The 72089-nt window shown below is 27.3% G+C and overlaps 4 protein-coding genes and 1 long non-coding RNA gene across 7 annotated transcripts in view; 3 read left to right on the top strand and 2 right to left on the bottom strand.

Moving 5' to 3' along the window:
- The first annotated feature begins 14819 nt into the window (after positions 1–14819).
- LOC107452491 (karyopherin alpha3) lies at positions 14820–20569 on the top strand. The gene has a single exon (XM_016068978.4). It carries the CDS (start codon positions 14956–14958, stop codon positions 16561–16563), a length of 1608 nt encoding a protein of 535 aa, XP_015924464.1. The 5' UTR covers positions 14820–14955; the 3' UTR covers positions 16564–20569.
- A 5572-nt stretch (positions 20570–26141) lies between these two features.
- On the bottom strand, positions 26142–29154 carry LOC107452457 (RNA polymerase III subunit K). 2 transcript variants are annotated; one of them, XM_071178488.1, is made up of 2 exons: positions 29025–29154; positions 26142–26703 (listed from the first exon to the last, which is right to left on the bottom strand). In XM_071178488.1, the coding sequence occupies exon 2, from the start codon at positions 26555–26557 to the stop codon at positions 26237–26239; it is 321 nt and encodes a 106-aa protein (XP_071034589.1). In that variant the 5' UTR covers positions 26558–26703; positions 29025–29154; the 3' UTR covers positions 26142–26236. The 2 variants fall into 2 exon arrangements, with proteins under 2 accessions (XP_071034589.1, XP_015924425.1); XM_016068939.3 differs by lacking the exon at positions 29025–29154 and adding an exon at positions 27588–27663.
- A 132-nt stretch (positions 29155–29286) lies between these two features.
- LOC107452499 (N-acetylglucosamine-6-sulfatase) lies at positions 29287–49098 on the top strand. Of its 2 annotated transcripts, XM_043043583.2 has the most exons (12): positions 29288–29561; positions 31246–31305; positions 33696–33899; positions 34716–34781; positions 38247–38345; positions 39709–39879; positions 41460–41542; positions 43838–43956; positions 44895–44998; positions 45099–45311; positions 47552–47662; positions 48755–49098. In XM_043043583.2, exons 1-12 carry the CDS (start codon positions 29439–29441, stop codon positions 48866–48868), a joined length of 1467 nt encoding a protein of 488 aa, XP_042899517.1. In that variant the 5' UTR covers positions 29288–29438; the 3' UTR covers positions 48869–49098. The 2 variants fall into 2 exon arrangements, with proteins under 2 accessions (XP_042899518.1, XP_042899517.1); XM_043043584.2 differs by lacking the exon at positions 31246–31305 and having other exon boundaries at positions 29287–29561.
- A 5944-nt stretch (positions 49099–55042) lies between these two features.
- LOC122269627 (uncharacterized) lies at positions 55043–60119 on the top strand. The gene is made up of 3 exons (XR_006225292.2): positions 55043–55570; positions 58581–58634; positions 59975–60119. It is a non-coding gene; the product is annotated as an uncharacterized lncRNA (long non-coding RNA).
- Positions 60120–65980: 5861 nt separating this feature from the next.
- LOC107452505 (signal peptide peptidase-like 2A) overlaps positions 65981–72089 on the bottom strand; it is a gene marked incomplete at its 5' end in the record, with an annotated part of 17186 nt that continues 11077 nt past the window's right edge. The window contains 2 exon segments of the mRNA XM_043043581.2: positions 65981–66372; positions 70876–70989. Of these exon segments, the coding sequence (XP_042899515.2) occupies positions 66205–66372; positions 70876–70989 (282 nt within the window).

The following is a 72089-nucleotide window of genomic DNA, read 5'->3' as shown; positions in this document are numbered from 1 at the left end:
ACTGTTTTCATTCATACGGTAACTGTTTACCAGAAATTCTGAATTTCAAAATTATAGTAAATTATATTATATTAAATACATTAAATTATAGTCGAAATTATAGTAATAAAATAATTCTTATTACCAAACATTTAGTAAAAAATGCAAAACTGAAAAATAACTTCTTCCGAATAAATAGTTTTTATGTCATGCTCTAAGGTATCATGATAAATTTATCAAATTTTGTCACAGTTTTCGAATTTAATCACTTATTATAGAGCCTTATTTTACTGTCAATTTTACCAATATGATTACGAAAGTGCTTCGATGAAAGTTGCCTAGCTATTTGGTGTTCCCAAAGAGCCAAAAACATGTTAAATTATACCATATTCTGGCAGTTTTGACGATTATTTTTCTCAGTGTACTTAGGATGACTTTACATCGTATTGTAATAAACCTCAGAGAGCCAATTTTTGCACGAAAAAGTACAGTTTTTAAATGTAATATCAAGTTCCATCAAACAAATAATGTTGAAAATACATTGAATTTCGAAGAAAAAATCAAGAAGTTTCTTCACTTAAAAAATTTTTTCAAATAATTGAATCATAAATTCTACAGTAAAAAATTATTTAGGATAATTTTGTTTTAGGCCATGTTCAAATCCCCAACCATCATTTCACTGATGCGATTACTTTGATGACATATCATTTCGCCGACACGATTGCATTGCTGACAATTGCCATAGCGGAGTGTTCACATCACTGGCATGATCATTTAGTCCACATTATCATTTTGCCAATGCGATCATACCACCGACATTTCGTTTCGCCGAAATGATAAGTTCAGTTTTGTATTTCTAATTTTCTCTCAATATCCCGAATATATTTCTCTAAATTGATCAAACATGTTTCTAATTGCTCAACTTTTTTTTCTCTAAAAATCATTTTGAAATTTTATGTTTAACGTGCATTATTTCGTGGTAATCGTATATATGCTAATAACTAACTTACATACGCAAAAGTTCGTTTAAATATTAACACTAGAGAGATGTTCCAAATTTGAAATACAGCACACGTTAATTTCATTTTTTTTTCTAATTTTTGATTTGGGAAATATCTTTTTTTCTAATATAAACTCAAAGATGTTTAATTAAAGTTTCATTTTAGGAAAATTTGAAAAAGATTCATTAAGATTTTTAACATGAAATTATTGCTCCGATGGTCTAAAGAAAATGCGTTTGAAAATATTATATTCGATTCTCTAGTTTCGATCGCTCATATGATTTTTTTTCTATAGTTCTACATATAGTCTATTATTTCGTTATTTTTTTACTTCAGTCATTTAAAATTCCTCTTTTACAATCAATTTTTCGTGATCCCCTTTATATACCTAATGACCCCTTAGGGGTTAGCGAACCCTCAGCTGAGGTAAAAATGGCTTGTATAGTATGATATGCTACACAGCAACAAAACGTTCACACGAATGTTGGTCTTTATATTGATTTATTACATATATATCGATTACATACATATATATCGATACATATTAATATATATCGATTCAAACAAATAATTTGTCAGAACAGTTCTAAAAATAATTTTTATTCCAAATAATAAAATTTCTTCAAAGGAAATTGTAATAAAATATTTTTGAATTAATTTCCAAAATAGAATGTTTTATAACCCAACTGAATATTAAAGTTGCTTACTTTAAGCTTGAACATCTCTACGTTATCCCCTGGTTTATATGATTAATAGTGTTTATATGATTACTGTCAAAAATAATAACGCCCGGTGGCTGAGCGGTAGCGCTTCGCGCTGTCGTGCCACAGGTCCTTGGTTCGATCCTTGGGCCGGGCAAGGCCGACTCAGCCTTTCATCCCTTCAGTGGGTCGATAAAATGAGTACCAAGCATGCTTGGGAACTAACATTGGGGGTTCCGCGTTCGGCTGACCACCTGACCGGAACATATGCTCCTGCACCCCAGAGCCCAAAGGTCAAGAAAACTGAGATGGGCACAGTCGGCCTTGGCCCTCTTAATGGGCTGTCGCGCCACTGAGTTAGTTAGTTAGTCAAAAATAATGCACATTAAATCTAAAAAAAACGAAGAAAATCAAAACTTTTTTTAGAGTAAAAAACTTGATCGGGATAGAGAAAGTTAGACGAGAAAAATATTAATTAAAATTGAATAGATCACGTCGGCAAAATGATCACGCAGACGAACGACATGTCAGCGAAATGATAGTGTCAGCGAAAGAATCAAGTCGGAAAAATGATCATTCTTTTAGAATGAACGTGGCGACAAAATGAGCTGTTGATGAAATGATCGTGCCGGTGAAATGATCGTGCTGACGTAATGAACTAGATGATCTTGTCGGTGAAATGATCAAATCTGCGAAATGTGCTATATCGGTACAATGATGTCTTCAGAAATGTGATCTGTCGACAATAGCGTATCCGGTAAAGTATCCATGTCGTCAAAATGGCATCGGTGATATCATCTGACGGTGATGTGACTGTCGGTTACACGAACCAAATCTGTCCCAAAATTTTAGAATTAAACTACTTCTTATAAGAAAGATTTTTCTTTTTTTAAATTCCTTTTCTTTTAGCAAAAAAAACCTACCTTGCTGCTTCTTCTTTTTCATAAGTCTGTGTAAGTCATGGTCCTACTAAAATCAAGTTACTAGAACAAAGAGAAAATTTAAGTTGTCTCCCGAAGATTCCGAAGAAGAAAATGTTTCATGCAAATATAAGAAAGTTTCTATTTTCCTACTGGAGAAAAAAAAGCCGATATAAAATTGATGGAATCATTCCGGCTTTTCACCGTAGAAAATTGATATGAGCTTTCGACTTGTTCGGGAAAATCATTTTTCTTGAATAATGCATTATAGTCTAAAATATCATAAATATTCTCAGTTATTGAAATTCGAGTTCAAGAAGTATATGACCGTTAAGAGCACGCATTACATCTCTTTTACATCCTATGTACACGTTTTTTGCACATAAAATAAAAATGTGGTGTATGAAGACTGTGTTACGATATTTGTTTATTTTGACAACTATATAAAACGCTACCTTCGAAAATATATAAGCTTCAAGTACAGTGCGTTCTGTAAAAAAGGGACTAAAAATATCTAAAACTGTTACATCGAGAAGAAAAATACGTGATTAGGCCCAATCATGTGATTTAATTAGATATCTGTAAGAGGCATCATGCGCGTGCGTTAAATCTAATTGGTTTGTGAATTGACGAATACCACGATTTACCTACGATGACGTAGCTTGCAGGTATCCAATTGTCCGAGGATACGGACAAATTGAATGGTAATTATTAGAATCAGAAATTATAACTGATTATTTTTAATATTTGAGATATTTTGGGGAGGAAAGTATGGACAATAAAAGTGAATGCCTAGAAAATAATTGGGGAAGAAATGTGAAATAAAGTAGAATAAATCTATTATTTTTAAGGGGTTTACTTTTTGCAGTTTAAGGAGAATAATTGGCCAAAATTTTCTTTCTTGCTACAACTGTTCATATCTTAGAACTTTTCACATCCCTAGCTTAATGGTTGAAACACCTCTTCGAGTAATTCAGTAAGGTTCACTAACAGTTTTGATCTTAAAAAGCTCTCTCGCATTATGTTCAAAATTGAGACTAAATATTTATGTTATGTTATATTATCATGTTTGAGGATGCAAAAGGGGGAGAAAAATCATTGTGGTTTATAATGTATTCCAGTTTAAGATTAAATAGGGCGGAAATAATAATAAAAAACTGCAAAAAAAATACCATCAATTTTAAAGATTTTATTTATTACATTTTAAGGGAAAAAGAGCCTCGATGACACAGTGGTAAAGGCATTGAACTGTTATTGCAAATAACAAGGATTCGAATTGGAATGGATGATTGAAGTGCACTAGCTTTAGTTCGATGGACACCAGCTTGTCTGGAAAGTAAAGGCCGCCTGTGCACAACGCTGGCCACACTGCTACTATCATGCCCTTGGTTAAAACTTTAAACCTCTCTAGCCCTTCATATGAAGCTTATCAGTAAAAATAGTTCTCTTTCCTTTCTCTAATTCTATAAAGCCATAAGCCATGGCCATAAAGCTATCGAAAAGTGATTAATAAAGGGAAATCCGGAAAATAATGGGTGATCATATTCCGATTCAGAAGAAAGCACAAAGCAAATACATTAAATTATGAGGCAGGTATACATAGATGTTAAACTTTAAGAGAAGCGTATTAGAAATGCAAAATTAGTACAATCCTTAAAATATGTAACAAAACATGAGCTTCTTATAAACAAAAACGGCTCTGTTAGATACTGCCTGATGAGAGATCTTCAAAACTGTACAAGATTCTGGTACAAACCTATGCAACTTCGTTGGCAGTAATTTAAAAAATGCAGTTGACTCATTGGAAAGAAAAAATATACAGTTGTTGGATATTTAAATAAATGAAACAAATAAGAAAAAGGCAAAAAGTTTATAATGTTTTTGAAAACGTGGGTAATGATAAGAGCATCTCCCAATGAATTATGCTTATATTATATATTATATTATTTATATTATATTTATATTTATTTATATTACATTTATATTATATTCATCTCATTCACATCAGTTCAGCTAACTTTTTATCAAAAATGTGTGTGTCCACCTTACTTTTGTTATTGTTTAACGTCAACGTGTAATTCTCACAAGCTGAGTAATAAAAGACCACACAATCTAGAAAAGAAGTTTCAGTTGTCAACAAAACCGTGAACATCTTGCGTAAATAATGTCTTTCAATAAAATCTAAATTGAATTAGGTAGACAAAGGCATATCCGTCACAATTAACAATGTTAAAATAAATCCATTGTTTCATATTTATTAATATTTTTTTACCTTACAGTGACTTTATGCTATTAGATTAAGCAAAACACGTTTTTATAAATGCAGCTTAATAAATTGCTATTGCTTAAGGCTGACTCCAGCTAGTCATAATTTACTTCTATCAAGTAATTAACCCCATTAGTTTTGCTCTTTGGAACATAAGTAAATTTTTATATTTCAATTATTATTGATTTTAAAATACCTTGTTTTATGGAAACATGTTTCAAGATCGCGACTGTAAACACAATAAACGCGTGGTGTCAGACATAGATGTAGCATCGGGGGCAGGGGCACACAGCCACCCAATAATTTTCCTAAACTTCAGAATTTTTAAAATTATTACTTTTTAATACCCCATTAGCTATTTTTTAATTTAAAAACCTTAAAAATCAGAAATTTTCGATAGTTTATTTATAATTGAACTAAAATATTTTATGATTATCACTTTTATGTAAAGGCTTTATTCAAAACCAGTTAAAGATTTTTTTTAAAAAAGTAGTTGCAATTCGAAGTCAATGAAGCAAAAATTAAGGACTATCAAACAATTTTCCAATGAAACAAAATTCAAATATTATTTATTTGATTTTTTAGATTACAATTGTAGATAGCGATTATTTTTGTTTAGTTTGTACATAAAATAATTGTTTTTAGTTGCAATTATTATTTATTAGCACTTTACATTATAGTTAAAAAAAATTTAGAATTAATTTAATGTGGTAGGAGGCTTCGCTTGCCAACCCCCGTGATTGCCCTTCAATTATTTCTGTTTTTTATTATTCTAAAAATTAGATATTTTCTTTTAAAAAAAAATTTATTCATATAATGCATAATAATTACAGTTTTGTGTAAGAATATTTTGTTAATATATTAATCACAACAAGATGAAAGATTACTTGGATTTGAAAAATATTCAACTGTACTTGAAAAAAAAATATATCGAACGTGTACCATAATAAGAAGAAATAAATTAAGTAAGATTTATAAGAAGCGATAATCTACAGACGTTTTATTTTATATTTTATATTATTTTATAACCGTCGTTGAACAGCAGACTAAATTTTTGGTTTTGCAATTACTAATGTTCAACTCCGTAGCCTTGTAATTTTGAAACCAATCCAGAAAACAAGGGAACTCCTGGATCAAGTATTGGGCGAAGTTTGCTTTCGTGGAGGACTTTTTGATGGAACTAACTCACATTTGCGTTACATTGAGAAGAAGACCACGAGAACCTCCCATGGTTAGCCTGATGGCAAGGGAACTCTAAGCCATGATCCGTCTACCACTGAGGATATTTCCCGTTAGCACTGATGCCGGATTCGGAATTATTAATGAAAAGCCATAGCTGGGATTTGAACCCGGTTCGCCTCATTGGAAGGCGAATGTTCTATCTCTTGAGCCATTGCTGCTCAACCTACAGAGGTTGGACAAAAATACGTAAACACTTCACTTTTAATTGTACTCAAACAATTCATCTTTTAGAAGTAAATGTTTTAGAAGATTTTTCGTGGCGAAATTGTTGACGCAATTAAAAAGATCAGGCATGAAGTTTTTAGAAAATAGTGTCTTTTTTACCCGTGCAAAATTTGCATCGAAAAAAATAAGAGTAGGAAGTTAAAAGCTTTTTTACCTTTTTCAAGACCACTACATTAAAATCATTCTTATATAAACATTGCAATTCTATAGAATGGTCTCTAACTTGCTGGCATTAAATCTAGAAATAAGTTGTTAATTTCATCTCCTTATTTTATTCAATCCGAATTCGGCATGGGACAACATTTCTAAAGGCTTCGAGCATGATCTTTCAAATGCTAAAGCCTCCTAGTCTTTTAAGTTAGAGAAAAAACCTTTGCAGTTCGATTTGTAACAATACTTGTAATGTTACAACTATGTAAAAAATTAATTTTGCAAACATCTCTCTTGAACGAATTAATTAAAATTTTTGAACAGTTTTTAGAATCGGAAGTAAAAACAGCCTTATTCTCCTATTGTCCAAATTTCAAGACACAAACAGTTCTGAATTTATAATAAAGAGAGACTCACAAACATTTTATTAATATTGAAATGCAAACATTTTTTTTAACTCTGAAGAAAATGGAAATAGTAAATAAACAAAATTCAGCTGCTTTTTCTCCTTTATATTCTTTATATTTTGAAGCATAAAAACATCAGAAATATAGGAGGATTACATATATTGCCTTGTATATCCTATTGCAAGAATCAGTATTATGATAGTTGAAGAAACTTACGTAAGAAATAGAGATAAGGGAATATGCATTTTACATTACCTCATGAATTGTAAGCCCATATGAAAAGTAAAGCGCATAATACAAAACCAACAGTAGAGTTGTAGAATTCAAAATATGAAGTATATTTAGATAGCTGTATCTAAACATGCAAGTTATCTTTGAGAAGTATTTTTTTTTCCTTCTTTCATTTCCAAAAGATTAAAAAGGAATATAAATAAATGCTACACCCAGTTTCATGAAATAAAAATACTTATTACAATATAAAAATTTTAAAGTTTTATAAATTGGAAATTCATCTGAAGCAAAATTATGCTTGCATATTAAAGTCTGATATTTTTGATGAAAGTAATTATAGAATGAATTCTTTAATTTTCAAATATTTTAACCAATTGAAACGTATATATTATAAACGCTTTAGTAAGTCTTTAAAATTATATTTGGATGCAAATTTAATTTCGATTTTAGATATGTATTCTGTTAATTACTTAAGTTCATTTAGGGTTACTTTTAATTATTATTTTATGACAAAATTATTATATTTTATGTAGTTTTGTGATGAAATAAAAAAAAAATCAGACTTTCTCTCACTAAACTTTCGATATCAGACTTTCGCTTACTAATCAATGCACATATTTACAATGCACATATTTACAATGCATACATTTTATTTAGAATCAATGCACATATATTCTCAATATTTTCTTAGTTTAAAATCGTGGGATTGAAAAAAATATAAGAATGATGCTAAAAGTAATTATTAATAAGAAAATTCAATTTCCTTGATTGCTAATGATGTATATTAGATTAATACATAGCAAAAAAAAAAACAAATTCGCATGTTTATAATAAAAAAATAAACCTTATGGAACAAAACAAAATTTAGCCACGTGCATTAATTTATGCTCAGCATTGTGTAATATAAAAATTATACAGGCTTTGTAGGGTCAAATTCTAAGTTTATTGTAACTTTAAACTAACACTACGAAGCCAAATATGGGCAGTCTATAATTTAATGACCATGCTATTAGGATAATGATGTGGGGGGAAAATACTAGTAGTTAAATAGTTATGAAATGTGATTTTTATGGGCTGCTTTTGGAATGAGCTTAACTTTTATTCAGAAGTTCTTTGAAGGCCAAAATAAATGACGGTGTAACAGTGCCAAGTCCGGGCTATAAATTGAAACATAATTCTTTTCACCACAATACATTATAATTTACGTCTGGTTAATAAATGCAATTTATTTCTCATATCTATTGGCTACAAGTGATCAACTATGTCAATTACAATTAAACTACTCTTCCCATGATTCTCGTAGCTTAAGTTATGCGACACGAAATCTTTCTAGAAGGCATGAATTTTTTCCAATTCTTTTTCATGAATTAGTAGACAAAACCAAATTGTTTCTCGTGCAATTTTCGATCATATCATTGACTAATAAATTTATTTAATTGATGTGCAGCCTGTATAACATTTTTAATGTTATTACTTCAGTTATGTTTTAAAAAAATATCTCGCACATGAATACTCTTCTGAATTCATTCTAAAGACTGAAACAGAAATGAACGGGAGAAAATATCTTCGAAAATTTGTTTTGACGATTAATCTCAAGAATCAATCGCCAAAACCAATTAACCATTTTGTTTTTCTTGCAATTTCATATTATTGTATGGATTTATAAATTTATTTGATTAACGCACAGTCTGAATAATCTTTTAATGCTATTGCTTCAGTTACGTTAAAAAATATCACGCACATTAATACTTTTTTGAATTCATTCTACAAGACTGAAACAGAAATGAACAGGATAAAATAAATTCAAAATTCGGTTTTGGTGATTAATCGCATGAATTAATCGCCAAAACCAATTTTTTTTCTTGCAATTTTATACTATTTCTTCGATTTATAAATTTATTTGATTAATAAAATACAGCCTGAATAACTTTTTAATCCTTTTACTTCAGTTACGTTAAAAGAAAAATATATCATTTGTATGAACACTTTTTGATTTTATTGAACAAGACTGAAACACGAGAAAATATGTTCGAAAATTGATTTTTGCGATCAACCTAAAGAATTAATCACCTAATCCATTTTGTTTTTCATGCAACTTTATATCATATCTTCGACTCATAAATTTCTTTGACTAATATAAAACGTGAATAACCTTTTAATATTATTACTTCAGTTATGTTTAAAAGAGGAAAAAATATTACGTACATAAATAGTTTTTTGAATTCATTCAACAAGGGGAACATGAAACAGAAATGAACAGGAGAAAGTATGCTCACTGGTAAAATACGGACTTATTGATTAAAGGAGAAATACATTTCGAACAAATGTTTGAAAGTTTCTGCAGGCACCAATACAAATTAAGATTCTTGCATATAAATTAACTTTGATTAATGAGCTAAGTAAGAATTTTTCTGTAATGAATGGTTGTTAAATAAATGAAAAGTTTACTCTTAAAGAATTCTTGGTAAAACTCTGGTGAAGACTTATTTATTTAGCCTTCTTGAAGTAAAAATTAAAATTTGCAATTAACTCCAATGAAACTGTTATTTAATTAAAACCTGGAATAAAAGATAAATAAGAAGAAAAAAAAAATAATGACAGATGTATGTAGAAAATGTAAATTGAATGAGACTTGAATATATTATTTAGAGCTTTTATTCTTATTTACTTAATACTTCTGCAGACTTTTATTTTTATTAAAACATTATTATGAAGTTTCTACATAATAAGACTGTCTTCTTAAAATACAGTGAAGAAAATATTCATTAATAGTAATATGAATCATACCGTTTTCGTACCTTTATACAGTATTATACCACAATGAAAAAAAAAGGTCAAAAATATTAGAAGGAAAAACTTGCCGTATTTGTGGCTCTATGGGAACACTAAAGCGCTCGGTAATATTTACCAAGGAGCTTTGTTAATGGTTTTTGTAAAATTACCCATAGAAAATAGTTCAAAAGTATGTGATACAATTTGATAAATGTGGTAAAATTTAGTGATTTTATCATGATACCTAAGAGCATGGCAGAAAAACTATTTATTCGATTAAATTTACTTTTCAGTTTAGTATTTTCTTAGTAAATACTAAATACTAAGAACTATAATTTTGAAAACCTGAATTTCCTGCACATGGTAAAAAATTCCGGATCAAATTTTGATATAAAATACCGGCACTTTGGGTGCATCATCCGTAAAATCCATTTTTACCATTAAGTACTACGTCGTAATGCTTACAGTTATTTAATTAGATTGATTTACTGGTTCTACGGAATTTATTATTGTAAAATATACGGTATATCAGATTTAAAAAGCATGTTCCGATAAAAATAAATTTTACGGTAAAAAATGCCGTTACCCTGAATGCCCCGCCAGTATATTTCACCGGAATTTGATCCGGAGTTTTTTCGTTCATATGGTAACAGTTTAGTGTAAACTGTTACCATATGAACGAAAAAATTTCCAAACGAATAATTTAAATACCGTATATTTTAGTTTTATTAACCAAAATTATGTTTTTTTTTAACCGGAAATGACATTACCTCACCTTACAACGGTAATTTTACCAGAACTTATTTAGTTGGCAGTTATTAGTGCATAGTTTTTATATTGTACTTTACTCAAGATTTATCCCTATAATGCCTAGTGTCTCTTTTTAGAGATGACATCATGAGCTTACGAGAATTAAAATTCAAGTATTTATTTTGATCAAACTTTATTATTAGCATTACATAGAAATCGTTCGGTTGACAGTGTGTAGATTTTTTTTCCTTTTCAAGTCTATTACATGAAAAGCGTTTTTTTAGAAAGAAAATATAATAATAATTAACTTGCATACAGCAAAAAATATGTTAAAAAAAAAGGGGTAGCCTCTTTTCCTTAGTTAAGATTTTTTTCTCCTTTTAATTAAAACGTTCTGAAATTTTCTGAACCTTTTAATTTAAAAAAATAAAAAAATAAAAGAAATGCCAGAACCCAAGGGGGACAAAATAATAACAGTACATTATTATTTTAGGAAACATTCCATTGAAATAGGTTGATTTCAACATAATTGGGTTGATGAAATTAAAGTTTAACTATACTTACATCGCTTATGCGATTGAAATTTTATATTTTATGTCTTGTAATTCTTCTCTTTTTCTAAAATAAAAAATTGGCATGCTATCAAGTATAGAAGAGAATTTAAAAGCACAACGAATAAAGAAATCAAAAGGAGAATCTTAAAAATCTCTTCATTTATTTGCATAAATATGAACCACTAACCCTCCAATTAAAATAACTCAAAACTTTTCTTTTAAATAAAGGAAAACTGTGTGGTCATTTCATGTTGCAATGAGAGTTATGAATTTTTTGTTAATCTTCTAAGATTATATTAATGAATTTGTTGAGGAAAGACCGAAAAATTTAAGGGCTCACAACTAATTCAAATTTTTTTTTAAGCGAATGGCTAATTTTTTTTTTCTTAAATCGTAAGAGTAAGCAAAAAAAAATATATTTATATACAGAATTTTTCTGAGAATACTTTTTTTATTTAAATTGAAGTAACCAAAAAATGTGGAAAAATAACAAAAATGCATATTTTTATAATTCCGTAACTATTTTGAAACTTCAACTAAATAGGACGCGTTTTCACACAGTCATAAAAATACGTGGTTGCGAGAAATGTTATTCACGCATTCCAAAAAAGTAAATAAATAAATAACATTAATTTTGGATGCAAAATAACACTAATTTACAACCACATCAATACCATTTTTATAATACTATGTTCTTTAGTCATTTCTCTTAAAACGTGCGAAATTTCATAATATTCATCTACTAATCTTTGCATTGTTGAATGAGAGAATAGTAACTGTATATAACAGTAACTTTCTTTAAAGTAAAAAAATTATTTGTCTTTAGATATTTTATTTAAGTGAAAACATAGGTATTATATGTAGTTTATATAACTATGACCAACAGCGTAGTCATAGTGATACACATAAAAAGATGGTTTAATGAAAGAACAAAATGCTCTCTGATTAGCAAATTTGGCAGCAGTTCTTTTTAATAAGTCAAATAGCATCGATCTTAACACAGTATTTAATACATTCAAAATTTGCAAGCTGTAAGACGCTCAATTATCGGTGGGCTAGAGATTTTTCAATCATCAAAGATTGCAAGGATTTTTTTTTCATTCATTTTCTTTTAATGTAAAGCGAATACAGAAATAAAAAAATTACCATAAAATTTTTAAATTGCACACTTAAGACATTGGTTAAACATTAAAGAACAAGAACGTGCTTATTTTTTTTTTGCTACTATGAATTTTTTGTTAATCTTCTAAGATTATATTAATGAATTTGTCGAGNTATATATATATATATATATATATATATATATATATATAAAGGAATTGTGTTTCTCTCCATATTAAATAATCGTGAGTGTCTCCGCTCCCTCTGATTTGAGTGTTTAACTTTACGTCACACTTTGGTTTTCTGCGCAACAACTGTAAGACACAGAAAATTGAAATTACAAAGTAGAAATATGTTCAAGATGGAATAAAAATAAAAATTAGCGTATGAGAATTATTAACTGTGAAACTTGAAGATAAAAAAAAATATGTGATCCGTTCTATATATCACAGAAATTGAGCTAAATATTTAGAATTTCACGTGTTAACCATATTTGTTTATAAGCTTAATACGAGTTTTTTTTTTCCAACTATTGAAATTTTAACGAGTTTTTAGAAACTCTACGAGTTTTTTTCACTTTTTTTTGTTACATTTTTATTTATGGTGCAAAAACTATTCGACTTGAAAATTGAATGAAGTATAGAAAAATGTGCAGGAAATACTAAAAAATGTAATATTCGATAGTTATATCAAAAATTACTAAATGTTAAATTTTTAAGAAAAATATCAAGCGACGTACAAGCCAATCTACTATTGAGTTGAAGTCTAACTTGTTCAAGGAACCATTTATATTTGCAACTTAACACGACTTTTTTTTTTTTTTTTTAAGTTTTAATTTGTTTAAAAGTTATTACAATTTTAGGTGCAGGATTGTTTTCTCAGTTTTTTGCTTTTAATATTAGCTATTTATCCATTGTTATGGAAAAATTTGTTTTTCTCTCTCGAGACCTTTATTTCATAAGCTGTGACTTGAATTGATGTCAAATATAAAACAGAAAAAGAGAAAGATTGGAACCAATCTACAACAATCTATAACCTACGAGCCAATCCGCTCGTAGAAAGCTCGAACCAACCCGTTGCATTTAACGAGCCAACCCGCTCGTTAAATGCAACTAACGGAGTTGAAATTGGACATGATGAAAGAGTCATTAATATTTGAAACTTAACACGTTAAAATTATTGCATTTCCAGGTGCTTCTTTCAAGAATTTTTCTCAGATCTTGATTTGAATACTGAGCATTTATCCCTTTCTGTAGAAAAAATTATTTCTCTTTCTCGAGATTTTCATTTCATAAGTTCACACTTAAATAGTTGTCAAAATAATAGAGAATGAGAGAAATTAGATCCTACCTGATATAAATCTTAATATTTAACTAGAGAAACTTGATAGATTAATAGAGATATAAACCGTTCCTTATTTAGACTGTCTCGATAAAAAGTAAAATTGCTATTTCTCATTTATTTCTTCACATTGAGTCAACACAATTATTCTTTTAGATAATTATTAGCACAGTTTTTTTTTCAAATCCTGGTAATCGTTCAGTTCGCTACGGTCTACATATGAGGCCGGGAAAATCTGGTTGGTCGGACGTTGGACTCGTGTTCATGAGGTGAGACGTGACTCCAATTTTCACCTGTCGAAGAGTCCCTGTTTATTTAATGGTGACTGGGGTACATTAAATCATTCGGAGTAAAAACGCCCATGTTCTCATTGCAAATCTATATCTTATGGGTACCGAAAAGAAAATTGATCGTTCTCTTTTCCAGGCCAAAATTACGATCCTTTGAGTATGGGGTATGAATCAGTTCTCCTTGTAAAACGGGCTGTGATATATGTGTGGTTAAAATTGTATTTTTAGCCAAGGATGGCTCAACTGAAAAAAGTAAATGCACCTCACTACCTTAAATTCGATTGGTTTCTTATAGTAGACTTGCTGGTTTTGGCAAGGTGCATAAATAACAACACGATCATGACAAGAAATATTTCTTGCAAAAAACTAACAATATTGTATATTTTTTAACAAATGTGTCTTAAGCACATACCCTAAAAACAAAATAGAAAATAATTTAACTAAAAAATATCTTTATGATGACTTTTTATTGTATGTGTTGATTTTTCATTCCGATTTTGCCGTACTTACGATTGCTTTCAACATATTCTGCAAATAAATTTTGCAGAATATGTTAAGATAAATTCAGAATTAGTGGATTCAGAAGTAGTGGAACCCCAGATAAATTCAGAATTAGTGGATTTGGAAAAAATCTCACAACCTTCGTCACGACTCGGCCTAGTATTTTAAAACGGATCTGAAAACAGAAATTTTTAAACGCAATGGGAAAGTTGATATTAAGATCATCATTGAAGAAATTCCATTGCCATCTGTGGGCTGTTTTGATAACTAATATGCTTTATGAAATTCCGAGTAAAGTTTTAAATAGAAGTCAGAGTTATTATTTTCTGCTAATATCAATAAGTATTTTCTGATGGAAAACATTTAACTTTGTTAGTTACAATCTGGCAACATCTTTACTTTAGTTCTTCGTGTTTCCGTTTCCGTTTTCTTGGCTGTTTATGAGAAATGTTAACCGTTGTTTTATTTGTTTTTGTGTTGTGATTATTTTTTTCACTACCGAATTATAAAAGAAATACGAATTAATGTGGTCATCAAACGAAAACAGCACACAACCGCCGCAAACTGTTCGGCAGGATTTCAGAATGTTAACTGAAAGCAAATCTCGATTACAGCATTTCAAAAATAAAGGTAAAGATCAAGATGAAATGAGAAGAAGACGCAACGAAGTGACTTTCGAGCTGCGCAAAAATAAACGAGATGAATCTTTATTAAAACGCCGGAACGTCCCATTACCTGACCCCAATGACGACGATGATGGAGATGACTCTCCACTTCCTACCAGCCTTGAAGAGATAGTAAGCAATGCCCTAAGTGATGACCCAGCTATCCAACTTGCGGCTGTTCAGGGTGCAAGAAAATTGCTTTCTAGTGATCGAAATCCACCTATTGATGATTTAATACACTGTGGAATTTTACCAGTTCTTGTTAATTGTCTAAAGCGGCATGATAATTCATCTTTGCAATTTGAATCGGCCTGGGCATTGACAAATATTGCGTCTGGAACCTCCTTGCATACAACTGCTGTTGTAAATTCGGGCGCAGTTCCCTTGTTCTTGGAGTTGCTGAAATCCCCACATCAAAATGTTTGTGAGCAAGCAGTTTGGGCTCTTGGTAACATTATTGGAGATGGCCCAGATTTTAGAGATTACGTAATAAAATTAGGTGTTGTCCCTCCTCTGCTATCTTTCATCAAACCTGATATACCTCTTTTTTTCTTAAGGAATGTAACCTGGGTTATTGTAAATTTATGCCGAAATAAAAATCCACCTCCTCCTGCTGAAACTATTAGACAAATATTACCTGCTTTATGCATGCTGATTCATCACACTGACATTAATATATTAGTTGACACAGTGTGGGCTTTGTCATACTTAACTGATGGAGGGAATGATCAAATTCAGATGGTGATTGATTCACAAATCGTGCCTCACTTAGTTCCATTGCTGAGCCACCGTGAAGTTAAAGTCCAAACAGCAGCTCTGAGAGCAGTGGGAAATATTGTAACAGGTACAGATGAGCAGACGCTAGTGGTACTTAACTGTGATGCTCTCTCTCATTTTCCTGCTTTGTTGAATCATCCTAAGGAAAAAATCAACAAGGAAGCTGTTTGGTTTTTGTCAAACATCACTGCTGGGAACCAACAGCAAGTTCAAGCAGTAATTGATGCTGGATTGATACCTATGATTATTCATCATTTGAATAAAGGAGAGTTCCAGACACAAAAAGAGGCAGCATGGGCTATTAGTAACCTCACTGTTAGTGGTTCTAAAGCGCAAGTTGCTTACTTAGTTGAGCAAAAAGTTATACCACCTCTTTGCAATCTTCTTACCGTTAAAGATCCCCAAGTCATCCAAGTTGTACTGGATGGTATCAGTAATATATTGAAATTTGCTGGACCACAATTCTTCTCTGTTGCCAGTAATATAGAAGAATGTGGAGGTTTAGATAAAATTGAAGCTCTTCAAAATCACGAAAATGAAGAGATCTACAAAGTAGCATATGAGATTATTGATCAATATTTTTCTGATGACTTGGAAGATGAAGATCCTGCTGTATTGCCTCCATCGAATGACGAATGCTACCAATTCGACCCTAATTCTGTTCTTCCATCTGATGGTTTTAAATTTTAAAGCCTGGAACAGGTTTTTGCTAGGTTCTTTCATTTCAACCAAATATGTTATACTTCATCTTTTATATAAAAAGGAAAATCCTGTCGATATTTTAAAAACTTTGACTATTTTTCAAGGTGTTAAAAAATAAATGCTTGGTGTAAGTAAAGACATCAAAATTTGATTTAAACTACACTTAGAATGGAAATGGTTATGATATGGAACTTGAGACTAGTTTCAACTGTTACTAGCAACAAATTTATTTAAATTTTCAGAAAGGCTAACAACTTTTAAAGCTACAATTCTGATACTTTAGTGAGAATCATATTAAAATGGAAAATTTTGCATTCTTGAAATTAACATTTGTTTATGAAGCAAACAAACTCAAAAACATTGACTGTTTAACTTTACCAACATACATAAATTGAATTTGAAAAATTAATTTTACTTTGATTTAGTCGTAAAGTAATATTGAAGGCAGTTTCTGATTAGAAAACATTGGTCTTGCAAGTATTTGATTTGTTACATGTCTGCAATAGCAAATGTGACAGTATTGCAAAATTTACGTAGTTTTGTTCTGGCAACAGCAGCTCTTATATAAATAAAGATTTATTATTTTTTTATGGGGAGGGGGGGATATATCGGTATCTGTTCCGAGGTACTAGCTTTACCAAAATTTTTTAAAAAAATATCTCGTGGCTTCTTAGGAGGTAGCTACGAGTCATACCTGTTGAATTGGTCTCCTTTTGGGATGTTCTTGTTACCGACTGCTCGAAAATCGCCGAAACTTCATACTTATATTCATATAGAGACCAACATGGAAATATTACCCCTGTTTTTTTTAATATGTCTATTGATTTAATACTTTTCTTTTTGGAAAGTACATAACATGATTTACCCTTTAAAAATCGACTATTATTTCACTATTTTTTATGATGATTTTCCATTTTGTTTATTATAATAGAAATCTGAAGCAGCGCTAAAACAAGTATCACAGTTAAATAACTGCAGCAGACATGTCACAAATCATTATATTTTTCATGTAATTGTAAGATGCACAACGGTTTGCTCCTTATATCTGTAGAATATTTGTTTATATACCTATAGATTTTAAGATTTAACTTTTAAAAAAAAATTATTTCTCTAATATGAGCATGAACATTTTAAAATGGGATATTAGTTTGAAATGTATTAAGTAACTAAATAAGCAATAGGACAGCATTTGATAAAATCATCTAAATCAGTTTCTAATGAACTTTCAAAATAGAATGACATATTTTATTCATTATAAATAAAATTAATTATTAATTTAGAATGGTGTTTGAAACATTTACTATTAATTATGTTATAGGAAATTGGAATAGAAAATGTTCTAAAAACTAATCTTTGTATGGAATTTGTATAATTATATTTTTTATTTATTAATAAATAAAGTTATTATTAAACACTGATATTTTTTAATAATTAAATACTTGTAAATGTGTCCTTGAGTTAGAAGTTTTGTAATACTTAATGAGTTCATTTTGAGGTGCAGAATAGTATTTTTATTTTAATCAGAGACAGTTGAACTCACTTGTAGCAAACTCAAAGGGTCCGCAATATTCGCTCATTACAGCTAGGTTCTTGTGAAATAATTCATACATACTTAGTAAATGATACTTCTAAATAGTAATATATTTATTTTTCATTCCTGTGTAGAACTAACGGAGTTAATTTTCTTTGAACTGTCTAATTGTCCTTGAGATAAGACTGCTAGCCCTAAATGCATCGTCAACAACAAAAAGGATATTGTGGACCGGACCAAAAAAAATAGTATTCTAAAAAGGAATGTGTCCAAGAAAAAGTAGCTGAGCTGGACAGATGGAATAAAGTATAAATTTTATGAATCAGAAAAATATTGCTTATCAAAAGTAATCTGTGCTCCAATAGACAGCATTGTACCAATCAAGTATTTCCAAATTTTTCGTAAAATCAGCGCGTATTATAAGCGAGTTCAACTGTAATGATTTGAGTATAGGCTATCTTAGCTCTAAAATAATCCTGATATTTGTATGAAAATATATCTTACTTATATTTTACCTTTTTAAAATGCACAATTTTCATTTAATTTGTAAATTGTTCATTTTATTAAACAACTTAAATAATAAGATCTGTATTATTATTTTTAGTTCTAGACATTTGAATGAAATTAGTGTATCACATTTTTTATTCTGAAAAATATTTAAAATCAAATCTAAATTTTCTTACTGTTGTATTTTATATTAAATGTATTAATTTATCCATGTACTTGACTGTGTTTTTTTAACTATCTTGATAATTTTTGATAGTATAAATTAAACTAAATACTAGTCAGAAATTACAATTACAAATTATTGTACATTGAATTCTTCAATAGGGTTTGAAATAAGAGTACTTACGTATTATCCCATTGACTGTTTTTGCTAAATTTAGAAATATTTCAAATTTAAATATCTCTTTTTTTTTACAATAAGTTATACTTGTATTTTGTAAATTTTTTTAATCAATTGTTATATTAAAATAAATTTGAAAAATACCAAAATAACGCTGGTACGATATTGACAAAAATATCTATGGAATAATACATAAAATACCAAAATAAGTTATGATACTGCATTGTGATTGTAATCATTTGCATTCTGTGTACCTAAAATTTCAAAGTTCTCAAATTTAATCAAAAAAATAAAATATCTTTAATTTATGCTGAGGTATGTCTCATGGACTTATATTTTCTTAAATAGGTTTGTAGATTTTTTGAGTTTAACATCAAAATCCTACATTTTTCTCATCAGACAGTTTTTCTTTTTTAATATTTAGTTATCAATAACAAAGCAACGTAAAGATATATAAATTAAAATTTCTGGTAAAGTCATCTCTCAAGTTTCAATAGCATTAGTAAATTTTATCAATAAGTGTAATAGAAAGGCTTTTCTAACATTAAAAAAATAAATAATAATTTTAATGGCTAGAGCTATTATTGTTCTAAAATTTAAGAAATCATCTTCAGTAAATTAAAATTTTATAAACTTCCTACTTTTTACCACAGATTTGTACTTAAAAAAATAAACTATTCCTTTGTTGAATTTCTTTTATTTATTTTTAATGGAAATTAATAGCTTTATTGATTTATTTTTTTTATTTAATTTATTTGTAAAGTAACATGTGTTCATTTTGTTTTTTGTGGTTTTCAATTAAATGAAAGAATTGTTATTAAAAAGTAATTCAATAAATTTTGTTATTAAACTCAAATTAGCACATATTTGTTTAAAATGTAACTCAGATTTGAAATAAAGTTTAGAATTTTATGTTGAAATATCCATTTAAATAATACTAGGAACGAATAAACTGAACATAAAAGTTTTTGCTGTGAATTTTGGAAAAATTATATCATTTTGAAATAATGTAATAGATAACATCGTAATAGAGAATTCTTACAAATATTTTAGTATTCTTCCACATTATAGGAGTCCTACATTTGGCTGATAATTTGACTTGGCCAATTTTTCGACAGAGCAACATTGTAATAGATATGGTTGGCCTATTCTATCATTTGTAAGTTAATTAATCAACTGTTATTTTCAAATTATTATAAAAAAGCTATTTTGAAATAAGATATAATAGGATTGCTTTTATATCTGTAAAATATTAAATGTAACTTAAATATATTTTAATTGATAAGTAAATATAATTATCAATTTATAAATTATAAGCATTGATTCAATAATCATTACATTTCTTTAGGTTAAGAAAACTTATTTGTTGATAGTGATTTATGATTTTTTTTCTTCTTCTTTTGCACTATATTTGACTGAATTTTCAGAAACTCTTATAATGCATTAGTGCCTGCATGTTATAACTGTGGTCAGCAGTTGCTAAAATATAAAGATGAACTAAGCATTTTAAAAAAAATTCCAATATAATTTATCTGTTAAGTGATCTTTGTTAAACATACAATTCCATCGTACGATATTATCTTTATTGTCTAATAAAATGTTTGCATTTAAATTCATTTTTCTTTTTTGTGATTGTATTCAAAGAAATAACATCTTTCCATCCAATAGATAGAGGGTAAAAATTTGTATTTAAGATGATCTATATGGGTGATTTGTTAGACAGTGCGATTTTCAAGTGAGGTAAAACATGATTAAAAAAAATTTTAACACCAATTATTAATAAAATCAATTAGAAAAATAATTTTACTGTTTCTTCTGAGAGAATTACTGATGAATGAATACTTTCAAAATAAAATGAGACAGTATTAAATCATTCAAATTAACCATCAATTGTTCAAAATATTAGCAAAAAAAAATTTTTGTTTCTCTGATTGGCTATTTAATATAAACAAAATTTTCCAACACATTCTAAAAAATAAAAAAAAATTTTAATTTTTAATTGTATTTCTGGAAGAAGAAAAAATTTATTTACTGAAAATATAATTGAAGTTCACTGTAACACGGTTTGGGTCTGAATAGTTTATTCTTAAAACCATTTTGATAGAGGGTTAAAAGAGAAGATTCTGTAATAACACATTTTACAAGTTTAATTATTGGTTTCAAACTAATGTCACTAATCGTGTGTGTGAAACTTTTAAGTGGTAAGAAAAAGTGATTCCATGATTTTTGACTCTGAAATATAAAATGGAAGATTTAATCGTAAATAAAAATATCTTAATCATTCTATGAAAAGAGCCCCAAGGATTAACAATTTGCCTATTTAACTAGGAATTTTCTCTTCAAAACAATTTCCGTGTTATGGGTTTCGTGACATTTTGACTAAATGCTAAGAAAAAAAGATGTATTGCCTATATAAACTCAGATATCTAATTCATTTCTGCCCAACTTATATTTGCCATGATGAATTTTCTCAATCTGTGTCTTTTTTTTTTTTAATGCTCATCCTTATATATATATTTTTTTTGTACTTATTTTAAGTCTGAAAGAGATTAAGTTCAAAGAACTTATATTTTCAAAATATAAAAACATAATTTTAGAGAGCTTAGAATATTGCTACAAAATATTTGAGTTAAGTCCTATTTTGTTAAATACAAAGCCAAATGCCTAGTACATTCTTTCCAATCCTGTTGCTAAGGTTACAGCTGTTTAGCATTCAGCAAAATTTTAGCGCTTCTTGTAATCTATTTTAGTAAAATATAGAAATATTAAACAATTTCAGGATTTGAACCCTGTGTAGTATGCCTTCTATTGTTAACAGGTGAAGAAGAAAAAAATTAACATTCTGTTATTGTACAAACAATTATTTATTTTTCTTTGATATATCTATGTTAGTTTTTGAAATCTAGAAGGAAGAAAAACAGGTTAAAAAAAAATTCTTTATCCAACATTTTAAACAAGCGTATTTACACATCACTGCTTGGTATAGGAAACAACAAAAAAAAGTACCAACTGAAATTAAACCTATTTGTATATTTCTCTTGGTATTTTTTGTGAATTTTTTTTCTTTATTTAATTTTTTGATTATAAGTTTAGTCATTCAATTTGTGCTAAATATTTAATTTATTTTATATGGTCTTTTAAAAAAATGAATAATCCATTTATGACATTTAAAGAGAATAATAAATAATTTAAAATATTTGAATTATTCATTAATTTAAAATGTTTTACTAATAAATCACATTTAATTTTCAATCCTTAACTTTCTTATTTAAAATTTTCCTTTGTAATTTTTTTTTTTAAATATTACTTTAGTACTTAACTGAAAGCATGCTGATTTAGTCAAAAATTATCACCTTTCAATTAAGGCATTGCTATTTCAAAAATGAGAAAATTTGGAATGAGCATTCTATGTCATGAAATTCTGTAATCGTGCATTCTTTGTCATGAAATTCTGTAACCCTGTATTTTTAACTGCTTTCTCTATCAAAGTAGTCAAAATTATTACAATTCCCAACTGTTAGTTTAATTTGAACCCAAAGCTTATATAAAATCTAAATATTAAAATAAGAAAATTAAAAGAAAAAAAATTTGATTTAAAAATTCACCCAATCTTGTTGTTTTTTAAAAATATCCTTCCTTTTTCCATAGGAAATTTATTGAAAATATACCAGGGGGTCAGGAGTTCTGTTGCTATTGATACTTGGTAAAAGCCAAATGAAACATGAATGAACAGTATGAGTGCCACTAAAAAAAGCTTTTAATAGAACTTATTTTTAAATCAATGATCTTAGCATAGTTGTGTTTAGCAGAATTTGTCAGAAATTTATAGCTCACTTTCCTTGAGAATGGTCCACAATATCAATAACTTAATTACTTTTTCAAAAAAATACATTTATTGTTTTTGATCTATAAATTTAATATTTTAAAAAAGTAATCCTAATTTAACTTTCTCTGCATTTCAAACTGTTGGCGGGAAAATACAAACTCGTGCACATTTAGATTTAAAAATACAAATTTTGTTTACAGAAGAAGATCATTGTTGTGTGACATCAATACTAGATCATTTTGCAGATTTAAAAAAAAAAATGACTATTTCATAAAAAGTAAAAAAATCTTTTTACGTACGTAAACAGAAAATAATTGTTAACATTATTTTGGAAGCTTAATTTAAAAAAACAAACTGAAAAATAAATATTAATTGGAGAATAGAATTCAGTCCATTAATCTTTTCTCAAGACTGATTTCAGTCTTGAGAAAGTGAAGAACCCAAAAAGTGAAGATTAATTTGAAATAATATATTTTTACTTCATTAAATCTTAGTATCAACCACAAATTTAAATAAAAAATGTCCAATAGCACTTAATGCTTGTTGATGTCGAGTAGGAAGTGTTTTCTTTTCACCAATAAATTCTATTAAATTGAAATATATGTATGTAGCTCTTAATGTAGTGTTGCAGTAAATGTTTTAGCATTTAATGTATTTTGAAAACTTAAAAGCTTATTTAGTAAAGCATTTAATGAGGACATACTTTTTTTAAGCTAAAAAAAAGACAATTATTGAGAAAATGTAATGATACTCCTAATTTTTCATGCTGTAAAATTTTAAACATCTAATATTAAGTACCTTTATTCTATTACTTTAAAAAAAATGGGACACAGTGTAAGATGCTGTACCTTATCATAAAATTACCTTAAATATTTTTAAAACTCTTTTTATTTCATTTCTGTTTGAAGCAAGTTAAAACTAAACAGCATGTACAGTTACACAATGTAATTTTATAATTTGAAATCAAAGCAGTGTTAATGATTATTTTTAAATAGAAATAACACAAGTGGTGTACAGAATTCCAGAAAATAATAAGCGTAGTTAGCACATCAGTTGGAAAGGTTTGGCCATCTCTGATACAAGATATTAATACAGAATGTTATGATATGAAAATGTATTTATAAATGTGTACTAAAAATTAAAACTTTGTTAATCTACCATGATTTTTTTTTTACTAATGTAAAATTGTATTTGAAAAAAAAAAAAAAAAAAGTTTGGTCCCACCCAATGCCACAACATAGAAATGCTTGAGCCAGATAGGAATGACAAGTTCCAGAGTTGTGTGTCCAAGCACATTGCTTGTCCTTTATTTATTTATTAGTATTATGAAAACTTTGAAAAAAAATTCTTTTGGGTTTTCTCTATAGGAAAGAATAGGCAAAGTAACCATCTAAATTTTCATTCCTTTCTTATAGCTGATAACTATGTGAAAAGACAGTTGATTAGGATTTTAGTCAAGTGGCTACATTTTTATGTTTCAAAAACCTCCTGTTTTTTTTTTCATTTGTCTAATTTTATGTAGGAAATTATTTTTTTAAACTTAAGCATTGATTATTAAGTTTTTTTTTTAAAAAAAAAAATCAAATATATGAGGAAGAGTAAAAAAGTTCTTGGAATTCAATTTCAAATTATTTAAAAATAGAGCAATAATTTTAACTCTATTGGCCATCAATTTACTTTCCTCCTGCATCCACACACTTCTCATAGCGTCCAAATAAGTGTTCAAAACACTCCTGGGATCCATTCTCTGAGAGGTCCTCAAATTCCTTTGTAGCATTTTCTATCCCCTTATCTATATCCACAAAACTGTGTCCTTTCATTTTCATCCATGGAAACAAGTAAAAATCCACTGGTGTTAGGTCAGGAGAATAAGGAGGGTGTTCCAGAGTGGTAACTCTGTGTCTGACAAGGTACTTTTTCATAATATGGTGGAGAATTGTCATGTAAAAAAAACCTATCATTTGCTGCCCATTTTTGTCTGATTGTATCCCATAGTAGTTTAAGGATTTCCGTGTAAAGTTCTTTGTTGTCCTTCAGGAATAAATTCATAGGGAATGGCAGCTTAATAATCGAAAAACACCTCCGACATCCCTTGACTTTTGTCCAAGCAAAATTTTTCTACCTGATGTTTTGTCTGAGGGTCATAAAGAAAGCACCATGTATCATCACCTGTAATGATTGGAACACATGTAATGAAGCAGATCATCTGCGATGGTTGTGCAACCTCCACAAAAATACTTATTGTGGGTAGAGTAGTTACTGACCATGTCAACCTTCATCTATGAAAAGGTACCCCGACATAGAGTCGAGTTAACATGTCTTATATACTAGTGAATTGTACTTGTAATTTTGTAGTAGTAGATACGCTACACTTATCCCACTTGTACACAGCTGTTTTTTTCATGGCATCCTTTCATGATTTTTTTACGCATCTCGAGTATCTCAGACAGGCCCGTAGCCAGGGGGGGGGGACCGTCGGGACAAATCCCCCCCCCCGAAATTCTGGGATTCAAACTTTTTAGTCTTTCTTTAAGCCTCTCAGTAAAAAGAAAAACAAAAACTGTCGAATAAAACCTTTTATTAAGCATATTTCGGGATATTCTGGTTTGTCCTAAGAAAGTAATCAAAAAATTTTCTTCAAATCCCCGTCGCATGTCTTTGTAAACTTTGTTTACAAATTGATTATAATTATTATGTAATATTAATTGAAAAATAACTATTATGTAATATTTTTTAATTACTAGTTTAACTTTCGCAAACAACAGAAGAAACAATATTTGTTACTGTGTTTTCCCCCTACATTGCATGTCAGAAACTGTCCTTGCTTCTTACCATATCCCCCCCCCCCCGAAAAAATATCCTGGCTACGGTCTTGATCTCAGAAAGAGATCTCTTAAGCAAAATTTGATGTTTACCTGCTGTTCTACATTTCTAAGTCTGATGAATGAAAAATTCACTTTGTCAGAAATGATCTGTAGCTACCACCAGCAGTATTAAAAATGACTTCCAGATGGCTGCATGTTTTCATCTAAAAAATATATTTCCCCTTCAACAAACACTAGCATAAATATAGGCAACCATTCCCGGCAATTTTTTACTATTTTTTTACATATATTTAAACTAAATGAAATGTTCTTTAAAATGTCTTTTCATATATTCGAGAACTCCCACTTTCAAGTTTTTCTCACAAAATTTGCTACCAAGTATTTTGTATATTTACATTCATACCAATGTGCTTTAGGTAATCCATTATGTTGGCAAGGATAAAATAAAATAATTTTTAAAATAAAACCAGGCAAAGTTTTATAATAGGTGTAACTTTAAAAAATGTAATGTTGGGTCTCTAAAATAAAATTGTAACATTTAATAACAGACACGAGGTTTTTGTTTTTATTAAACAATATGTACATATTTGAGAAAAAATATCATATTTGAATAAAAATAATAAAGACTAATTTTATTCTTTCCATCGATGAGCACAATCTACACACTTATAGAATGTTGTCATTGGTTCATCAGCAGAACGAGTCTGTATTTGAAGAAAATAAGCTTTCGGATGACCACATTTTGGACAATTTTCTTCAGTAGTTTCCACATTTTCCCATGCTTTAGCACCACCCAAGACATCATCTACTTCTTTAAGTTTAGGATACAAGCGACTACTCAAACGCTTTCGTACAATGTAGTTGTATGGGCAACTTCCACACACCATCCGAAAGTTATCCTTCCTTTCTTCAGCGGTCAATATATTTCCACAAGTAGGACAGAACATCAACATTTTCAAACAAGTTTGATGTAAATAAGTTCAAACTAATTTGATGACCACAATCAGGATCTGTGTAAGGCTGAACACTTTGCCCAAAAATAAATCTAATGAACAACTGGTTCTCTAAGGGTGATCTTTCTTTCTACTAAACACATAACCTGCAATAAAAACAAAATTTTCTTACACATAATGCTTTGTATAGTACAAAATAGAGTAAAAATGGGAAGTTCTTTAACATAGAACCAGTGGAATGTGCTCTGAATCTTTTAAGTTGTAAACATTGAAGATATTTTTGTATCAGTAGCTGTTTACACCATCTACAATCATCAAGGTGCAAATTTTTTAATTGATTTTTAAATTGCAAAAATCTTTTTAAAAAAATACATAGAGATTTGCCCAGGAATGACACCCTCTAAGTTGATCCCCTTATGTGATATTTTAGTTTTTCGCGAGCCACACTTTGGAAATTGCTTTTTGATGTCGGTACTGATACAGAAATCTCTCTGTCACTAATAATACAAAAAAACATAAAGCAAACTTTTATAAAAGTTTGATTCAAAACAAAATATAACTATTAAATTTTACAATTAATTTGATGTAGGTACCGACATGGAATTCTCCTCTAAGCAGTCACAATGAAATAAACTTTTTAAAATTATAATTCGTAATTTCTGCTTACTGTCATAGTCTTTTAATTATTAAAAACATTGTTTCTTAATGTTTAAAATGATTCTACTTGAAGAAAAACAAACTTCATGGTGCATAGTTAAAAATTTAACTACCGTATTGATTAAACCAATTTACCTTAATTGTGCAAATCGTATTCTAACTTTCCCAATGCTTATTTTATGTGAATTATTTTACAGAAAAGTTACAACAAAAAATGCAATTGGTAAGCGCTATACCTATAACATTTCTATTGCAAATATAAGTTCTTTTATTTACACATTCTACTCCAAATTATTTGATTACACACAGAAAGAGAAAAAGGATAGCTGCTCTTTCAGGTGTGTAAAGTTTTTTTTTAAAACAAAATACTTACAATGGCAGTTTAGACAATTGAATCATCCACTGAAAATTTCAAAAAAATTATTTAATTATATTTAAGGCAGGGACAGAAGCATTAATAAACATATCATTTCGAATTTAATCATTTTGCTGAAGCAAGTAAATTCTCCATTTTATTAATGTATCTAATTTTTTTTATTTATTCAAATAAAAAATAAAACAGAATTTACTGTTTTTCATTGGTTACTTTGTCACTTGCATCTGCAAAATATTATTACCCATACATTTACGACTCATATCTATTCAACAAGACATTCAAATTAAAAAAATATATATTAATTTTAATAGTACATTAGTTACATTTTATAATCAGGAAATAAAGACAAAGTCGTAGAATTAAGTTTTTATAAATAGTACAAAAAAATTTTTTTTATGTAAGTGGATGTAATAATAATATGAAGTAACTAAGCATACTTTTATATGTATAGCAAACAAAAGTGTACTATAATATATTAATAAATTATAAGCTCACATGAGTATACTGCTTGTAATTGAAAACAACAAGTGTTTCAGGATGGATTTTGAGTAAAAAGGGGCTTGATAACTATTTTCATTCTATTGCTATGAACGTTAAAATCGAATTTTAAAAAAATTATAAAAAATATTTATTTTTTAAAAGTTATTACTTTTGCAATTGTAGCTTATTATTTAAAAAAAAGCCAAATACATAAAAATCTCAATTTTGATTTTTTTTTGTTGCTACATTGATTTTTCAATTGCACAGCAGTTTTTCTTTTTCATCAAGTATGGCAGTGTTTCCCAAAGTGTGTTACGCGTACCCCCAGGGGTACAGGAACAATTTAACCGGGGTACGCGTTCTGTTGCAACAAACGAAAATTTCAAAATTTTTTACTTAAAAACAAAGCTAGCCATGAAATGTTACGATGACTTATTTTTCTATAGGCTATTTTTTGCAGAGTTAATAATTAGTGGTGTCAACAACCAGTTGTGATTTTTAACTTTGGTGAAATTTTTTTATAGTAAAAATAAAGATATTTTTTAAAAAAATATATCTATTTTTTATGAGTGGTACACAGCGTTACGAAAAATTTAGAGAGGGTACACAGAAGTCATAAGTTTGGGAAACACTGAAGTGTAGGATTAAAAAGGTACCTACATTTTATATCTTGAAACAGTAAAAGAATAGTCTAATTTTTATTAGAGATGATTAATTAATTGTGATAACAGGTGTCTAGTATTAGTACAGTAGTAACATGCTTTGTACAGCACCCAAAAATGGAATGAAATCAAAAATAATGTTATTTAGAAAGATTATAAGAAAATTAGTGCAATAAAAAATATACAATTAAACACTAGCCAATAACTATTATAAAATAGGAGGGGGGAAATAGTAAATTTGAACAGCAATTTAGTATATTTAAACTAATAAATAACAACGAAAAATACTTACATAAAAATTTAGAACACATAATATATAATAGGAAATTTAAAAGATATTTATTTAACGCCAAACAAAGAGTACATTTTAGTGGAAAAGTGTAACAGATAACTACATCAGAATAACTACATCAGAATACAACGATTTTGACTGCCTCTTTCTGTCGGAACAAAGTTCGGCTAAATTAACCAATAAACTTTTTCTTACTCTATCTGAGCTATATACTCATAACGTAACTATATCATTAAGTCTCGATTCTAACGTTTATACCAAATAATCAAATCATTCCTTTTCCTCTTTTCGCTAGTTACTATCCCAGATAAGAAACAATTTATTTATTTCTATGATGATTTTTAAATAACTTAGTTTTGCACTTGACAAAATATTTTTGGTGTATATTTCTCCAAAAAAACTTTGTCGTACGTTATGTCTTTTATGAAACAGTTGTGTTTTTTAAGTTTGGTTTCATTGTACAAAATTAATTGTGATGAATTACCAAACTTTGTATTCATCCTTACTGATGATCAAGATATTGCGTTAGGTGGAATGGTAAGATTTTGGTAAAAATTTACAATACGGTGCCTCTCTTATTTTGGTGACTACTTACGCACCTGCAGGAAACAGGGAAATGACTAAAATGTGAGATTTTTTCTAATAATGAGGAATCTAAAGAGAAATAATAGGAAAATAGACGACTTTATGTATAGTAAATGCTCCAAAGTACAGTGCTGAATCAGAGGGGCACTTAATTGTACACTCAGACCAAGATTTCATATTATTTGATTAGGGTGACCCGGGGTAATTCACAATCACTCTGTTTCTGGGGTAAATAATAATCACCTAAGTTTTATTTTAAAAAAATATTTTTTTTTTCTAAATTTGAGACATGGACCAAAACGCTTGTACACTTTACTAAGGTATAACTACATTTACTTAATAATATTTTTTTGTTTAATCTAACAAAATAAGTATCTTTTAAACTGCTTTCTGTATTTTCCATTTCAAAGATGGGTTTCAAAAAGTGCACATTTCTGCAAAGATCTCCCTCCTTCTCTTAATAATAAATATTTTGAGTTACTTTCTTTTTCTTTGATATGAAAATAGTGTAAGCTCTTGTTTAATTGTTCCACATCTACTGTAAACATTATAATTGATTATAGGAAACTATATCAAATGTTGCCCCCTACAGATGGGGTAATTATTGATCACTGGGGTAATTTCTGATCATTGTCATTTCTTTTCATAAATAATATTAAAATAAGCTAATGAATAGCTAATTGTCTTTTCTTAAGTAACAGTTCATATTTATCAAGTTGAACGACTATAAAATATATTTGAACTCAATTTAATCGCAAAATTTGTTTTTAACCGTATGCTAGACAAATGTGTTCCGATTTGTCGTACCTTGCTTCTATCTTAATTTTATGTGTGTACATTGTTAGAATAATTTTTAAGTTTATAAATTAGCCTAATTTAAATATGGTGTGAAATTATAAGCCTAAAAAGGATACTAAGGTTCTAGAAAGCAAAATTAGTTCTAGTAATTAAAATTTCTTAATTAATAAATTTCTTCTAATGATTGAAAATGAAAATTTCAGTGTGAGAGCTGCTGCCAGAGCTGTTGACATACCTTACTTAACTTTACACTCTCCCTTAATGAAGTTACAAAATCCAGCAAAAGTAACCCATGTGGAAACTCTTTCTTATATTCCAGCAGAACATGAGAATGTGTTAGCTGCTTGCCTAAAATGTATGGCACGATACAAAGATTTTTGGAAAATTTAAAATGTTAACCTTTATTTTTGCTTTTTAAATAAATTGTTTTATTAGCTGCTTAAACATATATTTTTGGTTCATTTGTTTGATCTTGATGTATTATTTGTTAATTGCCACTGTATAATTACTTTTAAACAGCCCCTTTTTGATTAAAACTGGTGATCAGTAATTACCCCAGAAGTGATCAGGAATCACCCCAGGAAGGATCAAGAGAAGGGATAATTCCTGATCACTAAAAATTTAAAATATTTTAAATTCTAATTAGATTTTTAAACAAAACAAGGTAGTCTAGGACTCATCTCACGTAGCTTCAAATGTCCAGTAAATATTATAATTCTATCTTGAAAAGTTTTCTTACAAAATAGATGTTTGCATTTTTTGATCAGGAATTACCCCAGGTCACCCTAAAATTAATTAAATTTTTTCCCTGTATTTCAAAAAACTTATTTTATTCTAGTTTCCGATGAAAAAAACTCATTCTTTTCTTGCAACTTACGGAGCTGAATTCACGAATATGGTAACATATTTTAGTTCTTTCTTTTTCATTATAAATATTTATAAAGGATATTTCTGTATTGTGACAGTCACTAAGGTGCCAAATAGATTCTAAATTTACAATTTATTTTAAACAAAAACCCCGTGGCAGAATCGCGGCGACACAGCGACATTGTCGCAGAATGTTGCTGAGTTCTTGCAGAAAGAATTTTCTGTTAGGAAGAAAGGAATTTGGTTTTCTTTTCTGCAGAAATTTTTTTTTCTTTATAATTATATTTAAAAGATGCCTTTTTAGCACATCAGAGAGGAAAGAAATGTTCCTGATTTTTCTATTCTAATTTAAGAATGAAAAATATAGAATAATAAAGAAAAAAATTTCTTTTCTGCAGCAATGTTGAACGATTTTTCCCCCTCCAGAAATCATTCTTTTGGCACGCTTATTTTGCGCCAATATTCTTGTTAATCCACGCTCTATTTTCATATTTTTAAAAGAAACAAATCCCGATGTTTTTTATACAATTTAATTATACTCGAAACTGAAATCAATTATTTACTTTTACTGTGACAATTTCACCGTTTTTCGGCTTTTTATTACATGTGCTATTCTACTGAATTCCATAGGATTTTTAAAATTCCTGTTATTTTTTAGTCAATATTATTTCTACACGGAAAATTTAAATTGCGCTATTGAATAATCTCTTTTTGACGTTCTCACTTTATGCCTATACTACCACAAATCCATGCAGTGTTTAGATTGTATTTTCGGCAATTTATTGATATTGATTTTCCCGTGATTTTTAAGTATCCCGTTATATTTCTGACAATATGGGGAATTCGAATCGTGCTTATGAATATTTAATTTTTAAAACAATGATTCTATCGTTTTTCTTTTTTTTTGGGGGGGGGGGCATTTATTTCACAGTCTTTAAAACCCTGTATTTTAAATACGATATTATTTATTACAACAACTGAATCTCGAAACGAAACTTGCATTTAGTACCCCCCCCCCCCTTTGAGGAGTCCGATTAGCGTGATTTCGCCGTCGATCTTGTTTTCAGCAGTCACTGCTACGGATTACAAGATTTTAAATTTTTTTTTTTGATGAGATGTTTTACGGAATGCGAAAATGGAAATAATTATTGTGTTTTCTTCGTACAAAATGGGAGAATCTCGCCATTGTATTAGAATAATATATAAAAAGAACATTACATATTCATTTAAAAATTAAATACGATTTTTATTTTATTCAAAAGTTTTTTTTTTTATTGTGAACGCAACGTTTCTGTTACTTCAAATTCAATTAGTAACATGCATACTTGTTATCATTAAAAGCATCTTGCAGAAAAATATTAGTGCTAGAGAGGTTTGTCGCAGAAATCCCAAGAAAATTCTGCCACAGGGAACAAAAACATTTAGAGGCTTGCCCGGGGTGGTTATGAATTATACCTTTCAAGTTGGGTTTTTTTAAATTTTATTGTATTGTGACAGTCGCTAAGGTGCCAAATAGATTTTAAATTTACAATTTATTTTAAACAAAAACATTTAGAGGCTTGCCCGGGATGGTTATGAATTATACCTTTCATGTTGGGTTTTTAAAAAAAAAAATTTATGTTTTTAGTTTCTTGTTGCCAAGACTTGGAGATTATTCTGCCACAGATCACGATGTAGAAATATCCCCAATTTATAACCTAATAATAGAAAGAAATCCTTTTTTAACTTGATTATAGAACTTCACTGTAATTGCACTTTTAAAATTTTCACTGTAATTGCTGTACTGTATTAGCTGTAATTGCTTACAATAAATATTCGATTGTTTTATTTTCAAAGCTGTTAGTATAAATTTTAGTAATTATTTTTTTAATAAAACTGAACTCAAATTATAGAAGTGTTTGATATATAGTATGTATATTTTTGTACTTTAAATTTTATTTGTACTTTCCATGTACAATTGCTTCTTTTTAAAAATAATTTTAATGAAAACAGTATGTCATTATTTTTATACTGTTTAAGAATCTGCTTAAATTAGAAGCAAATTTTTTCTATATTCTTTAAAAATAGCTGATTTTGTATCGCTAGCGAAGGCTATGATAAACTACTTGAAACTTTTAATTTTGCAGAACTGTTCTATATGGTTCAAAACTTGATTCAATTTTTTAAAAAAATGATAAGAAATGGGATGAAGTTATACAGTAATTCATTTAAAAAATTGCTAATTTTCTTTTTTTTCATTCTGAAAAAAAATTGATCATGGCAGAATTTGGCTATGAAATTTCATGTGCAAATATTTAGTTCTTATTAATTAAAGCATAATTTTAAAAATATTTGCAATTTTATGAAAAAATGCATATTTATGTACCCATCTTATGTATTAATGAAAAAGACATTTATGTATTATGTTTTTTGTCTATTTAGTTTGTTACAACACCACTGTGTTGTCCAAGTCGAGCTAGCATTTTAACTGGAAAGTATGCACACAATCATGGAGTAAGAAATAATTCCTTGCATGGAAATTGCAACTCTAAAGCATGGCAAAAAACTCACGAGCAAAAATCATTTATAACTCAATTTAAAAAACATGGATATTCTACATTTTACGCTGGAAAATATTTAAACCAAGTATGTGAATTCACAATTTTGTTTTTGATTTTTTAAATAAATTCTAATGTATGAACTATAAAGCCTGTTCTTAACTCTAAGTGAGATTTATTTTTTTATTCAAGAATCAGTTATAATTTCGTTTTAATACTGAATCAAAACCGGTTTAATAATGTAATACTCCATAAATGATATCCTCTTTATAATATTTAGAAAAAAGATAAAATTAGTGTTTTTTTTTATTTATACATTTTTTTTTGTTACTTTAAATTTTCTAATCAGAAAAAGAACTATTAAGTTAACATTTTTTTATATCTTTATGTTGTGATATTTTAGTATTTTAAAGCTTAAAATTTTTCATATCTTTACAAACTTATTTTATATATTCTGGAGACTCAATAGATTTTCAATAAAATATATCTATATATTATTTTTAAACCTTTCTTAACATTGCACAGTTGAATATGTTCATTGCCCAGATAACATACCATTTACTAAATTTGGTGTATTTTGAATTATTAGAATTAAAATTAGTCTAAATTATATATATTGCATTATATCTGCATTTAAATAAAGATGAAACAATAATAATTAAATAAAACATTATCTTTGTAATGATAATTGAAAAAATTTTAAAATTCTAATTTTTACAAGTATTTAAACAAAAGAAAAAACAGTATAAATTTTGTATAAATTTTCTGATTAGAATTTAAAATTAAACATAACCAGTTCTGACAATTTTTTTAAAAACAAAAAATACTTTCTTTAATTATATATTTAAATATGTATTATGCTGTTAATAGTTTGGTTAGTTTACATGTTAACATTATGTTTCAGTATGGTACTGCCGCATCTGGTGGTGTGAAGCACATTCCTCCAGGATGGGATCAGTGGGTAGCTTTGGTAAGAATAATATTAGATTATATTTTAATTGTAAAATAAATTTATTAAAATTAATTATAAATTTATATTTTCCATTATCAAATTAAATTTTTTTTTAAATAAAAAAAAATTCTTATTGAATATTGGTTTTTGAAACATGGAAAATAAATTAAGCTAAAATTTAGTTGCACTTTCCTTTGAATAAAAATTTTAAATCATATATCTATATATTTTTATTCAGCGTGTAATATGTTATCTTGCTTCTCATGATTTGTAAATTATTGAAAAAATTAGAACTTAAGTTTGATGTACATCCGAACCTTAATCCATCCTTCCCACATCTTTTGTTTACCTATCTGTATCATCTTATTGTAAGGGTAATGTCACAAATTTTACTTCTATAATATAAATTATGACTGCTTGAAACTAGCAGGTTTTTATGTCTATCATTCACGAATTCTATTGACATTTAAAAAAAAAAGTTGGTTTGTTTTGAGAAAAAGACAGTCACTCCTGATCTGGTTTGGAAAGTTTTTGAGAATTGATGGTTTTATCAAAATTTAACCGATGGTTTAATCCAACATGTCAAAAAACCCTTTTTGTCATAGTTTTTGTCAAGTGTCAAAAACCCAAAATTTTAGTGTAAGGATTATTAGTTTTATAAATAAGAAGTATTTATAACTTAACTTAAGGAATTCAGACTAATAAATATACAAATTGGCATATGTTTTTTTAACATGAAAAAATTTTGCAAAGTGACACATTTTTTAACAAAAGGTTTTGCAGGAATTTTTTTAAACCAAAAATTTTTCCATAGCTGCCTGAATTTCCTTCAAAGCTTTGTTCGTGTGGTCTGACATATCCCTGAATATAATTAATAACAACATATATTAAGAATGAATTTTAAAAAATTATGCGTTGATATCGAATAATTATTGGCAAACACTTTAATTTTATGTAATCAATATTCAGTGACACTAATTAAAAACTCATAATTATTACCTGTAATATAAACCAAATAGTTATAATATGGATCTTAAAGTATTAAGATTACCATTAAAATAGTTTTAATAATTTTGGCAAAATTTTTTATATGTGATATACAATATAAATCATAATTATCATAGTATCCCAGCAAAAANCACTTTAGTACAGTTGAAAGTGACTTTTGCCGGCACAGACCCGTCGCTTTAGCTGGTGGCAAACAGCAGTTTTGTGGAGCTGGACCTACAGATTTGTTTTTGCTGGGATATAATGCAAATGTTGTGTATGATTCAATATCTAATGAAATGTCTCCAATTTCAAGAAAGAATCTTGCCCTAGGTTTTTAACGTCTTATTTCAAAAACCAGTTTTTGATGTCAAGAGCCCCGCCCTTCCTCTTGCTAATAAAGAAGAAAATGAGGATTAATTGCAGTTTAGGAAAATCTCAAACATCATGTTTAATGTTTATGCAGCAGTTGATAAAAATATTAAAAATTGCAGTGTTGCCTGTACAAAAACATATTGTGAAAGCTACAAAAGTCCTGAGTGATACTAATGAAGACAGTAAAATAGAATCACAACCAGTCCAAAAGTTTTTGTAGTCTTTAAAGCAATAAAGATTTTTCTGTATAAACTTGAATTTAAAGAAAATGAACAGATATCTTTTACAAATGTCAAGAATTTATTGTTTGCAATGAGTTAAAAAGAGTATGTTCAAACCCAAATTTCCAAATATTTTAAATAAATAAATTTCTTTACTTATCTTTCTTTTGCATCGAAAATATTTTTGCCATAAGTGCATAATTTTGTCCTTTCTTACATTTTTTTACATTTATTAATTACAAGTCCTTTCCAAGTCTTCAATACTTTTCTTGCATTTTCAAGCCCATTTAATATTTTATGTTGACCTGCTTTCGCTATTTTCTTATATCTATCAATGGAAATAAATGATTGAATGAGAAATGATTGATCGAGGTTCTGCTTAATTAGTATTAGCTCACTTTACTATAAATTTTGCTGGTGTTTAGATATTATTAATATTGTATACCATCGAACCCCGCTATAGTGAACCGTCTGCGGACTCAGTAATATGTCCACTATAACCGATGGTTCACTATATCTAAATTTTTTGAAGAATATTTTTTGCATAAGACAGTTGAATGATTGAAAATTGGCTTTGCAATTTTGCATAAGTTATTTAAAAAATTATTAACTAATTAACAGATAATAAAGCAAAAATTGATGGAAAAAGTAATTACGTTGCTAAATATTAGTTTTATTTTCACTTTTTATGAAAAAAAATTTTGATTTTTGATCGAGCACAATTTGATTTTAAATTGAGTTCATCAATTTTCTTATCTACAATGTGCAAAGAATGCAAGATTTTTACATTTTGAAAAAAATTTCGAGCCATCTTGACAAAGTTTTTTCTACGTTTTCTCTTTCAGCTCCACACAATTTTTTCGATGAAACCATGTTTTTGTCGTATGCCGCAAGAATTGCACTTCGATTTTTCCAAATGTTTGAAACTGTAGATTTTGACAAGGAAAATTCCTTACACAGTGTCGATTGATTGGTTCCATCATCAATACGCTTTACAATTTTAACTTTGTCCTCTATCGAAAACGCTTTTCTCTTTAGAGAATTTGCCATTTTCACTGCTTTTGAAATAAAAATCTTGTCTCAAATAGATAATGTAAGAATATGAAGAGAGCAGCTGTAGAATGAGTTAAATTGTTCCCCTTCTTGATTGTCAAGGGGTGATTTGTAAAGAATATGGTTTGAACAGATAAGAAAATTCCAAAAATTCAGCAGGTGGCCAAGTTAACTAGTTGTAGAGCAAGCTTGGGGAAAAGAGATATAGCGAGGCTTGTCAGGGAGGGGGGAGTATAAGATAAATGATCTGTTTGACATTTATTACAGTATAGTTAAAAGTGATAAGCATAAAGGAGAGTAATATGACACATTTTATAGGAATGCATTCATTTTCAGTCCCAACACCTACAAGTTTAAAGATGGAGGACTGAAAAAGATATTTAAAGAAATGAAATTTGAGTCCACTATAACCGAGTTTCCAAGTTCTAAGCTGTTCACTATAAGCGTTAAAAATAACATTATTTAAATAGGAATACGGACGGGACCGCTAAAAAAGTTCACTACATCCAAGTGTTCACTATATCCCAGGTTCACTATAGCGGGGTTCGACTGTATTTTTTTTGGTTGGCCTAAGCTTATTAATATTCTTTTATTTTATTTTTGTAATATTGTTATTAATGTCCTATAAATGAATATTTATTCCACTTATTTGAATAGATTGACTTTTTAAAAATTAAATAAATTGAAATTAAATTCTCTTTAAAATAAATAAAACAAAGGACTCCAGAATATAGTTAGTAAGTTCAAAAATATAATCTTGGTTTTCATTAAAAAAATTTTTTTCATTGAAATGTTTAACCTGTTCATTAAATTTGTAGAAAAACATTTTCATTAATTTTTCTTTTAGGTTGGAAATTCATGTTATTACAATTACTCCCTTTCTGTTAATGGAGAAGAAAAAACTCATGGCTCTAAACCTGAGCAAGATTATTTAACCAATGTTGTGGTAGTGGCTTTAATCTAATTTTTCCAATGGATGCTTTAAAATATTTGACAAAATTATTTATACTCAATGTTCTAATTATGACTTTACCTTATCTACTCTTAATTTTCTTTCGTTCCTTTTTTTTAATTGTTTTTTTTCCTTTCAATGTTTTATAACATATTCCATTAAAATTTTAAATTATTGTAAAAATTATTTGTAAATGAAAACTATAATTTATTTTAATTTTTTTTTTTTTTTTTTTAAATTTAAAACCATTTTTAAATTATTCTGATTCTGGTGTTTTGTTGGTTGCTTGAAATTATTAAAAAATATGACTCTTAATGATTTTTATTTTGTAGCATTGGAATTATATGAGAATCAGTTAGCATCATGTCATATAATGTTAATATGGAATTAGTTATACAACTTTATAAAACTAATTAAAACTGGTTTTTTTCCCCTTACAGAAATAATGTGACAATTATGTAGATTTATTTTAATTTTATATAATATGTTTAGATCTCTATTGTTGACTTTTTTATAACAAACATATTCATGTTATTTTATGTATGATTAATTGATTAAATGTTTATCTATGAAACATAAATTGAATTCTTTTGAAGTTTGAATTCTTGGACTAACTGCATGAATTTTGCTGCTTTTGGCAGTTAAACAATTATATACTGTTTTTAAACTTCTTTTTTAAAGCAGTGTTTTTTTTTTGGTTATGGCTTTAATAATGTTTTTTTTTATATATAATAGAAGCATAACATGGTTTTTAATTTTTGCTTTTTTATTGAATATATATATTATAAATAAACATCTTCAAAATTGTTTAATTTTGCAAACCGTAAAGATGTGCTCTTAATAACATGCCGTGCTACCCGAGTTTTTAACAAAGGTACAAAAATCAGTTTTCAAATAAGATATTAGAAATTTGTATTGGAAATATGACAATCCTTTAACATTTGTAGTATTATTAACATTTGTAGTATTATTAACATTTGTAATATCTGGTAGAAGTCATTTTACTATAATTTACTGATAAAAACAGTGCTGAATGCATAGAGCTAAAAAAAAATTTCTTGAATTTTGTAAATGTGTTTTTTATGTTTTTTAATGACTGTGTTAGGCTATAGTAGTAACTAAAATTGTTTGTTATTATTGTTTGTTATTAAATTTATTATTGTTTTTTTTTTATTATTTGTTTTTTTTTCTATTGTTTGATAAGTTATAGAAATCTTTATTTATCAAAGTAACATTTATTTTATAATGAAAAAAAAATTCTAAGAGTAAAATATAATCTTAAGTATACATCTAAAGTGCTGAAGTGTATAGTTTTCTTTAAATTGATATGTATATATATTGAATTTTCTGTTTTTAGTTTGAAGAAGGACTGAAATTTTTACATATTCAAAATGGGACATCACCCTTTTTCATGTTTCTATCACCTCCTGCTCCGCATGCTCCTTTTACACCATTTCCTCCCTATAAAAATAAGTTTTCTTCTTTCAAGGCACCAAGAACACCTAATTTTGCTATTCCAGGTGGACAGGTAAACTTTTTTTTTAGCATTAGTCATATAGTTTTGTTACAAAAATTATAACTTTTTCTAGTTTGCTTAAAACATTAGTATAATTTTTTTTTGCTCATTCCTGTTCAACATAAATTGATTAGATATATTATTTAAATAATATATCTGAGAATAAAAATATTATTTAAAAATAAATAATTTTTATTCTTTGTAGAAAAAAGAAAAATTAGGAAGAACCATCCCTTGATGTTTAGAATATGTATAACTTGTAATAATATATATTATATGCTGTAGTATATATTGACTTTTAGTATTGTTTCCGAATGCTATTATTAATTCATAGTGAAGTATTAAGTATTGTTGATTTTTTCTGTTGGAGAATAGTTTCCCCCTTTTTCTTCAATAAATGCCAAAATTTTTTACAGTTTTAATGATTTGATAAAAAAAAGGATAAATATATAAATGACTTTGATTAACTGATTTTCTTTCTTTTTTTTACAAAATAATATATATATATATTTTTTTTTAAATTGAGCCATGAATCATTGAATTTTTTATTAATTTTTATCATTAACAGGTGGTGTTAAAAAATTATGTTGCATTAAAGATAGACTTAAAAATTACACAGCAATTTTTTTTTTGTTTCCTTCCAGACCTTTCCAACTGAGATATTTGTATTGCCTCTAACAAATCATTATTTTGAAAATATTGTTTTATACTTTTTCTTTTAACAGTGTTATCCATTAACCAAAAAACTTAGTGAGAAAACTTTTTCTTGTTTTTTAAACAGAATAGAGCAAACTGTATATTTATATTTCATCCTGTTTTTCGTTAATTTCTATTGAATTATTGGTAACTTTTGGAACAATCTTTATATTACTGAATATACTGACTAAAAAAATAACATTGGTGATAAAATCAATGCATGAGAAATGTAAAAATTTTAGACATTCAATAACTGTAAAAAAATATATCCTCTGTCATTCCTCCTTTTTTCATTTTGTTAACACAATACTCGCTGTATCTAAATTTAATTTTACAATTCTGTGTATAAACAAATATATATTTGAATTATAAATAAAATTTTATCATTGTAGGATTGTGGAAGAATTAGCAATTTTTATTATTAGGAAAATTAGCATTATACTCCCGAGTGATTGAAAAATCAACACAAGCCACATGAAATTCAAAATTGAGATTTTTATATCGTTTGCATTTTTATATGATGAAGCTATGTACTACATAAAAAAAAATTTCGAAAATAATTTTTTTTTCTTTTTTAAATTCTATTTTTAGAGTTCATAGCTTTAGAAATAGAAAGAAAATAGTTTACCATCCTCTTTTCTTGATTGAAATCTATCGTGAAGTGCTTACATTGTTCTTTCAATTGCGCAGCAATATAGATGGTCAGACTCGCATAAGAGGTTTTGAATGATAATTTATTTACATTCAAAAATCTGCTTAATTGAGTTAGTCTTCCTGTAACTTGAAAAAAGTTGTTAGAATTACTGTAATTTAAGTTAAAAGAGATGTTTGCTGCCTTGTAAACTACATTGTAAACGAAGTTTTTTTTTTTACAGATTTTCTTTCAATTTTTTTAGAAAAAACATTGGTTGATTCAGCAGCCACCTACACCTCTGCCAAAAACTGTAATTGATAGCATTGATGATGTTTTTCAAAACAGGTTTGATTGGAAATTAGAAAACCTTTATTTGGTATTGTAGTCTGTAGTTTGAAATATTTGCCTTTGCTAACAATTCAAATTAAAAATTTTACTTATTCTGCATGTTTATGATTACTTGAATCCAGGGCTCGAAAAAACTCAGAAATTTTACCTGTCCCCAAGGACAGCTTGCCCAACAATGTACCTGTCCTCCTTTGAAACTAACCCATAGCTTCTAAATAAATAAAAATATAATTTTCTCTTATTTATTACAAACATTTATATAAATTGCACAGTATATTAGAAGTTACTAGGATTACAAATACTAGGATTATATTATACAGTAATAAAAGAAATACTAGGTTACTAATAGTAACCTAGTATTTCTTTTATGAAATAATTTATTTCTTTTATGAAGTAGTTTAAATGACAAAAGTTATCTGGAATGTCAATTTATCCGAGTGTACTGCATTTTTTAAATGAATCAAATATGACGTTTGCCAGTTCCACAATCAAGCCAATGATTTACAGAGGTTTCTGCACAGAAATCTGAAAGAGGTTTTCCATTTAGGTAGATGTTCATAATCACGTTTAATGCTGCTTGTTTAAGACCAGTACGTAATGTGTTCATTGCTGAAAAGCCCTTTTCAACTGCTGCAGTACTCCCAGACAGAAAAAACATCAATTCCACCATAAGCAGTATGTTGCTGTATTTCTAGATTAGAGGATCATTTTAGAAGTGAGGCGCTAGACTCTTGTAAGATAACAAAAATTGAAAATGTATCATGAATATTAAAGGGAAAATGGTCGTCCGTGCGGACGTCGGATTCGAGAAATTTGTTGTCTGCAAGGAATTTTTGACCGCAGAGGACAGGTGGTTTTTCGAACCCTGCTTGAATCTAAACTGAACTATTTGAATCTATCTGTGCTTAATCTCCATTGTTTCTTGAAATTTAGCAAACTATTTTTGTGTGTATAAATTTAAGTTGCTTTTGGGAAAGCCCTGAGAAATAATTAGTTTAAATGATTGTACCATGCAAAAATCATATTAATAATTCGCTGATTCATTGGAAAGATCTCTTCATTTTGAAAACTATCAGCACACAACTGATCTGTGAGATTTCCTTATTTGGTATTAATTAGGTGTAGCTGTTAAAAACTGCATGCTGGCTAATTTATACTCAGGCACAATTCTTTTAGTAGGGGAAGTACTAAGAAGATTTTTTCTAGCAAATGCTTATTATTTTTAATCATTACAGTTGTTGTAAAGCAAATTATTTATTTATTTTTCTTTATCAGAATTTTTTAATGCATGTAGTTTTGTTATTTTTTATAGTTTTATTGCAAAACTGCATACTTAAAATCCTCAAAAATTATTTAATTTTTTTTATTTTTCAAAATTTTAAATATCAAGTACAATAAGCAGTTGCGGTGCTAAGTATTTTTCTGGAACTTAATGGTACTTTAATTTGTTTAACAAAATTAAAATTCCAACTTGAAAAGTAGTACTTGGTGTATTATGACCTCACTATCTCTGGCTTTTCCTTTTTTCTTTGACATGAAAACACTACCATTTTATTGTGAAATATTAAATAATATAGTTTTAAATATAGATTTAATCAGTTTTTTGTTTAAATATCTCTTATCCACTCATAACCTTGTGAAATATCTCTTCATTATCTCTATGAGAAAAATCTTTTATTTCTTCATTAAAAAAGTCTTCTTCCCCTTATGCTAATTACTGATCCAGGGTTTAAGAAGTTACAAAATTAACTTAATAAGTGCTACTTCAAATATTACTATTGTTATGGGTATTTTTTAATGTTCTCTTGTCTCTTCTTTGTATTTTGTTGTGTATATAGTTATTCCTGTAATTGAATTATAAATTATGTTACTTTTCTTTTTATTTTCAGTCTCAGCCTATTTGATAGTCTTAGAAAATTAAGTTCTTGCCGTTAAAATAATTGTTTATAAAATTTTTATATTATATTTCAAGTTTATAGAAGTTAAGTACTGCAGTGAAAATGGTAAGATCCAAAGTATCTTTTAATATATATCTTGCATTATAGATGAACTCAGATGCATGTAGAACATCATTTAGTTTTTGTTGGGGAGAAAATTAGGAATCGATATGTTAACACATAAATTATTGGCTGGATAAAACATTATTACATTTTAGTATACTGTATTTTTTTTAAAAGAATATTTAATTAAAATTAACAGTATAAGGATCATATCAAGTATAACAATTTACCTACTAATTCTTATTCGTGTAATCTTTTTAACTAGTTTCTAATTTAATTTCTATAATTTTAGGTGGAGAACTTTACTCTCAGTCGACGATTATATCATTGATATCCTTCAGCTTTTAGAAAATAAAAATATGTCAGAAAATACTTACATAATCTTTTCATCTGATAATGGATTTCACTTAGGTTAGTACTAAAATTATTTATTTTAAGTAATCTTAGTCAAGGTTTATTTTAACGGAAAAATAACTTGAATCCTATCTACACCAATATTTGATTAAGGAGAGTTTCAGAAAGTTACAAAAGTTAGTTTCAAACTTTTTTCTTAGCACTGATAGAATTTTTCTGAATAGTATTTTACAGTATTTCTATTGCCAGGAAAATCAAAAATTGTTAAATGTTAAAATACATTTTCAAAGTTTTCTCCAATCAGGGAAATATAAAATATTTTGCTTTATTTATCATAAATAAAAATATATACATGTTTAATTTAATATCCTTATTTAATTGTAATATTTTTTCCACTTTTTTTTTATTTGCTGTTGTAAAAATTTTAGTACGTCAAGGTTTATGTATAAAAAAATTTTTTTAAATTTCATTTGAGGACAAGCCCTATTAATTTTATTTTATAACCGGTATTTGATAGCTGACCCAATTTTGAGTTTAGTACCATCAGTGTTCAATTCCATAGTCTTGTAATATTGAATCCAAACCAGAAGGCAAGGAGACTCCTCTATCAAGTATTGGTACAAACTAGCCTTTGAGGAGGACTTTTTGATAGAACTAACCAGCATTTGGATTACAAGGAAAGGAAAACCATGAAAACTTCCCACTGTTAGCCAGCTGGCTAGGGGATTCTTGCCCATAATCTGTCTACCACTGAAAATATTTTATGTCAGCACTATAATCGGTGTAAGCAAGAGCAGAATATGTAAAAACCAGCCACCATTGGGATTTGAACCTGGGTCATCTCATTGGGAGACAAATGCTCTAACCTCTAAGCCACTGCGAGTTCTTTCAATTAACAAGCCCTATCAATTATATTGACTTGTATTTGTTGAACATTTTTAATGGCAGTGTAATGCCAAACTAATATCTAATAAAATATGAATATGTTTGTGCAGGCCAGTTTTCCTTGCCATGGGACAAAAGGCAGTTATATGACTTTGATATTAGAGTTCCTCTTTTTGTGTCAGGTCCTGGAATTAAACAGGGAATTAAAATTGATGTAAATATATTTGCATTTTTATAATTTTTATTAGTAGCATTTGGTATATTTTCCTTTCTGAGTTTTAAGATAAAAATATTTATCTGTATTTTTTTTACAGTATCCAGTACTTAATATAGATCTGGCACCAACATTTCTAGACCTTGCAAATATCCCATTGCCGAAGGATTTTGATGGAGAATCTTTTGCACCTCTTTTAAGGAACCAAAACCGTAAAGTCAATAACCGTCAATCTTTCATTATTGAACATCAAGGAGAATATAGTGAAAAGTCTGTTCCAGGCTGTCCTCAATATCAAAGTGGAGAAGTCCATGTAATTAGTTTTAATATAATGTAGGGATCATACAACTTAATCTTGAAAATCCAGAGGATTTTAAATTGGTTTAAACAATCACAAAATACTCAAGGAAAAGGAAAATTGAAAAAAGATGTTAAGAACCTAGAAAATAAAATTTCAAGAACTTTTTTAAGACTTTTTTTTTCTTTCCTCATAATTGTTAACTTTGAGATTTTATAAAAACTTATTTAATGTAATGTTAGTATCATTTTTTATAAATGCAATTAAAAATTTAATTAGAATTTTGGTTTAATATTTTTTTTTGAACTATACTCAAGGAATACTCAAGAAAATTGAAAAAAGATGTTAAGAACTTAGAAAAATTAAAATTTCTGGAACTTTTTTAAGAATTCTTTTTCCTCATAATTGTTAACTTTGGGATTTTATAAAAATTTATATGTAATGTTAGGATCATTTTTTATAAACACAATTAAAAATTTAATTATAATTTAGTAATAATAAATAAGTTAATAATATTTTTTTTTGAACTAAAGGTCAAAGTTTTCAGGTGATGGATTACTGATAAAAAATCATTTGGTTTAAATTTTGTGAATTGTTGAAATCCAAGAGTTTAATTTGTTGGTGCATTAATATGCAGTATGTCTTAATCAAATTTTGCCAATATGCATTAGATTTGACTGTTTCTTCTCAAACATTTTATCGAAAGTAAAAATACTCTTCAAAAATCATTTTATTTAAATTTTTAGTTTGTTTTCCGTGATGTCAAAGATAATCCTTTAGAAAATCAATCAATGAGTGTAGAGAGTATGACAATGACCCATTCCATGTATTCTGAATTAGGAATTAATTGCTATTCTAACATTGATAGGATAGTAGTTTTGCAAGGGTCTTAGCTATTGAAAATAAATTCAAATCTAAAATACCAGCTTTGCTGTAATTAAAGGACCATTGCATATAGTTTTCTGAAGAGCGCCTTTTTCATGTCACCAAAGGTTGTAAGATTGTGAAAACATAAAAAAGCACAAAAAATTTCAAATACCATCTATTTTATAAATAATTTTTGGAAGTAGAGTAGAATTATGTTTTTAAATAAATATTTAAACAATAATTATTGTATTTACTTTATATAATTTATTTGTTCTTATAATATAGTAATCTTCCCATGTTGTATGAAAATTAGACAAATAGCAGTAATTTACAGAGGTAATCCACGTTTTTAAGTCACTTCCTCAAAAATTAATCAAAGAGTGTAATTAGTCTCTAAAGATATTTTTTGAATATCATATGTAATATAACATAACCACATACGATATGAACGTACAGTGTAGCCTCCAGGAAAGATCACCTCTGTGTAGTGACCTCCTCGATTTATGACACTTTTCGGAGGTAAGTAATTTTTGATGATCTCTGAAAGAGAAGGACAACGGCATGTTGCAGTCAGAATGCCCTAAAAGCAATCTTATCAATGATTAATTTTTAGATTTGGAAGTTAAATTAGAAAAAGAAATCATTTTCAAAAAATCATCTCAAATAAACAATCCTCTTCTAATTTTTTATTAAAGTAAGTTTATTTTCATGGTATAAAATTAAATGCAAACTTTAAAAACATAATTGTGTTTTTATTTAATATAGTTCTATAATTAATAATTGATAAATTCTTTTTACACATAATTATATGAGTTGGGGTTGTTTTTATTGATGCTAAGTTTTGTTCATCGAGTGAGTTTTCATGACACCAGCACAAGGGGTATTTCTGTGCCAATAAAATGACACTGTGTAAAATTAAAATCGCTTACAAAAAATCATGTACCCCTGATAAAATTTTGAAGTCAATGGAGGTAACCACTAAGAACAACTAACCTCCATTACCAACCATTTTACTGTGGATCAGAGACTGGTCGCTCCTGAGAGGTTTCACTATGTAATGTAACTAGTATATAATAATATATAATGTAACTAGCATATAGTATGAAGAAAGGATAATGATTTTATATTAGTATTGATTCATATTTAAATTATTCCCGCTTTTAAGATTTTACTGTTGTTTTTTTGTCCGCCTATATTATTCTCGTGTTTTTGCTTTTAACTAATTCATTGAAAAACTGCATGCTTTATTTTAAAATTGTTTCTCTGGTTACTTAGGGGACACTCAGATAATTTTTTCCCCAAAAATTAAGTATGAACCCTATAATGTAATCAAGTATTTTTTATATTTCGCATTATATATATATTCTTTTATTTAAAATTTATTTCAGACTTGTGAAATTGATTGCATTTGTGAAGATTCTAGGAATAATACTTTTTCATGCCTCAGACATTTGACGAAATCGAAAAATTTTATTTTATGCATTTTCAAGGATGATCTGGTAAAGTAAAGTTTTCTTTTATTTTCTGTATATCCATGATTTTCCCAGTGTAGCTTGTATAATTGAATTTGAAAACTTACACTATTTTTGCCTTTGACTTTTGTTTCTTTTTTCTTCATGCATACATTTATGTTTACTAACATGGAAAATATACATTTTTATATTTTATAGATAGCTTAAATTCTTTGTAAGAAGATTATATATTGTTGAAAATAGTAATGACTTAAATTTAGTGTTGTTCCCAAACATGCTATAACAATAAAAGCTATTTCTTTATATTTTATAAATAATTTTCTATTCATTTTTGAAATAAAATATTTTCTGAAAGGAATATTTTTATTAAATAGAAGAAGAATTTTAGGAAAAGGAAATACTGTTTATAATATTTATAATTATGTTAAAAAAATATTTTTAAAAAGAGAATATTTGTTTCATAAAATACACATAAAATTAAAAAAAAATCTAATTTTTCACTTCAGATGAGCTGTTTTAAAAATCATGTCATTCCTTTTTTTAAAAAATATGTAAATAAATAAATTAGTTTTTAACAAGTAGTGTAGAAAATAAATTACTTATTTTTTTCTGCCTAAATCTATTTACATTTTTCTTTTCTATTTGTCACTCACTGATGATTCTGAAACATTATAATAGTAATGTTAATAAAAAACATTAAAACTTGTTAAAACTATATATTTTTTATCCTTTGCTGAAAATACATTATATCATTCACCACTACTTCTTCTTCAGAAAAGAAAGGTTATAAAATTGAAACATCTTTTTATTAAATTATATTAGCTTTACATAATAATAGCTCATATTCACATAAGTAATTTAAGTAGAAAACAGCACAACGAAATGAGTTACAAGAAAGAAAATAAAAGAGCTCTAATACTTTTATTCTAAATTTTTAAAATATTCAAAAAGGCTATTGTTTTCCTGTTTATGCATATTTCAACTAATACTTTGCCTAAAATATTTTTTCTCATTATATGACTAAACAAAATAAAAACGCCATCTGTTCATCAATGTTTCAAACAAATTGTTTTCTATGTTTGAATGATTAAAAAATTAACATAAAATTTTTAATTTCAGAATTTTGGAGAAGCCTACAATATTCTTGATGATCCATTTCAACTGAAGAACATATATTTTAGCTTAAATAAAAGTTCAATTTTTAATGAACTAAAGACTATACTGAAATTTTAATGATTCAAATAACGTTGAAAGATTTTTTATTAGTATTTTGAGGATGTTTAAGTGTTTCACATTAAAAGGAAAACTTAGGTGTTTATTAACACTTATTTTTATACTTGCATAAAACTTAAGCATGACCTGTTTGCTTTCTCTTTTATTTTGTAAGAATTGTATTATTTATCAAGCAAAGAGTCTGAACATATCCCAAATTTTTTATGTTTTTATTTACCTGTTAAAAAAAAATTTTAATCTTGTTTTTTTTTTTTTTTTTTTTATATCNTTTTTTTCTTTTTTTTTTTTTTTTTTTTTTTAATCCTCATTTACAATTTGCTATTGTCTGTGTCTAAACCATCATGAAGGATTTAAAAAAAAATTTGCCTAACTATTTACGTAAACTCTTTATCAGCCTGTGATTTTAGTATAGACAGCTTAGTGACTGGTGAATCAAAATCATACTTTGATTATTAAAGTACTATATATTTTTAAGAATAAATCTTATAATGTTACTTATTATTTTATTTACAATTAGATTTTAATATCTATTTGTTGTTTTATTGTGTATATAAATACAAATTGTACATAGATGTATTTTGAATTAAAATATTTACTTAATTTTTGTAAGAGCTTGTTTATTGTAAACATTTTATGTATTAGTTGTTTAAAATAATAAATAAAATATAATTTTAAAATTGTACACTTTCTGTAAGTAAATTGTATTTTCTAAAAAGTATTATAGAGCATTTAAGAATTGATTGAAACTTACAATATCAGCAAACAAAGATTTTCAGTGGAGGTTTAATTACTCTAGCTAATTAAAAAATCAACTGAAATTTCATTGATGACTTTCTATTTGGCAATAAGATGATATTAAAAGGTATTTATAGCAATCAGGAACCACTAAAACTTGTATTGTCATTCATACCGTAGCTCCACTTAAAATTTAAGTGCTCTAGCTGGTCCTTTTCAGAAAGTGAATACATTGTCCTGTATGTGAATTGCATCAACAGAGATAAGGAAAACCAGATTTTCTATACTTCTGGTTAATTTAAGAAGAAATTTTGAAAATCGATAATTTGGGAAAATGGGAAATTGTTGAAACATTAGATCGATTGATTTATTCAATAAATTTACTTAATAATATAATGTCTACTGACATGACCTGCTGAACTCGACTAATTTCAGAAGATTGCCAAATACTTTAAAGTAGATATAATGAAACACACAGTATATACTTTTTGTAGCTCTAAAGAGGACACTATACCACAGGAGACACTTTTGATTGCAAATTCTGTTTCTCTCTATAACTAATTTAAATTATAAAAAAGTGAGTTCTCTCAAATCTAGAGTTATGAAATATCAATTGCTGAAAAAAAAAAATTTAAAATATCAAAAAGCAAAAAATTCTTCGACGAGAACTTCCACATTACATAATCCTTTCATAATTTATTTTCATTTTGATATTTTTAAATTTTTTTTTTTAGAGTTTGAAACTTCATCGCTTACTCTTGTTTTGTCTGAACTAACTTTTTCTGTACTTAAGATTTTAAACTACTCATGGAGGTGAAAGTGAATTTGAGATGAAAAGTTTCTCCTGTGGTATAGCATCCTCTCAATAAAGTGGCATTGAGAAGAGATTCGTGAAATATAAAAATTTGTTGCTGTCATTTGGAAGAATTTTGTTGTTAGTTTTGTCCCTATTCACAGACATGACATTTTACTCTGGGTACAAACCTTTACTTTGAAATTAAACATACATTAAAGTTTATTCATAATATAGATCATTGTTTGAAAAAAGTATTTTTTTTAATTAAAAATATTATTTATTAAACTAATTTATTGTTTATTTTATTATTTATAAGGCTGAGAAACAGTGAAGAGTGACTATCCATAGATATGACATATCTCACCTGTAGAAGAATTTTGAGCAATAAATTTAATATTTTTTTTTAAATTTACAATTTTAATGTCTACTGCAAGTTTTATTAAGGTTTATAGCCTTTTATTATTATTTTTTAAAAACTTTAAATTATTCTTTTTTCTTAGAATGATACACGATTTTTATTAAGCAAAAAATGCTCAAATTTTAAACCAATGAAATAAAAGTTATCCTTGCTTACTTTCTTATAATTAAAAATAATAACTAGTTGGTATTACTTATTTAGTCATATACACAATACAATTCAAAATACAAATGCAACAATGATGAAAATTGAAGTGAAAAATTATAAAACATAATTCCACATTGTAACAACACCAAACTGCTTATGTCACAAGTGGAAGAATATTTGAAGAAAATTTTTGTGAGATGAAATAAAACAATCAAAGTTACTGACTGCATGGTAATGCCACCTGACAAAGCTACCATATATGTATCAGTGCCTTTACTTTAATTTCTTATTAGTGTTTTTCCTTTTTGATTTTTAGGACGTTATTTCCTCATGCAAATTTTTCGGCTTCTGCTATTGTGCTATTTTTAAGGTGGTATTTAGTATGTTTTTTCCTGTTATTATTTTTTGGTTTTCTCCTGTTATGGTAATCTTTTCAGTTCCTTGACTTATTTTGTTTTATTTCATTTAAAAAAAAAATCTTCAAATATATGTATGTATAACAGAATATATAAGTTCAAAATATAGAGGAAACATGAAATTTCTTTACATAAAACTTATTAATATTCTTCATTTCTCTCTTTTTTTCTTTTCTTTTTACCCTTTTTGTCTTTATTTATTGTGCTATATATATATTCTTTAATGCTGAAGGGTTATAATACTGTAGTTAGCTGAATGCGTTACTTTTAAAGAGCAGTTTTTTACTGAGATAAGTTGTATAAAGTTAAGAAAACGTACGTATGTATAGAACTTAATCTTAAACGCTGTAACAACAAGCTATGTACTTATAGATAAAAGTTCATAAAGATTGTCCTTTAAAAAGTAAGATTGCTATTTTGTAAAAATTGTTTTTAAAAAAAAATCTTTTTTTAAATTTTCAGTGCTACTATTCTTTAGCATTAACATAAATATTGGAGTAAAACTTATTATGACACTCATAGTTCAGTCAATATGCAGTTGATCAGGTGAGCTTCTTGCTATCTTTTGTTTTGATATGCTGAATAGGTTGAAATGACTAATCTTTTCTAAGCAAGTTATTTTTATTTTAATATAAGCTATTGAGCTAGGAGGATTTTTAGGAGAGATAATGATAAATTTTTACTTAAAATTACTGGAAATAAAACTAGTTGAACTCTCAGGTCATGAAAACAACCTCAAGATACGTGAGATAATAAACAAGGCAGTGAAAAGGGAGGCATTACTGATAAAATTGAGAAAACTCCTCTAACTTGTTCTGAAGCACCTAATTGTACCCAAAAATTAAAATGTTATGTTCCTGACAAACAATCTGATATTTCTGAAAAAGTAATAAATCACTGTTTGTATTAATCTCTATGTTTGCTGCTTTCTAAATTCTAAAAGACTGTGCCAAACAACAAGAGATTATAATTACAATAAATATGTATGTGAGTGTAATTGAACAAATTTTAAAATGATGAATAAATTTTAAGTTTGATAACTGCATACATTTTTGTGTACTGACATTTAAAAAAATTATTCATAAGAAACATTTTACATGTCCCACTAACAAAATAAAATTTTTAAGCTAAATTTTAAATTTTGTAAGAACTTGATATTTATTCTGGTAATTAATCTCATATCTAAAAATATACATTAGTATGTTCTCTAAAAAAAATTTCAATACGACGTTAAAAAAAAGTTTAATTACATTTGTTTATATAATATTTTCATAGGCAAAAGAATAGAAATAAATATATAAATTTAACATGCTATAAAAAAATTATAACAAGAAAACAATGAAAACCCTTCTATAAGTTATCCACTGAAGTATCAAGAGGACTATTTACACACGTTTAACGTACTTGACTTTTATTTTTTAAAAAAAAGAAAAAGGTACTTTATTTATGTCACACTAGAACTGCTCAATAGACTATCTGCAATTTTTTTTTAAAAATTCACAATTTTTAAACTCAGTAGTCTGAAGATAATTTCAAAATAATAAAAACAATCAATTAGAGATAAAGGTTATTTTTATTTACTTAGTTAACGAAATTACTATAAAAATGCTTTAAATATGACATGGTGATATTTTCTTTGGATTTCATATTATTCTATATTTAAATAAAAATTTGAAAAAAAGTTGCCTGCTTTGAAATTAAAAGTAACTTCATTGTATTTTTTCATAACACACGCTGCCTGGAACAGTTGTAATTGAAGATATTAGAAATAATTATTTAAATCTTTTTTTTTTTCATTTGAAAAAGAAAAAAAACTTTTAACTACGACAAATTTTTCATTATTTCACAAGGAAGTACCTCCACTTCTTTCCATATTGATACATTTGGTCTGGTACTATCTTATAATGGAACAAACTTTCTTGCATCCAGGAAACATCCAAAGAAAGTAATAATATACCTTAACTGGTGATAAAAGAAGTCTTTTGATTGAATTTATTTTATTTTTATTAATGTAAATTTTTACTTCTTTTTTTAAAATTGCTATGCTGAACTTTCGTTGCATTTTTTTAAATTTGATCATACTAGATAAGCTTGTGAAATGCTATTTTAAAAGCAAAATAAAAATAAATGCCATTAATTTTCTGTTTAATAAAACAAAATCATCTTAAAATTGTTAAATAATAGCAATGTAGTCACAATGAATAATTCTTTATCTAAGAAACAAGTTTCTACTGTGCTTTGTGTTTTTAAAATCCAGTCATGATTCATATTCACGCAATCTTTAATTCCAATGTCCTGACTCATATTCACGCTATTTTAAAATCCGATATCGTTTTATTAAGCGAGGCAATAACTTTCATCATTAATTGAAACTATTAACTATTTAATTGTTTACACAAAACATGTTTCTAAATCAGTATATGTTTAATGTATGTTAATTTATTTTCACCATAAATATAAGAGATATTTTGTATAGTAGGCCTCCTCTGACAAATTTATTTACAATGCTAGATTAGGAACAAAATTTTTTCAACAAAAATTCACCAAATTGAAAAGTTGAAATTTTTATTCCTCTCCCCCCCCCGAATTTTTGAAGAAATAATATGCTGATACAAACAAAATTTAAATTTGAGACTTTAATATTAAAATCTAAAATATTTTCATCTGATATGAAACTTCATGGTAGTTGAATAGATTATTTTTTACTCAAGTTTTTATTTGGTTTGAAAGTATTTGTGTAAGAAGCCCCTAAAATTTTTGTGAAGTGATATTTGGGAAAAAGGCAGCATTTTTTACTAGTTTAATAAGTAAAAAAATACTTTTTTATTAGTACAGTTGTTTTATTAGTATACTAATAAAACAACTGTACTAATAAAAAAGTATTTTTCTATTGTTCTATCTAAAATTTGTTATATATAGAACAAATTTTGCTTTGTATCAGAAGTTTTGGGTGCAAATCTGCAGCAAACGTATTAACTTAAATTTTAAACATTCAAAATATGTTAGTAAAGTTTTGTGTGTTTTGATTTTATTATAGGTTTCATTTTAATGAATGATATGCCTTTTAAAGTGTTACGGAATCATGACGTCTACATGTAACAGTGGCCCCCATCCCCCCAAGCTCGTGGGCGCATTCTTGGGCAAATTCTAAATTCCCCCCGAAACTGAAACTATTCGTTTTATTTAGTGTAAAAATCCCCCCCCCCAAGCTTTAAGTGGGCGCATCTTGCGCCCACCTTCCCCCCTGATGGGGGCCCCTGATATGTAAACAGCGAGAAACCGGATTTAACTGTACTAGCTAAGGTTACTTGAAAAAGCCAGTTTGTTTGGGCTCTTTTTTTTATGCATATTTCAAGTTTTTGAAGAAAGAAAAAAAAACAAACTATTTGTTGGACTTGTGCCCAATTTTTATCTTATCCTTTATCCGGAAAAATCAAAATTGAACTATAATGTTAAGTTCCATTATTAAAAATTCCGAAACTAAAGATTATTTGATTTGATTTGTTCATTTACGTCGCACTAGAGCTGCACAATGGGCTATTGGTGATGGTCTGGGAAACATCCCTGTGGATGATNTCGTTGATGTTGATTGATTTTGCGCCTTTTTGAATTAATGCGCCCATGGCATTCGCCATACTTGCCATACCCTAGATACGCCACTGACGAGGACCAATACAAACTAAAGATTAAACCAGAGACCTATTTCTCTTTGGATTGGATTGCGTAGGATAAAAATTGCTCTTTGGATAAAAATTGCGATTGCGTATAAACATTTCCCTCCAATCAGCTGTTAAGTATTTTTCCACAGAAGTAGTCAACGCTCTACGCATTAAGAAGGTGCAATCAGTTGTCGTTCGTAAATGAAAATTTTAGTCGCAACGAAGAGTAACTTTTAACAGTAGTTACAAATGTGCACCGTTGAAAACATTGTTTTCGTTTGCGAATTAGGTCAAAATCAAAACAAAGTATATGTGAAAAAGATGAGATAGTGTCATACCTTGGTCTTTGTATGCCAAATGTCATACATATTTACTTCTATTTCTTAAATAAAAGCAGAATGTAAAATTTCAAACATTATTATTCATTTTTATTAAAATTTATTGATTACGAATATATATGCCAATTAACTTCATTATCTCTAATATTGAATCTATCTCTTATTCAAATTAGAAATTATGTTGAGACTTTTGGTAAGTGTGGATAAGAAAATTTTTAATAATAAACTAAATTTTAAAATTGTTTAATTTGTATCGAACAGGAATAAAGCGATAAAAATTGATTCGTAGCTTAATACATGCACGTCCGTATTTTGTAAACTCGATTTGTATTTATAACCATGGATAATACTAGACTGGCATATTTTGCTGGTATCTTTACCTAGTAGTATATTTATTACCAATATTGCTGATACAATTTTTATTTATTCAATTATTTATGGTTATGTAATTGTTCGTTATATTCTCAAAAATCAATGTAAAGTTATATCATATTTAGTAAGTAATTATTAAAATTTAGCAGCAAAGCTAATGTAGAAAAAAATTGTATCTGCTCCCATAATAAATTTGTAACATTCTCTGTAACAAATTTAAATTACTAAAGTATTAAGTGATAGTAGATTTAATATGTTATGTTCATTTCTGATAGCTACAGTTAGCTAGAGAAAAAGCAATCAGTGCCAAAAATATTTTATATGATAGTTGAATTTTCACATTATATTTATCTACATGGCATACTAAAAGTGCCCACTTAATATACACTTCAATTAGTGCTGATGATTTAACGAACGGATTTAATGGAGTGTTTCTGATAAGATGATTGTTTTTTATTGTCGCCTTTTCCCCTGTATGGTAAGACATATAACCGGTAATAAAGAAAGCTGTGATTTTCACCATTAAAGCTATATTTTAAGAAATAAGAAAGTTTTTTCCGGTTTCTCTTTTCAATTAATTTTTCTTTCATCAGCATTTTTATTATGATACAACATTTTTTTAAACTACATTTCTAATGAACGTTATTCTTTTATCAATTTTTTCTTGAAATAGGGCAATGTAAAAAAGTATAATTAAGATTTTTAGGGTTAAACTTTTGGTTTTAAAATTAAGAAAGACTTTTGCGAGAATATTTCCATATCATGATCTGTCACACCAACTACAATCGCCAAGGTACCAAATAGATTTTAAACTTTCAAATTATTGAGAAAAAAAACCTATAGATGTTTGCCTGGGGATGGCTAGGAGTTATACCTTTTGTGCTGATCCCATTCTGTGATGTTTTTTTCATTTTAGTTTCTCAAGGGCAGCTGCCTGGAAGTTGTCAAGACTTGGGGATTATTCTACCATAGATCATGATATGAAAATCTTCCTACTTTTGTTTCTGTTTCAATCTAGTAGCTTTTTTATTCTTTTTTTAAAAAGCTCTTGTTTTTTTATTGACATTTTTATTGAAATGCAGCAATCAAAAGGGTTTTTATTTCTTTTCCTTAAGCTATTTTAGTATTTTTGCTATAAAGGGATTCTATTTCTCCCATTTTTTTTCCCTTCACCTTTTCTTAAAAAGTAATTGGAAAACTGAGATGTTCATCTTGAAAATTTTCTTTCAAGAATTAATATTGATTTTTATTATTTTCTGTTTCGCTTCTGTATACTTTTGTTTTCATGGACATTTTCATGATTGTGAGGCATTTTTAAAATCCTTTCTGATAGATATTTCTTTTACCATTTCATGTATACTTGGCTTACCTGGAAAATCTTATTCTTAGCATTAAAGTTTTATTTAAAGAATTAATAGTATTTTTTTTCTATTTCTTTTTTTCAACTTTACAATTTAAGTTATTTTTGCTTTTAATAGCTGTTAGTCAATTCTTTTATTTATCTTAAATATTTCTAATGGATAACTATTATAGTTTTTTTCCTTCATTCCATATACCAATAATTAAACTATACGTCAGTTTTTAGATTTTTAAAAATTTCACTTTATTACAGTTTAAACTGATTTGGATGATGCTAAAATTTTTTTATAATGTTAATTGCACACAAATTCTGATTTTGAACCCAATCTAATGGACAAGAGAACTCCTGGATCAGTACCCCTAGAGTTATTGATTTACTATGGGTACTTGGAGGACTTCCTGACCCTGACAGATTTCCCATGCACCAGTCATCATTTAATGTGCGGGGATTCTCTGCAAGGTTCAATTTGAACATGAGTCGAACACCCTACCACCTGGCTATACTGGCCCACCATTAGTTTATTTGTGAAAATTAAAAAGAATAAAAGCATCTTCAGATTTTTCCCTGTCTACCCCTTCAACAGTTAGATCCCTAGAGGAGGGGCCTCTTAATCACTTAGAGGGGCGTAGCATTTTTAAAAAGTACAGTGCTTAGAGGTACTTATTTTTGATTTTTAAATGCCTTTAAAGGTGTTTTTTTTTCGTTGGCTGTATTTAAAAAGTCCTTAATGTTCTCTTTTCCAAAACGAGATATTTTTTTATCATGTCGGTTTTTGTCATGAATTATGCCTAAAGCATTGTTTTCACACTATTCTATTCAATTCATTCGCAATTCATTCAACCACAATAATAATATTATTCAGATATGCGCTCTAATGAAAAAATTTTCTTCCTTTTATTGAAAGTTCATATGTATGCATATATATATATATATTTGGGGAGATTTCCGTATTGTGATCTGTGGCAGAATAATCGTCAATTCTTGCCAATTCCCCCCCCCCCCCCCNATTCCCCCCCCCCTCCCTGAGAATTTAAAAAGGAAAAGAAAAAAAAACATCACAGAAAAGGAACAACTCAAATTGTAGCCAGCCTCGGGCAAACATCTGCATGTTTTTTTAAAAAATTTGCAAGTTTAAAATCTATTCTTCACCTTGGCAATTGTAGTTGGCACGACAGATCAGGATATGGAAATATTCTATTCTTTATTCCCTTATATTCTTTTAAAAAATAAAGAGTTTAAGAATATATTTTGTGTGCTTGAAAGGTGTTAAAGAGGTACTTATTTTTTACTTAAAAATTCGGCTCTGCCCTTTGACTTAACTTCTATCTGACAAACACAAAGTTTATTTTGTTTTGCTTTTTTTTTTAAAGAAAAAAGCCTTGTTTTAGAAAGTATTTTTTTATTTTGAAAATTATATTTTAAAATAATTTTTATAATTTCTTATTTTAATTGAAGACAAATTTAATTTCAGGTTACCTTTGGTGCCGGAATGTATGCAGGGGTTTATCTTTGTCAGAATTATAAGGTAAGATTATTAAATGTCCAACACGTTATAATCTTTCACTTTACAAAACAACGGTACCACAATAACAGCCTTTCTTTAGTATGCTATGCACTGTAAATAAAAATTAACTGAGTTTGTAGCTGGACATGGAATGCTGCTGACTTTCTTGGCAACTCTGCCTATTTATGAACTGTAATTAGATATTGAATAAAAAAGTAAAACGAATTGTTGTTTTTTTTTTTTTAATTTAGAGAGAATTCAAAAAATTTGTGTAAAATTTTACATTTGAATAAACAAAAAAGGGTTTTTTAAAAAAGGGTAAAAATATTTTTTTCAATACTTTCTGCAGTCAGTTTTGTTTGAGAGCTTGTGAAGTGNTATTTAATTTTTTTTTTTTTTTTTTTAATTTAGAGAGAATTCAAAAAATTTGTGTGAAATTTTACATTTGAATAAACAAAAAAGGGTTTTTTAAAGGAGGGTAAAAATATTTTTTTCAATACTTTCTGCAGTCAGTTTTGTTTGAGAGCTTGTGAAGTGAAATGTATTTAGAAAAAAAATTTCATTCAAATTTCTGATAGTTTTGAATTTTTTTTACAACATTCTCAGTAGCAGCATTAATGCAGCTCGGCAGTTTTTCTTTTCATATTTGTTTTTGCTTGCAGCCAAAAATTATTTAATACAAACATCTAATAACAGGCTCAGCAATAAACCTTAGAATTTTTTCATTGTGTTGCAGATCTATCCATGCAAGGATTTCTGCTATTGAGATTAAACGAATCTATTCAACCAAATTGCTCCCTGAAGCTGATATATTTTGCTTAATTTTATTCACCTTTTTATTCATCAGACATCAACTGATGAATAATATCTTTCTGAGGATAGATGTTTAGAAAAGTGCAGGTTCATTTTTCACCAAATAGTAACCATTGTAAACCAAATATTGGTTATTTAATTCAAAAAATTTCCACAAATTTAGGTACCTTGTACTGTTTTACTGAGATATATTTCATTGGTAAATATTTAAAAAAAATGTTAGTTTATATATTATGTAATAACATAACCTGTTGAATCAGTTGCTCAGTGAAAAAAAAAATTTATATTTGGCTCTTTATATAAAAAATATTATATTTAGATTATATTTTATTATTATATATAGATTTATTTAGATGTAATTTGTATTTAAATTTTTCTCTAAAAATGCTCTAATTAATAATTTTCTCAAATTCAAATTTTCTAAGAATCATAAAGACTAATAACTAAGATTTTGTTATGAAAAATTAGATAGATTGACATTTTGAAAAATTCTTAATGTCTTATCATTTGCGCAAATTTAGATTTTAGTCAGTAATAATTATTTTTAGATTCCTCGTGTTGATGAGCCTGCTGAGTTGTGGAGAAAAATAAAGGATATTGCTGACCAATATAGAAAGCCTCCTGACAGTTAGCTCCTTTATTAATGTTTAGTTTGTGTATTGTAATTTTGTCAATGAATTATTTTTTTTAAAATTGTGTGTGTTAATTTTATTTTTGCTTCTGTAGTTTAGTTTAAATTTTTTTTTAAATAAACTCTTCAGTTTTGTAATAAGTTTAATTTTCAGCACTTTACTCCACTTAGATAAAATAAAAAACTTATTGCAAGTAATTTAATGACTCTTGACAAAATTTTCTCAAAAATTACTAATTTTTTAAAACTTTATATTGATTATAATACATACCAGCATATATCTATTTTTAAAAAAACATTTAGCAGTTTTTTGAGAATAAGTAAGTTTGAGAACTAGTAAGTGACTCACCTTGTTATACCTTATATTTGGCTTTCTTTGTATGTATATATAAATTCTAAGTAGCTCTGAAACATTTAAATGTTTTTTTTTAATATTTTTAATAACGGCAAGCTCTTAACTTTCGTTTTTTGCCTTGTGCAAGTTATCTGTAACCTTGTGCATTGCCCACATGCTTCTGATCTTTTTATTGCAAATTATCACCATTAAATTTAATTTTCTTTAAGACTGTAAATGGTTTATTGGGAAGTATACATTTATAATTGCAACCATATATTTAATTGTAAAAATACATTTCCTTAAATGCTATTATTTCTTAAAAAACAAAAAAGGCTCATGTTAACCTTCACCTGTTATACGACCTTGGATGGTACGAGGGGGGGGATATGATAGTTGAATTTTCACANTACTTTTTCTCCCCTGGTAATAAATTGAAAAGATTAATTATTAAAATTCTTTAACTTCCTGAGAGAAATGTTAAGAGTTATGGACATTTCAAGATTATATGCATAAGAAACATTTATTATATATAAACATTTATTTATTTAAAACATTATATAAGAAACATTTTAATATGCCCAGTTGTATCATTCAAACATGTTTTACTTTGTTGGTTTCTTCTCTGTTTTTATAGTTATTTGCTAGCCTTCTGATAGGAACCTCTTTGTAGAGATTTGATTTAGCATCACATAATTAATAACTTTTTTTAAAACAAAAAAGCTGACTAAAAGATATTGTTAAATATGGTATTCTCCCAAACATTCTTTGGCAATTTCAAAAGAAAAAAACAAGAATGATAACCATCAATGTTTTTTGCCCCCTGTTTTTGTGCCTTGTTTGATGTAACTTATTTAGTTTTTAAATATGATTTTTGATAACCTGAAAAACAAAGTATCTGATAAAATATAATTCTGTGCAAATCTCAATTAATTGAAAAACATATCCTGCTCTTCTGTTGAAGTGATTAATAACTCTTTTCTAATCTGGATAATCTCAGGAAGTAGTTTTTTTCTATAACCATCTCTAAACAGCCAATCCAATTTTGAGTTTACGATGACCAATGTTCAACTTTGTAGCCCTGTAATTTTGAACCCAATCCAAAAGACAAGGGAACTCCTGGATCAAGTATTTTTTACTTTAATTTATAACCGTCGGTGAACAGCTGACCCAATTTTGTGTTTACGACTACTAATGTTCAACTCCGTAGCCTTGTATTTTGAACCCAATTCAGAAGACAAGGAAACTCCTGGATAACTCCAGAGGCACGATTTGTTAAGGGAACATGAACTTTGTGACTTGACCAGTCACCAGATACTACACAGGGAGTCTTTCGGCCGACGGGGATCGAACCCATGACCCTGGATCAAGTATAGTAAGATGTTTGCCTTTACGGAAAATTTTTTGTTGTACCTAACCCACATTTACATTACATGGAGAGAAAAAAAAAAAAGAACCTTCCACAGTCAGCATGACAGCAAGAAGACTGACCCATGATCCATCTACCGGTGCAAGTTGGATGCTTCAAAATTAAAAAAATTTTGTATTGACACATTAACTGAAGTGAGTATTGTCATGTCTCCTTGAAGATTCAGAAACTTTTTAAATTTTTAATGATGTGTACGATAATTATAATACAAAGAGAAAACATTTAAAATTTCATAACATTTAATCCACATACTTATCACAATACAACAGTTAAAATAGAACTACATATTCTGTTATTTACAAATAACAGTCCTTTACATTGCAGTGTTAAAAAGCATCACATGAAAATCTTTTTATATTACAGTATAAAATGCTTTTATATCAAGAATGTATATTCAGGAATGATTTAATGAAAACAAAATAATCTTTCTTCCTCTCCACTTCTTATGACTTTATTAATGGTATAAAACTTATTCAATTGTGAATACTTTAACTCCTTCAGGATCGACAGAATAAGAAAAAATAAAACTTCCATAAGCTTAGATACTTCGAGTTTATAGGTACTAATCTGAGAGTACCATATCAAGATTATGTCCCTGCGATTTTTGGTCACCAGATTAATAAAGCCTAATTTTTTATGCCGTGGACTGTGAAGTGACGAGAATCGCCCAATCATGCATGTGATCAAGATTCTAAAAGAGTTAATGTTTGTACTTAATAATTATCTTATTTTAAGGTTAACAAATATCATAATTTAACTTTAAATTTTTATATAAGGAGCACCATTTATTTCTCAAATGAATAAAATGATGAATGAATGAAAATAATCTGATGCGCCAGCATTTTATACGTAATTTTCAAAATTTTCTTTAAAAATACAGACAATGCAAGCTCACATATTTTTATAATTATATTTTTACAATAAATTCTTAAAAGGAAAAGACGGGCTTTTTAAAGTTGACAAGATGGTAAGCTTTACATCTCACAATTATTTTTTATCACAATTAACTCTTAGCACATTTTTAATTCTTGAAGTTTTACAATTCAAAACACATTGTATAACATTAGCATGCAACATTTTCTGAAATATAACAATAAAATTTTATATAATACAACAAAACAATGACTAACAGAGCTCTTGAATGGCTCTAAATTAATACATCTAGTTAATTTTTTTTTAAAATCACAGTTCAATCACAAGAATTCACAACATATATAATTACATAATAAAAATTACACGAGAGTTAAGTATTGACTCCCGTCCTGGAAACAAATGCAACTTTTTAACAGATCTTAAGTAAGCAGCTTTAATGTTGTCATTCTTACTTCAGCTTGATGGTGTAACATTTTATTTTATTATCCATAACCATTTTTTCCATGGAATTATCAATAAGATTTTAAGTTAATGAGTTTCAAGATTTTTTATGATTTTTTTTTTATTATTGAACTTCTCATTTCATATTGCATTTTATTACACATGCATAGTTGCAGCTTGCTCAAATTCTTAATATTTATATGAATAATGCCTCTATTATCAGAAGCTCGGTCATCAGATCCTTCGGTTATCTGACGCCCTTTAGACACAGGTTTCCTCATTGTTATCCAACCTTGTGACTTTAAACACAACATTTAATTCAACCTAATTACTGCTGTGACAACTATTCTGAAATTTAACTGCTAGAAAACGATTAACTCACAATAGCTTTATATTTATCAAAGTTAATATGCAATGCTGTTTTTATTTTTAAGACAGTCACAATTTTTTTTGTGAGAAAACAAAAACGAGGGTTAAAGTTTTATTTTTTCGATTTGGACTAAACCATCAAAAAATCACCAGGAAATTTTAGATTTCTTAAGAGATGTAGCCCTAATTGATCCTTATTATGCAACAAAATGTTTTTTAAAATCCTATTTAGAACTTAGGACAATTATGTAATAGGATATAGGTAAAAATTAAAAACTTTGTAAATTATGTAGAAATATAAAAGAATTCGGAACAACAATAAAAAAAAATTGTGCAAAGATAATCAATTTGTGTATGTATCATAAATATTTTATTTGTGTTCTAATTATTGGAAGAAAAAATATATGTTCAATTTATTATTGAAACAGATTTTCTATCAAACATTTGTTAAGTGTTAAAAAATATAGAATAATAATATGTTTATCTGATTAACACTGCAGTTACATAACTAGGTTTAAAAAAAATTAAAACATATCAAAACAACACTAATATGTTTTAGAAATATATACAAATAACATTGGTCCCGATATAAAGTTTTTCAATTCTGTTGAAACAACATGTTTTTTTTTGTATACTGTAACTTAGAAAACTTAAAGAAAAGTTAAATTATAAATTTTTTTTTATTAGAAGTGTTCACAAAGGAGGTTACTTATAATTCTTTTTAAATATTTTCATTTTGCAGACAGTATTTGAAAGTATAAAAATGTGTTGCAATGTATCTATTAACTCTTTTATAAAATTTTAAAGCAATTTATATATTTGTAATTTATTATTACTAAATATCTAAACAAATGAAAAGCCTAATTTCCAGTCCCATTCTTGAAGGTGGTCAATGGAAACAAGCATTTGCAAGTAAAATTTAAGGGGTAAAGCCATTCTAGTGGTGAGATTAATAACTACATTTAAGGAAATTTTTTAGCAGTTCAATCAAGTATTTTTCATAAATTTGATTTATTTCTTTGTCTTATGGAAAAAAAATTCCAAGATAATATTTTTACCCACTGACATCTGGCATTTTTGTGTACTGTACCAGCAACATATGCAATTTTAAGCACATGTCATTTTTTAAAAATTCACAATTCCCCCAAAACTATGCAAAATAATGAAAAGATTCTACACATACTTCAGCAAAAATATTTATTTTACATTACATAATTTCACTTCTGCTAAAGCTTTGGATACATTAATTAATCCAAAAAAACAAATTTAAATATTTTAGATTGGCTAAACCCCTTGATGTTCAACATGGTGTCCAACTAGGCTGTTCAATGTTATGCTCAAAATATAATAATACAGATTTAAAATTGTTTGTCTGCTAAATGAATAAAAACTGTGTTGATTCAAGCAAAAATATCTCATCGAGATTCATTTTGTTAGGGTGTGTTTGATTTTATACCAAGTGTAAAAGTATACATTTCCCCTCCCTCTCACATAGAAAATTAGCTTTGAATAAATAGATTGACACTGGAAAAATAAGTTTTTTTCTTCATAAAAAAGAAAATCCTGAATTAAAGACTTTATAAATAATATCCATATAGTGTTGTAAAAATAAACTATTATAACTAAACCTGAAAATTTACTTTTCCAGTTAGTAGTCATTGGGCTGGTGAACTCAATAACTTAGTAGCCACCTTTTCTTTTAACTAATTTTTGTTGTTTGGATTAAATTATACATCTTTTTGTTTTAAAAAAAAAAATTCATATTACAGATAATTTACAGCCAAGAAATGTAAATTTAGTTAAACATACTGACTTTAACGAAATTTACTTAAAAATATTTGAGGAAATAAAAGATATTTATTGAATATATTACAACTTTAAAACATGTTACTTGTTAAAGACTCTCATTCCATGTGAATCTTTCCATCAAAAACTGATGAATACTGAAGGATCAAAATTTTGAATAGAGACATTTAAATGAAAATTCTGTTTTCCGGAGTCTTTCTACCTTGATGTTCTCTTATTTTTTTTTTATTTTTTAGTGGGAAAAAGTGCCTGTTTATTTAAATCATTACATTTTTGTTGACTAGACACTTGGCAAGAGGTTATTTTCAGGTCTAATTATAAATTTTTTACTTAATTAGAAAAATTAATAATTTGATATTTTAGATCATTATTTAAATTGGGAAAAAAAATTCTATGAACCNTTTTTTTTTTTTTTTTTTTTTTTTTTTTTTTTTTTTTAGTGGGAGTGCCTGTTTATTTAAATCATTACATTTTTGTTGACTAGACACTTGGCAAGAGGTTATTTTCAGGTCTAATTATAAATTTTTTACTTAATTAGAAAAATTAATAATATGATATTTTAGATCATTATTTTAATTGGGAAAAAAATTCTATGAACCACAAAATGTTTCAAGTACTTAAAAAAAATCACTTCAATTTTAAGCTAAAATAAAAGATATTTCCACACATCATGAAAAGGACACCAATGTTTTAATTATATGGTAATATAAGTATATGTCTCATTGATCATGAAACAATGTAAACAACATAATTATAAAATTTTAAAAAACATCATATATCACACATAAATAAGATAGATGTATAATTGGCTATAATTTTGAAACACTTTTTGTCATGCCATTTAAATTAAATTTGTAAACAAAAATTAAACAGCATTTACTATTGATACTTTCTGTTATCGCAATAAACATTTTTTCTCATTATTCCTTTCATTAGTGCCATCTGCTTGATTAACACTTTTACTGGTTGTGGGCAAGCTAGCAGGATTATTTGGTTCATCTGAAGGAACATCTTTTTCAGTCAGTACTTCGGGATCAGCTGAGACATTTGTTGGTTGAATATGCTATAAATATTTTAAATTAGTATTATGTAATAAAAGCGAGTAATTGTAATTCTTAAGCAAAATACAGAAATATGAATCTTCCAAACTCAAATAAGTGACAAATGTAAAGTATAAGAAAATTTTTTCTTGTAGTTTCTATGACCTGTAAGTTAAGATTTTAAAAATACATTCTTAGATGAGAGGATTTTCAAAACTATTGTGCTTAATTACAATCATAATATGATCGGCTAGTTTCCAAAATTTTAACAAACTGCACAGTGTGCAAAATATAAAAAAAAAAACACCTAAATAATTTTTGATACGGTGTTTGTATTATCTTCATATTTTCTATAAACTAAGCAGCTATCCTAATTATAAGAAGGTGTAACTTTAACACATTGATCGTCTTACGTGTTTTCTACAAAGTCTCTGTCAAACCAAGCAATAATGAAACACCCCAGCTCATATTAAATATAATAAGGGAAGTGTGGTTTCCTATGTCATAGCAAAAAGAATCAATATGGTGTGGAAAATTTGGTATTCAAATTCAGCTGTAAAAGCTTTGCTTTACCAAATTGTGTTAAAGTAGACTTAATATAACTATTTTCAAAACTAATAGGTTTACCTAAATATAACGAAGCTTTCTGTTTGACAAAGTCAGCATTAGACATTTATGTAAATGATGTTATTCAAATAAGAGATGTGGAAAGAAACAATCAAAGGTAAAAAAAAGCATGGAAAAAATTTTGCCCAAGATTTCCAAACCAACACTGCAAATGTTGTTTAATAAGATATTTCTATAGTTGTTCAATAGTTTTAATACATGCTATCTATGCAAATATTTTCGAAGAAACTTCGTAAATCAAATAAGTATCCTTTAAATACGAGTGATGCAACAGTCAACATATTAAATGAGGAAGATGAAATTTTAAATTTACTATAGAATCAGATGAAAAAATTTATTTTTTCCAACTATATATATTTTCTATGACTATTATTATTATTTTTTGAATGGCAGGCACTGAACTTTATTCGTTTTGCCTTAGAAGATGCCCGAGGTGTTACTCATTTCGTATTACCCAGTGGGCACCTGTGAACCAAAGTCACGGAGGCGAGTAACAATTTCTCTGACTATAGTTCTCTGACAAAATAATAAGGTAGAGCAAATCTGAAAATTATGGTCCCAATAGTTTGACAGGGAGAAAGTTTAGCCCCTTAATATTAATATCACTTTTTGATGTACCATATCTATTAAACTCTATAAGAAAACCACAAACTTTTTGCACAGAATTGTTAAACTTGTTTATCCTAAGATGATTCCAGCTAAAAAAAATTTCTTTTATAATTATTTAACAATGGTCTCAAAATATTTTAATTGCTAAGTATAAAATTTGTTACATAATTTTAATTGACGAAATCCAAAATTTTAATCAAATTGATTGAATAATTTCTGAGTAAGAAATTTTTAAGGAAGTTATATTTTTAACCTTTTTTTTTCTTCAAGAACTATTTGACAATTCTCATAAAATTTTGGTTTTAATGCAGCTTAAAATGGTGTTATACATTTGTATACTTAACAATTTGAAATTTTTTGGTAATGATAAACAATAAAATTATAAAAAAATATTTTTTCGCATGGAATTATTTTTAGATTTCAGACAAACAATTTCAACAATTATGTGGAAAAAAATAAAGAAATATGATCCAATATGCAAAAAGAAAATATGCATATTACCAAACAAGAAATCAAGTTTCAAAATATTGTGGTTATATCTTTCAGATTGATATAGAAATAATAGAAAGAGATGAGTATTTATAAATAATATTTATTTATTTTTTGATGTTAATAAATAAATAAAATTTAAAAAAAAACTGTGAAGAAAACCCAACCTATGTTTACTTATGAATTTAAATTAAAAAATTAGAATAAATTTAATAACAGATATAGTCAATAAGTTAATCATTAAGCAGTATACCACAGTTAGCTATTGTCAGGAAGTACTGCTCATTAGATAGGACCCCAATATTTTGGACTTGATCATACAAATATTATAAACACAAGAAGCATTACTTTCAAATGCTAACTTATACCTAACATTAACTTCAAAATAAGAAAAAAAACGTAAGACAGTGAAAATTACATTAAAATATATTTAATAAACAAGAAAAGCTTTTAAAAACTAAAGCATAAATTTCATTATATTCTCTCCTAAAAAAAGTGGTAAACCTGTAATGAAATGAAACTAATATTTTAAAACTTTATGATACATATCACAAAACACATATTTACAATTTTAACACCACTGATGCAACAAAAGAAAAAAAAAGAATGAAACTATAACATAACTTTGCATATCCCATGCAAAAAAGGAAATTTTAAGAATTTCTGTAAATAATACAAATGTGTAATAGAACATCACTTGCATTGATTCACGCACAATACTTCCATTACAAGAAGAAAAAAAGTAGAAGGAAAAAAATCAAAACAGCCAAATTACACGTTCATGCAATTGGAAAACGTATTTAAAACAAAAAGGAAAGTAGATCTTTCTGCAGCATTTGAAGAACAAGTTGCAGTCATGAATATCAATTAAAATCTCATAATTTAATTAATAAACTTAGATAGTCCTTAAAACAGTTTTTAGGTAATGATAAAAACTGATGAAATAGTTTTAATGATTTAGTAACAATGGAGAAAAAAAAACCATAATGCAATTTTGACTTTGTAATTACTTTCTATACAAAGTAAAAACATTTTAAGAATGAAAGCCTATATCTAATTTTGCAAATGTTTTGTTAAACTATTCTTAAGTACAAAAAATATTTATATCACCTAATGAACTTAAGCATAATTTAGGACATGTTACTTAAAGATATTCTTTTGTACTTATTAATATTTATTTTTCATTTTTTAAAAACACAGCAAATGCATATTTTTTCAGAATTATTATTTTTTACATTTTGACATTCTTTTTTATTTATTTATTACAAAAATAAGATAAAATTACAATAATAATTTTTTAAAATTATTTATACAAAAAAAGTTTCAGGTAAATAGCAGTAAAGAGATAAAAATGTTTGACTTTGATCCTGTAATATTTCTTAATAATTAAATCAATTTATTCCTAATTTTTTTTTAATGTAGTAATAAGAAAAAAAATAAAAACTTCAAGTAGATATCAATTTATTGATAAAAAAGAACTAAAATTCTGCATCAAAAAGTGTCTCACACAAAATTTGTGGAAAAATATATTTTTTTAGAAATTCTAAAAAAATTCATTTACTGAGAATTTTTTTTTTTTTGGTATTTAAATTTCCAGACAATCCTCTATGAATTCCTTACATGAATTTTTCATGGCAAAAGGTGATTTCAAAATTCAAGTCCCTGGCAATTCAAGTTTTACGTGTTGTAATAATATTGCATGAAAAGACTGTGAGCGAACCAATAATGATATCAAACAATCGCAGCATCAAAAAATCAATGATTAACTGTGTTATTTAAGTTTTGAGTGCTGTAACAATATCAACTGATAAAATATCTAGATATATATAAATAAAAATGAACTTAACTCCGCATGGATTTATGATGGATTCAGAGCAAATTGAGTACCAAGACGTGATTACTCAAAGCAGGGCTAATTTCCATACCTTAATATTATGTTACAAATCTACAGATTTTTTCAACTTTTTAATTTTAATTCAATCATTTTTAATAAAGGAAAATTTTGTAAAGCACCACATTTTTTTAACCATAAAATTTTCTTTTTACTTACATTAATTATTTTTATAACTTAACTGAACCCTGAATTTCCCCAGGGCTAACTGAATTTCCTCCGAACTTCATTCGTGCGAACGAGCATATTCTGCATCCCTGGCAAACACAATTTATGGGGGGAAATGAGTTTTCGCTAAGGTGAAAAATTAAGCATGCAAATGATGAGACTATATATTTCGGTGAAAGTAAAAATGCAATAAATGTTTCTTTCAACTATTGACTGATGATTGACATTGCGAAGCCTAACCTTTATAAAGACTTTAATTGGGCAAAGTGTATAACAGATAGATACTACAAATGCTAAACTATTAAAAATTGAAAGTTTTTTTTTATCATACTTATTATTACATATAAAATTGTTAAATAATCTTGCTTAAAACTTTTACTTTAGAAAGATTACATTTGTTTGTTCAACTCAAAATATATTTAAAAATATAACAAATTACCTTAATCATTATTTTTAAACTTTAGTGATTAACACATTTTGAATGATTTGCACATTTCATTTGAATAATTGACACTCCTTTTTACGGTTTTCCTATAATTTTTAAAATTTAGTTTTATTTTGAAAAAAAAAAATAAATTTAAAATCAATATAGTGTCAACTAATGAATGATTCATATTTAATTTATTAATTAAATTATGAGTATTTCCATGATATTAATTTCACTGACAGTATTAAAAACAATAGCCATTCAAGCTCACACAGAAAATAGAAAACTGGCCATCACAAAAAGTGCCCTAAATACCTCACAACAACATCTTCTGGCAGGTTTCCATGTAAAAATATCCAAAAATTCCTTTAGGGCTTGTTGGGTGAAGCCTTGTGTCAAACTTGACCAAGTGACAATTTCATGTCTTTCCTAATTGCAAGAATTTTCAATTTCCAGTTTTTACAAATGTTCCACTTATATTTAAATTAAACCAAAAAATTTTAGATTTATATTTATAAAGGAGTACCCTCACTGATTTAGTAAACTCTTATGTAGCAGGTACATTAACAACATAAAATATTGAACCATTGAGAACAAAAGTATGAAAGATAGAAATAGTAATTTTATTTAACATTTAATGCTATTATCCTACATAATATAATCAGTTGAAGCGCTTTTATATTACACAGAAAATTAAAATTAACAAAAATAAACCATCAATGTCAAGTAGGAGAGAATTTTATAATATTTTAGAAGAAAGAATTAGAAGCATGTTAATTTTGTTATTCAGAAATATTAATTCAGAATATGTTAGAAGAGAGAGAAAATTTTCACAAATTTAATTGTTTTCATTCTATATTTTCAATTATTATAGTACCTGGAAATTTGCATTAAAAAGTATAGCCGTTATAAATTTTATCAAAATTATATTGAAAAGTTAAAACTCCTTTAAAATTTTTTATTCTTTAACTTGACTATCTATAAAAATAAAATTTTGACTTAAAACTTTTGTTATCATATATGTTTTTTAAAGCCTGATTTTTGAGCTACACACTCAGCTGTTTAACATTGCTAACATAACTTGGAAAAAACATTTGTAAATTTTTGTGACATTAATTCTCACATGTCACTCTTTTTCAGAATCTAAGAAAATACTTAATTTCAGGTGTAAATAAAACTTTTTTTATTTACTTATTAACTACTTTCATTTTACAATTATTTAAATTTTGGAGGAAAAAAAACTATGTTGTAATAATATATATGAGAATAAATATAGATAATGGTAAAGATATATGAGAATAAATTCGTTAAAAACTTATTTAAATAAAATAATAACAAGTACACAGAAATTAATTGACAATAAATTAAAAGTACTCTAAGCCAAAATTTCTAATACTGTAACAATATGGTAAATTTTACATTTAAATTTTAGATAAAATATATAAATATAACATTAGCAAAATAAAACCAAATATTTGTATGACAAAGATAAATGGCTAGACTAGAGAAAGAAAATTCTCCAATTTTAA

The sequence above is a fragment of the Parasteatoda tepidariorum genome, chromosome 3, assembly GCF_043381705.1.
Source record: "Parasteatoda tepidariorum isolate YZ-2023 chromosome 3, CAS_Ptep_4.0, whole genome shotgun sequence".
NCBI classification, from domain to species: domain Eukaryota; kingdom Metazoa; phylum Arthropoda; class Arachnida; order Araneae; family Theridiidae; genus Parasteatoda; species Parasteatoda tepidariorum.
This window is presented reverse-complemented; position numbering and strand designations above follow the sequence as displayed.

What these genes read in the sequence shown, in the direction of transcription:
- LOC107452491 (XM_016068978.4), top strand. Translation starts at nt 14,956, where the DNA reads ATGTGGTCATCAAACGAAAACAGCACACAACCGCCGCAAACTGTTCGG.
- LOC107452457 (XM_071178488.1), bottom strand. Translation starts at nt 26,557, where the DNA reads ATGTTGATGTTCTGTCCTACTTGTGGAAATATATTGACCGCTGAAGAA.
- LOC107452499 (XM_043043583.2), top strand. Translation starts at nt 29,439, where the DNA reads ATGTCTTTTATGAAACAGTTGTGTTTTTTAAGTTTGGTTTCATTGTAC. An exon ending in CTGGAAAATATTTAAACCAA is followed by an intron (nt 33,900 to 34,715) that starts GTATGTGAATTC and finishes ATTATGTTTCAG; the next exon opens with TATGGTACTGCCGCATCTGG. An exon ending in ATTATTTAACCAATGTTGTG is followed by an intron (nt 38,346 to 39,708) that starts GTAGTGGCTTTA and finishes TTCTGTTTTTAG; the next exon opens with TTTGAAGAAGGACTGAAATT.